The 70,390-nt window shown below is 53.4% G+C and overlaps 1 protein-coding gene and 1 long non-coding RNA gene across 2 annotated transcripts; one reads left to right on the forward strand and one right to left on the reverse strand.

The window, feature by feature from the left end:
* Window positions 1-3,904: 3,904 nt before the first annotated feature.
* On the reverse strand, window positions 3,905-47,125 carry LOC141370036 (uncharacterized). Its single transcript, XR_012373720.1, has 3 exons — window positions 47,000-47,125; window positions 44,469-44,587; window positions 3,905-4,037 (listed from the first exon to the last, which is right to left on the reverse strand). It is a non-coding gene; the product is annotated as an uncharacterized lncRNA (long non-coding RNA).
* A 1,903-nt stretch (window positions 47,126-49,028) lies between these two features.
* CUNH15orf39 (chromosome unknown C15orf39 homolog) lies at window positions 49,029-58,693 on the forward strand. Its single transcript, XM_025883968.2, is given in 4 exon segments — window positions 49,029-49,198; window positions 52,531-54,172; window positions 54,174-55,234; window positions 57,253-58,693. Coding segments are annotated over 3 exon segments (3,081 nt in total). The 5' UTR covers window positions 49,029-49,198; window positions 52,531-52,580; the 3' UTR covers window positions 57,681-58,693.
* Window positions 58,694-70,390: the final 11,697 nt, after the last annotated feature.

Here is a 70,390-nt window from a genome sequence, read left to right on the forward strand (position 1 = left end):
ATTGTCATGCTCCAGGGTCTGTAGGTCAGCTGTCCCTTGAGGCTCCAAGCTACAGGTGGAGTTCAGGTATGCTTGACATGGCTTTCATTCTCCTTGGACCTGTAGCCATCCAGGGCAAATGATCTCTTCCTGGAGAGTCATTCCAGGGCCCAGATAGAAGGGGCAGTGCTATCTGAGGTCTGTTCTTATCAGGGCAGATGACTATAGCTCAAGAGGGCATGTCCTACTGAGCAATCTCCTCTTGTCAGATTCACAGACTTCCTATTTATTGGCCAAAGCAAGTCACATGGCCAAACATGAAGTCAAAAGTGGGAAAATATTCTTTATCCACTATGACAAAGATGTGGATGGAGAATTCTATTGTAGTGGAGCAAAGATTTGGGTCAATAATTCAATCTATCACAGCCCCTTCAGCTCCAGGCACTGCCTTGGTTCAAGCCTCAGCATTGGATAATAGGAACATTCTGCTAGGAGACCTCCCTGCCTCTAGTCTGGCCTTCCCAAACCTTGCTGCAGCCAGAGTGATTTTTTTTTCACTAGCCCTCCTTCCAATTTTTAAAAAATAATTGTCGTAAAAACTACATAACATAAATTGACCATCTTAACCATTTCTAAGGGTACGGTTCAGTAGCATTAAGTATATTTGCATTGTTGTGCAACTAACCTCCAGAATTTTTTGATTTTGCAACACCGAAATGCTACAGCCCTTAACTCCCCACCTAGCTCCTGACAACCATCATTCCACCTTCTGTTTCTATTAATTTGGCTACTCTGGAAACCTCAGCTAAGTGGAATCACATAGTATTTGTCTTTTTGTGATTGGCTTATTTCACTTAACATAATGTCCTCAAGGTCATTGCATACTGCAGAATTTTTAAGGCTGAATAACATTTCATTGTATATACCACGTTTTGCTTATCCAGTCATCCATCAGTGGACCCTTGGGTTGCATCCATGATTTAACTGTTGTGCATGGTTCTGCTATGAACATGGGAGTACAAATATCTCTGAGGGATGCCTGGCTGGCTGAGTCAGTAGAGCATGTGACTCTTGATCTCAGGGTCATGAGTTTGAGCCCCACATTGGGTGTGGAGTCTACTTAAAAATAAATAAATAAATAGATAGATGATAGATAGATAGATAGATAGATAGATAGATAGATAGATAGATAGATAAGTTCAAGTATCTCTTTGAGATCATGTTTTGAATTCTTTGGGGTATATACCCAGAAGTGGATCATATGGTAATTCTATTTTTAATTTTTTTGAGGAACTTCTATACTGCTTCCCACAGAGGCTGTACCATTTTACATTCCCACCAACAATGCACAAAAGTTCCAGTTTCTTTACTTCCTCACCAACACTTGTTAATTTTCTGTTGTTGTTTTTGACAACAGCCATCCTGATGGTGTCAGTTTTTTTTTAATTATACTTTGTATTTTGAGATGGTTGTAGATTCACATGCAGTTATAAGAAATAATAGAGGGGCGCCTGGGTGGCTCCGTCGGTTAAGCATCTGCCTTCGGCTCAGGTCATGATCCCGGGGTCTTGGGATCGAGCCCTGCATCGGGCTCCCTGCTCAGCAGGGAGTCTCCTTCTCCCTCTCCCTCTGCTCTTCACCCTGCTCATGCTCTCTCTCACTTGCTCACTCTCTCAAATAAATAAATAAAATCTTAAAAAAAAAAGAAAGAATGAGAGATTCCCTTCACTTGGTTCCCACAACCCAGCCTTCCCCAATGATAACATCTTGCAACAGTACAATATTCACAACCAGGAAGTAGGCATTGATACCAATCCACCAGATTTGTTCAGATTTCAGCAGTTTACATGTTCATGATGATCTTTTATTAACCAGCAAATCTGATCATAACACTGACCTGCTTTAAATCTCCCCAAGGATGTTCATTGCATCATTGTTTATATTTGTTTTTAAAAATTAGAGGGGCACCTGTGTGGCTCAGTCGGTTAAGTGTCCAACTCTTGGTTTTGGCTCAGGTCATGATCTCAGGGTCATATGATCGAGCCCTAAGTCGGGATCCACACTCAGTACAGAGTCGGCTTGTCCTTATCCCTCTCCTTCTGCCCCTCCCCCCGCTCACACGAGTACTCTCTCTTTCTCAAATAAAGAAATAAATAAATAAAATCTTAAAAAAAAAAAAAGAAACAACCCAAATGTTCAACAACAGAGAGATGGCTTAATAGATTGTGCTACATTCATATTATAAGCATACAGTGCAGCCATTAAAAATAATGCAGCAACTGTATATGTATTTATACGGACTGGTTCCTATGGTCCATTCTTTTTGTCCTGAAAAGAGCCAGGTGCAGAACAGTGGGTGCCTTTTGTGTATAAAGACAGAATGTAGAAGAGGATGTGTAAGACATTGGTCACAGCAATTGTCTTCGGAGGGAAACAAACTGTAGGCTGAGATTCAGGAGTGAGATGAAGACTTATTCCCTTGTACCTATTTTGCAGTGGTTCCCAAACTTTTTGGTTTCAGAACTCCTTTATACTCCTAAAAATCACTGAGGACCCAAAAGCTCTTTTGTTAATGAGGCCTATTAGAAATTAAAGCTAGAAGCGCCTGTGTGGTGCAGTTGGTTAAGCCTCCAACTCTTGGTTTCCACTCAGGTCATGATCTCAGGGTCATGGGATGGAGCCCCGAGTGGGGCTTCACACTGAGCATGGAGTCTACAGAAGATTCTCTCTCCCTCTACCCCTCTCCCCTCCCCAAAATAAATAAATAAGTCTTTAAAAAAAGAAAGCTAAGAAATTGTTTAAAAATTATATATTAATTCATTAAAAATAACTATAATAAGCCAATTATATGTTAATGTAAAGAACTTTTGTGAAAAGTAACTATTTTTTCCATAACAAAAAATTTTAGTAAAAAGGATGACTTTGTTTTGCATTTTTCAAAATCTCTTCAATGTCTGGCTTAATAGAAAACAGCTTGATTCTCATATCTGCTTCTGCATTCTGTTGCAATATATTGTTTGAGTTGAAGTATATGAAGAAAATTCAGTGTCACAAAGATATGCAGTTAGAAAAGGGAGGAGGGTTTTATTTTATTTTTTTAAAAGATTTTATTTATTTATTTGACACAGAGAGAGAGAGCACAAGCAGGGGGAGTAGGAGAGGGAGAAGCAGGCTCCCTGCTGAGCAGGGAGCCGCATGCGGGCTCAGACCCAGGACCCCGGGATTAACCCAAGTTGAAGGCAGAGGCTTAAAGGACTGAGCCACCCAGGCACCCCATGGGAGGAGTATTTAATAGCCTTTTGTGGATATTATTCTTTGATAGCACATCAAAATTCGACAAGTGGCAGTTTCTTAAAGGATAGTTGCAATGTAGAATCTGAAACCATAGCAATGGCATTTTCGTACTCTGTTACATTAAAATCTATTCTTTTTTTTTTATAACGATTTTATTTATTTATTTGACAGAGAGAGACACAGCGAGAGAGGGAACACAAGCAGGGGGGAGTGGGAGAGGGAGAGGGAGAAGCAGGCTCCCAAGGAGCAGGGAGCCCGATGCGGGGCTCGATCCCAGGACCCTGGGATCATGACCTGAGCTGAAGGAAAACGCTTAACGACTGAGCCACGCAGGCGCCCCTATTCTTTTTTTTTTTTTTTAAAGATTTTGTTTATTTATTTGACACACAGAGAGAGGCATAAGTAGAAAGAGTAGCAAGCAGAGGGAGAGGGAGAAACAGGCTCCCCACAGAGCAGGGAGCATGATGCGGGGCTCAATCCCAGGACCCTGGAATCATGACCTGAGCCGAAGGCAGATGCTTAACTGACTGAGCCACCCAGGCACCCTAAAATCTATCATTCTATCTTGCACTTTGAATAAATCTTCTATGAATGCATGATTTTTAAAAAAGATTTACTTTTTTTATTTGAAAGAGAGAGTGCACATTAGCAGGGGGAAGGGCACAGGGAGAGGAAGAGAGAGAATCCCCAAGCAGACTCCCTGCTGGGAGTCTGAACATGAAGTCCAACACGGGGCTCCATCCCACAATCCATGAGATCAGCACCTGAAACAAAACCAAGAGTCAGATGCTCAAGTGACTGAGCCTCCCAGGAGAACCTACATATGCATGATTTTGTGACAAACATGCATTTGACATTTGGAAAACATTGATTGAGATATGCAGATCTTCCAAATTTTAACACATTGCATCATACAATATTGAAAAATCACATTTGTTACTACCGCTACTAATCTTTTTTTAAAATTTTTTTTATTCTTTAAAGATTTTATTTATTTATTTGACAGAGAGACACAGCGAGAGAGGGAACACAAGCAGGGGGAGGGCCAGAGGGAGAGGGAGAAGCAGGCTTCCTGCTGAGTAGGGAGCCCGATGCGGGGCTGGATCCCAGGACCCTGGGATCATGACCTGAGCCGAAGGCAGACACTTAACGACTGAGTCACCCAGATGCCCCACTACCACTACTAATCTTTAAAAAAAAAAAAATTTTTTATTTCTGACCTTAGAAGGAATGCCTCTAGTATATTTCTTTTTTTTTTTTAATATTTTATTCATTTATTTGTCAGAGAGAGAGCACAAGCAGGGGGAGTGGTAGGCAGAGGCAGAAGGAGAAGCAGGCTCCCTGCTGAGCAAGGAGCCTGATATGGGACTCGATCCCAGGACCCTGGGATTACAACCTGAGCTGAAGGCAGCAGCTTAACCAACTGAGCCACCCAGGTATCCCACTACCACTACTAATCTTATCAGAAAAGTCTTTAAGGGGGCGCCTGGGTGGCTCAGTTGCTTAGGTGTCTGCCTTTGGCTAGGGTCATGATCCTCGAGTCCTGGGACCAAGCCCCACATCAGGCTCTCTGCTCGGTGGGGAGCCTGCTTCTCCCTCTATCCCTCACCCTGCTCGTGCTCTCTCTCTCAAATAAATAAATTATCTTAAAAAAAAAAAACCTCTTTAAGTATTAGTAAAAGAAAAAAAAACACACTACTGTTCCCTCTCTACTCACACCACTTCTGACCCCTAAATGTGTGGGGTTTTTCCCACATCAACTGATTCTCTGGACACCAACTGGGTGTCCTACAATTCAATTCTGACACTAACTACTTGCAGTTAGAGCAGACCCCACAGTTAAGGGCTCAGTCCCACTTCAGATCCCAGCCACAAGTCCCAGGTTGTCACCTGTGCTTCTAAACAATCAGCTGTAAATCTGGGGTTCCACAACTCCCTTTCCAAAGTTTTGATAATTTGCTGTAATGGCTCACAAAATTCAGGGAAATGCTTACTTACATTTACTGGTTTATTATAAAGGATGAAATAAAGGATACAGATGAACAGCCAGATAAAGAAGTACACAGGGCAAGATCTAGAACGGCCCTGAGTGCAGAAGCTTCTGTCCCCATGGAGTTGGGGTGTGTCACCTCCCAGCTCATGGATATTTTCACCAACCCAGAAGCTCTCTGAACCCCCTTGGTTGGGGTTTTTATGGAGGCTTCATTATGTAGGTATGAAAGAATCATTGGCCATTGGTGATTAAGTCAATCTCCAGCTCCGCTCCCCTCCCTGGAGTAAGGGGATGGTACCAAAAGTTCCACCCCTCTAATCACATAACTGATTCCTCTTGCAACCATCCCTTGTCTTGCAAGAGTCACCTCATTAGCATAAACTCAGGTACCATTGAAAGGGGCTTATTATGAATAACAAAAGACCCTCTACTCAACCAGTCTCTTGAGAATTTCCAAGGGTTTTAGGAGCTCTCTGCCCAGAACAGGGAAGAAGACCAAACACACATTACTCATTATATTACAGTATCACAACTAGGAAGCTGTCAAGCCCACAGCGGTTGATACAAATTTTCCAAAATTCTAACTTCTGCTTAGAAGCTCAAATTTTGTCATAAGCAACAAATACTGTCAGTTGTTTCTTGTTGAGTGGGACCCTCACTTCACATCATTTTTGAGAAAATATCTACCAGTTATCAGAGTCTGAATCTCCATTATTTGTCAGTCTTTCAAGTAAAAATGGTATTCCACGAAAAAAGCTAGTTCAACTGGCAACTCAGAGAATCACACAAAGTGCTTTTCCTTAAGACAACCAACATCCTTTGGTAAGCAGCAGAAGTACTTTATATATATTTCCCTTTTTTTGCACAGAATGTTAAAAAGACAAAAATGTGCGCTAGACACAGACTGAAATTTAATAAAACTTATATATTTTACTGCTTCATCATGGACATTCATAAATGAGCACTCTTTTCATTGCAAATACATGTCAGTGAAGATCTATAATGACTACAAGTACAATTCAATATGTTGGGGAGAATACAATTTTCCTTTATCCTCTTTTTTTTAATTTTTAAAAGATTTTTTAAATTTATTTGAGACAGGGGGCATGAGAGACAGAGAAAGCATGTGCACAGGAGCAGGGGGGAGGGGCAGAGGGAGAGGGAGAAGCAGACTCCCCACCCAGCAGGAAGCCTGATATGGGGCTCCATCCCAGGACCCCAGGATCATGACCTGAGCCAAAGGCAGATGCTTAACTGACTGAGCCACCCAGGCACCCCTCCTCTACCCTCTTAAATTTAGAGTCTGGGAGCCTGTGAATTAAACCAACAAGACAGATTAGCAGGAGAAAGGCATGGAATTTTCATTAATATTTACATGCCTGAGAGTTCACAGAAAAGTGAGCTCAAAGAAGTGGTTGGACATGAGGGCTTATATGCCATTCTAACAAAGGAAGGAGGTCTGGTCTTCAAGGGACAATGGACTGTGGGAAAGTGGCTAGGACTTATATGAGGGAATTAATGAAAGATAAGGCTTATTTCAGGAAGGTCTCTCTATACAGACTCATCTTGGTGTTCATGCTCCATCTCCAGTGTTGAGGGTGGCTCTTCCCTTTCTGGTGTGGCAGAAAAGACTTCCACAAAGAAAAATTGATGCCCTTAGTCAGACAAAGGGAGGACAAAGGATACTTCCTATATCTGCTGATTCGCTATTGCCTTCAGGTCTAAATAATCCTTATGCTGAAATGGCCTATTTGGGCCACTTATGCTGATCCCTTTAGGTCCACTGCCTTAATTCAGTGTCCAGTTTTACCCACCATTCTTTTTTATTTTTATTTTTTAGATTTATTTATTTATTTTGGGGAGGCGGGCCAGAGGGAGAGGGAGAGAGTCCCAAGCAGTTTCCACACTGAGTGTGGAGCCTGATGCAGGGCTCGATCTCACAACCCTGAGATCATGACCTGAGCCGAAACCAAGTTGGGTGCCCAACCAACTCCACCACCCAGGTGCCCCTACCCATCATTCTTTTGAGGGATTAGTCAAATAATAACTTAGTGAAAAGGGCAAATACTATCTTAGTATTTGTTCGAAAATAATCTTGACCTTGTGCATCTCCTGAAAGGACCTTAGAGACCTCAGGGCTGGTCCACGGACCATGCTTTGAGAGTGCTGCCCTCTGTACTGTATTCTTTGTTTACCTTTACTGACATATAAATTGTGAAGTACCCCTCCGTGGATCTCCACTGCCAAGGGTAAAGTACAAATGCTTTGGCATAGGATCCAAAGCCTGCATGACTGGTCTTGCCTTTCAGCCTCCTGTGGATCCTCACCCTGTGTCAGAACGGTAGCCTCGCTAAGGGACTGACTCGAATTCCCAGGATGTAGCAGCAGGTGCTGTTTTCCTCCTGTCTGGCTCCATTTTCTCTCATGCATTCTGTAAGGCCCAGTCCCACAGTCATCTCCCCTGACTCTCAAGATAAGGCTAGTGCCATTGTGCTCAGTGAATGGCTGTGGATGCCCAGTGGAGTCGGATACAGCACAAACAGCCAAACAGCTTCCTGGGACCTAGGCTGCCATGGGATCTCTGGTATCAGATCTGAAAATCTAGGCAGGGCAGTTAGGGGCAGGTGCTGGGGAGAGGGAGGCCTGCCAGGAACTTGGGAGGGCACCCCGGAGGAAGGCCGCTCCTTTCTATTGCCCGGATCCTGGCTCTCTTCATGCTTTAGGGATTGGGTGTTGGGGGATGGTCCTCCTGAGTGGCTACTGGGGACCCTAGTGGGACAGGCCTAGGGTTGCCAGATTAATATAGATGGCCCAGTTAAAATAGAATTTTGGATAAACAATACATATTGCATGGGACATACTTACACTAAAAAAAATTCAGTGTTTATCTAAAATTCAAATTTCTCTGGGAGTCCTGTATGTTTATTTGCTAAATCCGGCAAACCTGGGCCAGACCATTACTATTTGGTGCCCCAGGCAAGGTGAGTCCCTTTTCACACACCACACTACCTTGGGTCTTTCCTGAACCTAGTCCTTGCCGCCCCAATGGGAAGCTTATACACCTTACTGAAATGAATCTTTTCAGTCCCAAAGCTGCCGGGAACCAGTGGGGAGCAGAAGCAAACTGGGGGTTTGGATGGATACTAGGTGTAAGGCCATGGCTTTGGATAACTCTCTCTTCCTGCAGAAGGGAGCTCTCCCTTACAGCTTGAGCCTTTTAGGGGTACCTATGGGGACACAACCTCCTTCCTTACCTCACTTCTTCTCCCCACCCTCGCACTGAAACCTGGTTCTGGTCTCCCTGAGGGATTCCCCCGGTGGGGTAGGCTCTGGGCAGAGGTTGGGGATGGTGATGGGTCCTCCCTCCCAGCCAGTGGCTCTCCACCAGCCGCAGCTGCCTCCAGTTTTCTCCTTTTAAGGACCTGAGGGCAAACTCTCCTCCCTGCTGGGAGGACTTTTTCCTGCCAAAGATCCCAGAGTGGGAGTGTGCCCTCCAGCTTGCTTGAGGCCCTGATTTTCCTCTGATTAAGATGACCTTGACCTTGACCCTCTTCTCTGTAGAGAGAACAGCTCCCACTGTATTTTGCTGAAGGTGGCTTCCCTCCTTCCAGGCCGGCTCCCTGTCCCCATGGAAACTAGAACTACCTCCTGCCAACCATCTGATTGTCCTCTCCTCCAGTCCAGGGTCCCCTCTGAGAATAATGCCATGCGGGGCGGGGCGGGAGGCATGGGAGCTGTGTATGGAGGTCTGAGACCCTACTAAACTGCCCCAGGCTGTGACATCCAGAATAGTGTCCATCTCCCATTGTGAGCACTGATTGGGGGAAATACTGGCCATCAAACCAGCACAGGTTTGCCCTTCTGGAGGCAGAGGTGGGTGTATTCTGGAAGGGGTGATGTGTTCTCCTAGGGAAGGTAAGAGGGCCCAGGTTTTAGGGCCCGCCTTCCAGCCCTGCCCTCCCGGCTCACAGCTGAAGCATGAGAAGTGAGGCCAGTGGCCCAAGATTGTGCAGAGACTGAGCAGGTCTGGAACCCAGGGCTCCAGGCCCTCTCTCAGGATAGGAGGCGGCATGGCCATGTGGCAGATTCTCCCACCGCCCCTGGAGGGGAAAGGTTGGGGCTTCCTGGTGAGTCTTATGCCAGAAAGAACCCTCAGGGCTAATTTAAACCTTCCTCCCCAGCAAGGCCCCAAACCCCTCTGCTGCTCTTGGATTCCCGAGGTCAGTGCTCAGAGACTGGCTCGGGGCTCCCGGCTAGATGCCTTCTGGCTCAAGCAGAACAGTTTCACACAGGTGTAGCTGTCTAGATCAGAGGGAACTGGCTGCCACCAGCCTGCCACCGCCCTTATATTTGCAGGCCTGGGGCAAGAGTCCATATAGAGGTTCCTGCCCATGGCTGGCTCCCTTTCTCTTCTGTGGCATGTTGTGTATTCAAGGGTGGCTGCCACAGTCTACCCCAGCCCTTAGACTCTTCTCACAATGTACTCTGACGCTTGTCATATTGGGAGGCCTGCCCCTCTCTCACTTGGGCAGCACAACTGATGTTCTATGACTTCTGCAAGTGGTCACAAAGGGCAATCCAGCTCCTGCCTGATTCTTTTCGAGACTCTTGCTTTTGAACCCCAGCTGCCACGCTGTGAGGGAGCCCAGGCCTACGCCAGCATGGGTGGAGGTGCTCTGACCACAGCCGGCATCCGAGGGAGCAACTTTTGGGTTGACTTTCACCCCAGCCGCCATCTCCCTGCTACCACATGAGACCCCAAAATGTCTGTTCAAGTCCTCTGCCCATTTTTAAATCAGGCTGTTTGGGTTGTTTGTATTACATTGTGTTTGTTCTTAATATGTTTTGGATATTAACTCCTTATCAGATGTATGATTTGCAAATATCTTCTCCCATTCAGTAGGTTGCCTTTTCACTGGTCAATGATTTCCTTCCCTGTGCAAAAGCTTTTTAGTTACATATAATCCCGTTTGCTTATTTCAGCTTTTGTTGTCCTTGACTGAGGAGACCGGTCCCAAAAATATTGTCAGAGAGCTGACCTGCTCTGGTTTCTTCTAGGAGTGTTATGGTTTCCAGTCTTTTATTCAGGTCTTTCATCCATTTTGAGTTTCTTTTTGTGTGTGGTGTAAGAGAGTGGTCCAGTTTCATTCTTCTGCATGTGCTGTCCAGTTTTCCCAGCACCATTTGTTGAAGAGACAGTCTTTTCCCCATGGTAGATCGATTGACCATGCATGGGTTTATTTCTGGGTTTTCTATTCTATCGCATTGATCTATGTGCCTGTTTTCATGCAGTACCTTACTGTTTTGATGTCTATACCTTTGTAGTGTAGTTTGAAATCAGGTAGTATGATACGTCCAGCTTTGTTCTTTTTTCTCAAGATTGCTTTGGCTATTTGGGGTCTTTTATGGTTCCATACAAATTTTAGGATTCTTTGCTGTAGTTCTGTGAAATGCCACTAGTGTTTTGATGGAGATTGCATTGAATCTGTAGATTGCTTTGGGTAGTGTAGACATTTTAACAATATTAATTCTTCCAATTCATGAGCACGTGTATCTTTTCATTTATTTGTGTTGTCATCAATGTCTTACAGTTTTCACAATACACTTTTCCAAAGAAGACATCCAGATGGCCAAAAAGCACATGAAAAGATGCTCCACGTAACTCATCATCAAAAACATGCAAATCAAAACCACAATGAGATATCACCTCACACCTGTCAGAATGGCTAGAATCACAAAGATGAAAAATAACAAGTGTTGGCAAGGATGTGGAGAAAAGGGAACCCTTGTGCACTATTGCTGGGAATGCAAACTGGTGCAGCCACTGTGGAAAACATTATAGAGGCTCCTCAAAAAATTATAAGTAGAACTACCATAAGATCCAGCAATTCAACTCCTGGGTATTTATCTGAAGAAAAGGAAAACACTAATTTGAAGAGATATAGACCCCCTGTGTTCACTGCAGTTTTATTCACTGTAGCCAAGACATGGAAGCAACATAAGTATCCACTGATAGATGAATGGATAAAGAAGATGCAATAGATATAAATATTACTCAGCCATAAAGAAGACTGAGATGTTGCCATTTGTGACAACATGGGTGGACCTAGAGGGTGTGATGCTCAGTGAAATAAGTCAGTCAGAGAAAGACAAATACCATATGATTTCACTTATACGTGGAATCTAAAAAAACAGAACAAATGAACAAACAAAACAGAAACAGACTCATAGATACAGGAAAGAAACTGGCGTTGCTGGAGCGGAGCGGGTGGAGGGTGGACGAAATACATGAAGGGGATCAAGAGGGACACACTTCCAGTTATGAAAGAAATAAGTCACGGGGATGAAATGTCCAGCATAAGGAATAGGGAATGTAGTCACCGATATTGTAATAACTATGTATGGTGACAGGTGGTAACTACACTTATTGTGGGGATCATGTCATAATGTATAAAAATATCGAATCACAATGACGTACACCTGAAACTAATAGGTTATTGTATGCCAATTATATGTCAATTTAAAAAAAGAGAGAGAGAGACCTGGGGCACCTGGCTGTTTCAGTTGGAAGAACATGGGACTCTTGATCTTGGGGTCGTGAATTTGAGCCCCATGTTGGGTATAGAGATTAATGAAAAATAAATAAACAAAATTGGGCGCCTGGGTGGCTCAGTCGGTTAAGTGTCTGCCTTTGGCTCAGGTCATGGGCCTGCTCAGCAGGGAGTCTGCTTCTCCCTCTCCCTCTGCCCCTGTCTTCCCTCCCCCCCCCACTCCTGCTCTCTCTCAAATGAATAAATAAAATCTTTTTAAAATAATAAATAAATAAATAAATAAAAATAAACTTTAGGAGAGAGAGAGAGAGAGACCCCAAAAGAGAACAGCCTCGCTGTGCTCAGTCAAACCCCGGAACCATGAGCAATGAAGCAAAATGATTGTTCTTCTTCTATGCCACCAGGTTTGGGGATGGTTTTTTTACACAGTAATGACAGGAACAAATTCCATCCAGGCTCCACCCTGCACCGCGGGCAGCCTTGGGTTCAAGTGTGTGGGCACCCCAGAATTCCTGTCCGTACCCTCCCCATGTCCTCCTGCACAAACAGCCACAACTGGGTACCCTCAGGCCGAGATGTGTGGGTCTTCCTGCCCTCGGGAAGACAAGGTGGGCAGAGGCCAGCTCAGGTCCCGGGAGTGGGCTTGGGCAGGGGACCCAGAGTGTAGTCAAGAAGGGGGCTGTGGGCTCCAACTGGGTTCTACCCTGGTTCCAGCGGGGTGGGGAGCAGGCAGGGAAGGACCAGAATGAGACCCTCCGAATCAGAGGGGCCCAGGCAGAGGCCTGCTGCCAGGTTAGGGCAGTACTTACCAAGTACTTCGTCTGCATCATCTCTCTCTTTTTTAAAAAAAATTTTTATTTATTTATTTGAGAGTGAGAGAAAACGAGCAGGGTGAGGAGCAGAGGGGGAAGCAGACTCCTCGCTGAGCAGGGAGCCAGAAGCAGGGCTCGATCTCAGGACTCTGAGATCATGACCTGAGCCAAAGGCAGTGCTTAACTGAGTGAGCCACCCAGGCACCCCTGCATCATCTCTTCATCTTCCCCCAGCCCTGCCCTTGTGGGTTCATTGTCTTCATCATGCGCTTAGAACACAGAGGCTCACAGAGAGGAAGGCACCGGGCAAGGGCACATCACTGCAGCCAAGGCCAGGCCCTCTCCATTATACCACACTGCTTCCAAGGCCCTCTGTAGCTCCAAATCACTGGATTGAGCATTTCTCAGAGTCTACTTATCTTTGCTTTAAAACAAAACAAGACTGTAACAGCTTTAAACTGAAAGGGGAGGCCCAGGAAGCCTGAAATAGGAGGACCCAGCCTTGACCATGGAGGATGATTCCAGAACTGAGGGCTGGAAGCGTCAGCTGCCATCCAGCCAGGAGCCTGGTCCTGTTGGAGGTCATCAAACAAGCTGGCAGAGACTCATTTATCTCTTTAGCTCCCCACCAAGGGATCGCTTTATCGCCTGCTCAGCCTTTAAACCCAATGTCCACCCTCAAAGAGTGTCTTTTAAAACTGTTTGGCCTTGAGAGAGGCGGTCTACTCCTTATCTCTCTGTTTTGTTCTGTGTTGGCTTCCTGGAGGGTTATCAGGGGAGGCTTTGGTTTCTCTGTCTCCTGTTATCTCTGTGCTGTGTTTCAAAGCTGCCCTCACAGCAGCTCCTAGCCTCAGCTGGAGCCTTAACCCCCGAGGCCAGTGAGCCTCCTGAGCGCAGAGTCTCAGTGCCCCTGACTTGCCTGTCCCTTGCCTGCCTAGGCTCTCACCAAGGCTGGCTGGGTGTCATTTGTGGCTTCTCCAGGGAATTTTATGACACCAGCTGGAGCTTTGATTTGGGGAGTTCACAGAGCACCCACTATTTTTTTTTAAAAGATTTTATTATTTATTTGACAGCGATACAGCGAGAGAGCACAAGCAGGGGGAGGGGAAGAGGGAGAAGCAGGCTTCCCGCTGGGCAGGGAGCCTGATACGGGACTCCATCCCAGGACCCTGGGATCATGACCTGAGCCGAAGGCAGACACCTAATGACTGAGCCACCCAGGCACCCCTCTTTTTTTTTTTTTTAAATTAGGGAAACCAACCTAGGCTTCTCACTTCACTTTTGTATGTATATCTATTTGCCGAATACATTACAAAAAGCAGCTTCTTTTATTTCTTAAGAAAGAAGAGACATTTTAATTCCCATTGAGTGGGAAGGCTATTATGTCAGATTAAAATGACTGTGTCCCCCACTTCCAGTCCCACCCCCTGACGAGAAAGGACAGCTGGCACCCTCACATGACCCCTGAGGCCTGGGAAAACCTTGTCCGGCTGCACCGGCCCCTGGGCGGGTGTTAAGGCCCAGCTCTGAGGACACAAGGCTCTGGGAATTTCACAAAGCTGCCAGGTCCTCACACACACATTGTGCTCTTTCATAGCCCTCACTACTGCTCATGATGCTTCCCCTGGCACGCTCACATTCATGCTTCAGACTCAGCTCAGGCGTGTCCTCCTTTAGGCAAGGCCAGATGCGGGGGTGTGAGCTCTGTGCAGTCCACACGGGGCCTGGTCCTGAAAAGGGCCCTGTGCCGGGTCAAGGGCTCTGCTATTTGCCATCTTGAAATCTGAACAAGGGGCCTTGCGTTTTCATTTTGCCCTGGGCTGTACAAATTATGTAGCGTCCTGGCTCCAATGACATCTTTCTGTTGTCACCTCTCACCCTCAGTTGAGTCCGGTGCCTCCCCTGGGCTGGCACAGCCCCTGTGCTCACTCCCTCCCTCACAGCCCAATCACCCTACACTGAGAGCCTTTACTCACTTATTTGTCTCCCCACTAGACTCTGAACCCCTGGAGGATGGGGTAGAGTTTACATGTAACCCACACTGTATGTATTTAGTGCACAGCAGGTGCTCAGTAAATGCGTGTTGAAATAAACAGTCCAGATGGTTGAAGGCCTGGCCCACTTCCCTATATAATTCTGGCCAGAGCTGGGCTTCAACCCATTTCTCTTGCTTTGGGGCCAAGACAATCCTCCCTGCCCTCTTGCTCTCCTCACCAGTGGCTGAAGGCCAAAACCAACCCAGACCATAGCCAAATATAAATTTGTTTTTCTGACCTAGGACCCAAATTAATGTTTTTTGTTTTTCCCAAAGGTACTCTACCATTTTCCAAAGCAGTTAAAGTCAACTAATCCAGAACATCAGAACATCCTCAACTATCCAGGACTGGGTGGGGTGGAGTTGGGAGGAGGACCAAAATACCACCCAAGGAGGACTGGGAGCCCTACTGGGTCATGAGGGACTCACACTGGGTCCCAGACATGAGGAACTGGTGAGGTCTGGGCAGTGCACACTCTTGAATGTGTGTGGCAGGAGGACTGGCCAGTGCTGAGACTGGATTTTACAGCAGGAGGAAAGGAAGCATATGGCTTATACCAGGTCTTCCAAATTCACCACACAATCCCCTTATAGCCTTTCATCCAACCATCCATCCATCCATCCGTCCGTCCAACCATCCGTCCAGCCATCCAGCCAGGCAACCATCCATCCATCCATCCTTCCGTTTATTTATTCATTCATGCAGTGGACGTGCTAGTGAGAAAGACTGACAGGTTCCAACCTGTTTGATGCTTAGGTTCCAGTCCTCTTTGGAATAAGGCAAAGTCTATAAACAATAGGGGGGAAACAAGCCCTTGGTGCCCATCTGGCTCCCTGCACTGGATAGAGGCTCCACAGAAGCACCCGCTGGGCTTTTGTTGTCTTTAATAGCAGCCCTCTCCTTGCTTCGGGACCCAGGCCCAAGTCCAGAACGTAAGTCAGGTTATCTAGGTGGTCAACGGGCAACACTGTGCTGTGCTCTGAACTTCCCCAACTGGGCCCCAGGGTCTCTTTCTCATCCCTCCACTGTGTTCTCACCCAGCAGGCTCCCATCCCCATGTGACCAGTCACTAGTGGAGAGCAGAACCACAGCCACCGGTGTCCTTTGCCCATCCTGAACGCTGGAAGGTAAACTGGCCCATGGCCACCAACAAATACTCAAACATCGTCTGGGCGCCCAGCTCTGGGCTCAGTTACCCTGAGGAGGGTATATCCAGCCCCAGAAGGGAAGGGCCCTGGTCTGCCTTCTAGAGCTCTGGTCCCCCAGTATCTCAGCGCACCTGAGAAAGAGTTATTGGGAAAACGAATGACCAGGCTGGGCAGACTCTAACTTCTGGACAGTTCGAGCACAGATGATCAGTGCGTGGCTGGTCAGCAGGGAGAAGTGAGGAGCACTGGAGGGGGGGGAGGTGGCGGCGACTGTGGAGGTCAAAATAAAAGGTTTCTATTTTCTAAATTCAAAAAAAAAGAAAAGACTTCTGGGCCCAAGTCCCAAGCTGTGAACAAATCACTACAGACCCACTTAAAACCTGACCCGAATCATCGCAGACCACTTCACTTGAGCATCCCGAGAGCCAGCCTGCCAGTCGCAGCCTCATTCCGGGTCCACTCTTCTGAGAGCCAGCCAATGAGCAAGAGCCTTACTCCCCAGCAGTAACGCTTCTGAGAGCCAGCCAATGAGCAAGAGCCTTACTCCCCAGCAGTAACGCTTCTGAAAGTCAGCCAATCCCGAAGCTCCAAGGCTGAAAGTCAACCAATCTGCAAACAGACCAGCTTCTGAAAGTCAGCCGATTGCTGAAGAGCGTGCTTTCCCTACTCTCTAGATCAGTTCTTGGGTTGTGGTGAGTCTGTGTTTGCGTGTAAGTAGAGTCTCTGTTTCTGCAAGTGATGAATTCTACTTCAGTGTTTCAGCTACACGTCCCCAGCGAGGAGGACTTGCACTCAAAACACGTGTCCCAGCGGCTCCTGAGGGCATCCGCCGTACCGCCCCCTCGCTGCCACCGCATGCACACCAAGGCTGGGGCAGGCTCCCTGGGCCCCTCGCATCGGTGCCTGACTGGTGGTTTCAGGGCCTCCCGGTCACTTCTCTAAAACCCTGTCTTCTTCTTTCCCCAGCTGAGGCTAGAAGGACGTGCGTGGGGGAGGTATCTCCATGAGGTCGTCTGTGGGTGCCCACAGGCAGGAGGAGGGGCTCAGCCTAAGGGGGATCCGCTGACAAGAACCAAAGCTCTGCTCTCCCAGGGCTGGTCTGAGAGGGACAGTGATGGATGGGAGGACATCCGTGATATCACGTCTGATTGGTGTGACGTGGTCTGATAGAGGAGGCAGGATACCTTAAGAGCGCTCAGCAAAACTCTAGAGCTCCCAGGCCACATCCAGTTAGACCCCTCTTGCCTGGATGCACCAAGTGTTGAGGTAAGTCCAGAAGTGCGGCTAAGTCAAGAAAGGCTTCCCGTGGGAAGTGAGGCTGAGGGGGATGGAGGGCAGACTCTAGCTGGCACTTTGGGTCAGGGGAAAGAAGAGGACAACTCAGCTCACCCCTTTCTGTCTTCTCCCATTCCTGTCCCCCAGTATCCTGCAGGCTAAGTCTCTGGTGGGGTGAGCCCAGAGCAGGAGATCCTTGTAGAAGAGAGCTTTTGTGGGCCTCAGGGTAGAGGAGGGAGGAGGGCAGGATCGGGGCATTTAGAGTGGCAATAAGCAGAACCAGCCTGCTGTGACGTTTCTTGCCCTGTTCGCCCCTTTCTCCTCCTCCCCACAGACGCCTATCTCTGCAGCTCCCCTTCGCATCAGAGCCTCAGTCTTCCCTGTGTGCAGTGGGTGCGGCACCCGCTCTGTCCCCTTCCTGCAGCCTGGCTACTGGTGCCCTGTCACTTGGCCTCCCAACCCCCACCCCTTGCAAACCTCCAAGAGGCTGATTTGCATAGCACTTTGCCTCTGTTTGCCTGGTGGCTTCTTTTGGAGCCAGCCAGGAGCCCCTAGGTTCTGGCTCCAAGGAGCTCTACTCCGTGCCTATCTGCCTCAGGAGGACGAGGTTCCTCAATCCTTCTTCCTGGAGTCCAGGCTGGGACCAGGGTAAGGCCAGCAAGGTGGCCTTAAAAAAAGGTAAAAGAAGCGGTCACTCTTTGGTGCCAAGCTTGCACTTGCAAGACTCTGAGGGTGAGTGCTTCCTGAAACCTCACACCCTAGATTCCTCGTGTGCCTCCCCTGAGTCCCTGCTGGGAGTGTTCTGGCCTTTGGGGTCTGAAATCAAATTTCATCAAATGTGCCCTAAAAGCTGTTAGTCCAGAGTCTGTCCTTGAGCTGGCCTAGGCAACCCCCTTCCCTGACCGCTGACCCCCTTGGAGGAGAAGCTGGAACAGGTAGGAAGAAGGATTGACGTAGGTAGGACTGTAAGATGAATATGAGGATCAAGGATAGGAGGGGAGCCGCCACCACAGCCCAGAAACTGAGAACCATGTTGAAGGGATCTCGGGGTGACCTGCCTGCAGAAGGAACCAAGCTGGCCAGGCTGTGACTGGGACCAATGCTGATGTGAAACCCAAAACTCTGAGTTGAACGTGACCCCAGAAGGGTCTGAAGGGCTCTGGGAAAGGGCCGAGCTGGCTCTGGGAAAGGCCAGGGTTTAAATCCCAGGTCCCCGATAGGACTTAACTGTGAAAAAGGGGGGCTATTGTGTGACCAGGAGAGACAGGCAGTAAAGGTCCCTGACTGACTGTGTGGGCCCATTGAGTGTGTGTGTGTCCCCGAGCTGCACGCCTAGGCCTCGGTACCTGGCCAGGCACTGGGGCGACCTTCCCCCTCTCTTGGCCCTGCCCGTTCTTTGCTCTGCAGGTAGCTCTATCATTTCTGACCCCTTAGGATATCCCTCCTACTTCCAAAGTGCATCCAGAGCCCGAAACCCACTCTGTTCCTTGGTCGCTATTTGTGGTCTCAGAAAGTATCTTCTTGAGTCTAGTTGAAGGAGAGTATGCCCCTGCTCCCTGACCCCTTCTAGTGATCAGATGGCAGGGGTCTATAGGGCTCTGTGGTTGGAACAGGGGGTGAGCATCCTTCTCTGTCTGGGGAGGTGCTGAGCCAGAGCTGGGCGCTGTGGGGGGGTGTGTGTCTGTCTGTCTGTCTTTCTGTGTGTGGAGGTGCTCCTGGATTATTCCAGGGCGGGCCTTCTGCATTCTCTGCATGTCTGGGAGGCCTGAGCTCACTAGACAAACAGCACCCTGGCAGCTGGCCTGCAGGGTATTGTTTCCAGGAGGTGCTTCCTCACTTTGTTTGGGAAAGGTGAAAACAAAGACAAGAAGGCTGAGGATTCGGAGCCTCACAACTGGCCGGCCAGAGTGTGAAGTGATCCCCAACTCACTGCCTCCCCTATTTCTCCTCCCAGCTCTCTGGGGTTGGGGAACTCCCAGGACGATCTAGACCCAAGCAGCAGTCCCCCCCCCCCCCCCCCCGACACTTAGGAGACCTCTGATTGGCGGGCTTGAGCCTCGCTTTGGCTTGCATCCTTCCAGTGACGGGGAGCTCACTGTGCCCCAGAGAGTATGAGGGGGTAAAAAAACAGAACAAACTTTGGAAATAGGCTGAGGTGGTGACCTGGGGAGGCAGGAGGGACATGCCTATAAACCAGAACTGGTGAGGTAGACCCCACAACACTGGCCCTGCAGCTTCGACAGTAAAGGGGAACAATATGCCACCTTAGAATGTGCTTCGGTGTGTGGAGTATTTGAAGCTGGACATTTCGGGGCCAGCAGACTCAAGAAGGGCTTTTTACCTCCTCCTTAACTGCCTGCAAGAATTAAATAGGGGGCCTGTACCACGTAGAGAACTCTAGTTACTAGAGATAACTTTTTACATCAGAAAGACTTATCTGCAGGGCATGGCCAACCTTTGTTTACCAAACATTTGCTTTTCTCATCTTCCTGTGAATTGTCTTCCTCCCTTTGAAGTCCCGGACCCCTGCCCCCTTCTTAGCTCAGGATAACATATAAGCCCCCATTACCTGACTACCATGGGGAGTGTCCTATTTTTATGGGGTTCCTGTATTTATGAAATGTGTTTTTCTCTTGTTAATCTGTCTTATGTCAATTTAATTATTAGATGAGCCAAAGGACCTAGAAAGGAAGGAGAGAGTTTTCTGCTCCTACAACAGTGTCTGGGGCCCGCTGGCCAATGAAGTGAGTACCAGGGAGAAGGGGCCCCGCTCAAAAAGAAGAAAGACCTTCTCTCAGCAGAACTGGAGACCAGTGATCTGGGGGATTAATGAGTTTTCTGTCACTGGAGGAGTACAAGTGGAGAGTAGCTCATAGGTGGGGCTGTGAGGGCTTCCAGAAGGGCCCCTCTTGATGGGACAGGACCCTACTGACAGTGGCAGGCCGGGTCCGAGGACCCAGAGGGGATCCAGTAGGACCAGCCAGGAAGGTCCTTGGCTTAGCGCAGGATAGAAATCAAACGCAAGCCAGGAGGAAGTGAGAGCAGAGTTTATTGAATAGCATAAGTGATTGAGTACAGCAGATGGAGTGTCTGGGAGACTCACTAGAAGTGAGTCTCCCCACTGCTTGGGGTTAGGGGTTTATATTGGAAAGGGGTCAAGGGTACGTGTTCCTTCAGGAATCCAGGGTAGGGTCTGATCAAAGCTGAGTGTCAAGTGAACAGTAGGTGTTTTTCCATAAATCACTGAAGGTAATGGGGGTGTTGATGCCAGTGTTGAGTGAGGTTTGTTCAAAGCTACTGTCCTGGAACATGTTTGGGATCCAGTTCCTCTTAGATGTTATCAGGTGTTTGGGGGCCTAGGATGAAACTTAGAGAATGGTTAACTTTCTTGTCTCCCCTTGGAGTGGGATCATAGCTGCTTTGGTTTATTCAGATGCAAAATATAGAGCATGAGTCAGTGGGACTTAGAGAAACGGCAGCAGTGGAGGCTTTCTAAAACCGAGTCCCTTCAGTTTCTCTATTTTACTGCTCTGGGAAGATGGCCAGGAAGGCTGCCTCCTCCCCAGATCCCAGCTGACCTGTCTGAGAGAGCGCTGGGGGCTGGAGGGATGAAGCCAGGGAGCCTGGGCATTGCCTGAGTAGCCTGCTCTCAGGACAGGCCTCTCCCCCTGGGCATCGGTAGTTGGCCCTTGGCTTCCTCCCTAGGTCTGTTTCTGTCCCAGCTCCTGTCACTCAAATTCTCACAGCCAGGTGAAGGCAGGACTGCGAAGGAAACCTGTACTGCCCAGCATAGAGCAGAGCACCACAGTGCCCTCAGACTCTTCGGGGCGGGGCCTCGCCTCCATCTAGGACCTCTTTTTTTTTTTTTTTTTAAAGATTTTATTTATTTGACAGAGAGAGACACAGCGAGAGAGGGAACACAAGCAGGGAGAGTGGGAGAGGAAGAAGCAGGCTTCCTGCTGAGCAGGGAGCCCGATGCGGGGCTCGATCCCAGGATCCTGAGATCATGACCTGAGCTGAAGGCAGACGCTTAACGACTGAGCCACCCAGGCGCCCCCCTCTAGGACCTCTTGGACCCCGCTGAGTGAGAGGCCTCCCTTCTCAAGGTCCAGACATGCTGTACCAGTGAAGTGTCTGGGGTCTGATCAACAGACCTTGCCCCTCCTGTGCAGCCAGCCTGGCCTCTCCCAGGAAAAACTCCACAGCCCGGCTCCGGGAGGGCCCGGCTACCTCACGGATGGGAACTGACTGATAGGGAATGCACAGGGGAGGTTGTGGGGGCCAGAAGGGATCCTCCTGAGTCCTAGGATCCTATAGGTGGGCCTGCTCTGGGTGTGAGGCAGCAGGGACCCATTCAAATGAGATGCAGATCACCCTAGGGTGCCCCAGCCAGTCCCACTTCCTCTTCCTCCTGTCCCAGGGAAGCCACACTGGGTCTGAGCAGCCACCAAGGAGGCTCAGAGCTGGGTCAGGCTCTTCCTCTCAGCCTCACCCTCAGGAGAGGTTCCTTTCCTCCCAAAGTCTCAGTTTCCCCAGGTGAACCCATCTCTAAGAGAGCTTGTCTCAAGTGAACTGAGGGTTTAAGCCAGGCCTTGGGGTGAGGTAGCTTAGAGGGTGGGGAGGTCTTGGAGGCCAGAGAAAGCTGGAAGCAGTCTGGGCCCTAGGGCCTGACATCCCAACAATGTGGCCAGTCAGCCTCTAGCTTAAAGGTGAAAGCCGGTGGGCCTGGGGGTGGGCATGAGGTGGGGACAGCTTATGCTAGTGGTACACAAAAATCAGTATGGTGGGAGCTGTGTACTCCACTCCACTCCGCAGGCAGTAAGGGGGGGCATCATATGCAGAGAATTTAAAATCAATAATAAAACAAAGTCTGTCTGCCTTTTATTTTCACCCTGTGTTAGCAGTTTTAAACCATGTCAGTGATAAAAGAAACACTCCTCTCTGGAAGTCCTTTATTGGTCAGAGTTCTAAACGATTGCTACAGTTACTATTGAGTTTTTATAATAAATCAAATAAGCTTCAAATTAGCACCTTTGCTGCTTATTCATGAATATTGTGTTGCACATTAAAGTCACTCAGAGAATTCCCTGTTACACACGTGCTGCTAGCACACATGTGTAGCTCCTGGAGGTTCCCCACTGCCCTTTCTCGGCCATTCCTGCCTCCCGCCCCCGGCCCCTGCCAGACAGAGTGCTGTGTGTCAACGGTGGGTTCTACATAAGCAGGGGTAGCCCGGTGATTGCCGACAATGGAACAGAACTTGAGTGCCTTCAATTTCACCACTCTTGGACTGCTTGGAGGTTTTATTTCTGTTTAGAATTTAAACTAGTTAAATTGTGCAAAGTAAGATGTGTAATAATTTTTTTGTATTATTTTTTTTAAGATTTTATTTGAGAGAGAGCACGCATGCGCTTGCAACTGAACAAGCAGGGGAGAGGGGCAGAGGGAGAGGGAGAAACAGGCTCCCAGCTGAGCAGGGAGCCTGATAGGGCTCGATCCCAGGACCCTGGGATCATGACCTGGGTGGAAGGCAGACACTTAACCGGCTGAGCCACCCAGATGCCCCAAGAGGTGTAATAATTTTTGTCTGATAAATGCAAAATTTAGTTCATATGAAATATATTCGTTTCATTTCATCATCTTTACAGTACAATCATGTCAAGGAGGGAAGTATTAAAGAATGGTCTACTATGAGAGTCAAATGCGCTTGAGACGCCATTGGCTTGAGCAGCCCTGCAGAGGGAGACCTGTCTGCCTCTCCACGTGGGGGGACCCTGACCCCGGGGGGTGGGCAGGGAAGGCGCTCAGCTTCCCCAGACAGAGAAATGGCCTCCGCTGCCCTTCCCGGCCCAGCAGTAGGCACCAACCCCCTTCCAGCTTCAGCTGTGGGTGAGATCCCCCAGAGTAGCCTGAAGCCACCCCATTGCACCAGGTCAGAAGGGCAGGGAGTGGAATGGCTCCAGCTTAGCCATGAGCAAGCTCTGATAAGGAGCAGAGGCCCCAAGTGGCCCAACCTCAGCCAGAGAGGGCAGCCTGGAAGGCGTCTAGAAAACCGAAAGGTGCCCTCCAGCCTTGGCCTGCATCTCCCATCCTACCCCACCTTCTCCTGTGCATGGTTGGAAGGGTATAAAATATGCTAATGTGTCATAAGGATTATTTTGAGCTGAAGATATTTGAGAATCAACACATATAGGAGGGGGCTTTTTTTCTGAACTTCCCCTTATCTGCCTAAAATCAGAGCCTCCCAAAAGAATTCAAGCATCATAAATCCCCTCCCCAGGAGTTTCACAACCACAGATTGACTCCTGTCACCTGAGACCAGGATAAGAAATCACCTAAGCAGACATTATCACAAAAGGACCCTATCTCCCATCTATTCTAGAAGCCCATTTATCTTCCCTAAAAGTCATTTGTTTTCCCACAAGTGTCGTTACTCCCCCCCCCCCCATCGAGATGGTATCTAATATCTGACAAGGGGCAAGTATCTGAAATACATAAAGAACTCATGAAACTCAATAGCAAAAAACACAATCTGACTAAAAATGGGCAAAAGACCTAAATAGAGATTTTTCCAATGAAGACATCCAGATGGCCAACAGACCCCACATGAAAAGATGCTCCACATCCACTCGTCATCAGGAAAATGCAAATTGAAACCACAATGAGATGTCACCTCACACCTGTCAGAATGGCTGTCATCAAAAAGACAACAATTGTGGGTGAGAAACCCTCGTGCACTGTTCGTGGGAATGTAAATGGGTGCAGCCACCTTGAGAAACAGTATGGAGGTTCCTCAAGAAATTAAAAATGGAACTACTGGGGTGGCTCAGTTGGTTAAGCCTCCAACTCTTGATCTCAGCTCAGGTCTTGATCTTAGGGTCGTGAGTTCAAGCCCCGTGTTGGGCTCCACATTGGGCGTGGAGCCTACTTAAAAAAAAAAAATAGAACTACCATATGATTCAGCAACCCCACTTCTAGGCATAGATGGAAAGGAAATGAAAAGAGGATCTCCAAGAGAAGCGTGTACTCCTGTGTTACTGCAGCATAATTCAGAATAACCAAGACATGGAAACAACCTAAGTGTCCATCGATGGATGAACAGATAAAGATGTGGTATATACACAATGGAATATTATTCAGCCATGAGCAAGAAGAAAATCCTGCCGTTTGCGACAACATGGCTGGATGTTGAGGGTATTAAGCTAAGTAAGATGTCAGGCAGAGAAAGGTACTGTATGATACCATTTTCTGAGGAATCTAAAAAAGCGGAACTCGGGGCGCCCGGGTGACTCAGTCATTAAGCGTCTGCCTTCGGCTCAGGTCATGATCCCAGGGTCCTGGGATCGAGCCCCGCATCGGGCTCCCTGCTCCACGGGAAGCCTGCTCCTCCCTCTCCCACTCCCCCTGCTTGTGTTCCCTCTCTCGCTGTGTCTCTCTCTGTCGAATAAATAAATAAAAACTTTAAAAAATAAATAAATAAAAAAGCGGAACTCATAGAAACAGAGAATGGGGTGGTGGTGGCTGGGGGCTGGGAGGATGGGGGAAATGGGCAGATGTTGGTCAAAGGGTACAAACTTTGAGTTATAAGATGAAAACATTCTGGGGATCTAATGTGCAGCATGGTAATTATAGTTAATAATACTGTATTATATACTTGAGATTTGCTAAGCGAGTAAATCTTAACTGTTAACCACCACAAAAAAGAAATGGTTATTATACGGCGTGATTGGAGGTGCTAACTAACCTATGGTGGTCATCGTTTTGCAACACATAATTGTATTAAATCAACACATTGTACCATGTGCACGATGTTAATATGTCAATTATATCTCAAAAAGCTGGAAAACAAAATAAGGTGATACATGAGCCCCCAATTCTAACTGCTTCTTTGAGCCACATTTTCCATGAGCTCCTTGCATTAGTACATGAATAAACTTTATCTTTTCTCCTGTTAATCTTGTAACCTGTCAGTTTAATCCACAGGTCCTCAAGCACTGAATCTAAGTAGGTAGAGGAAAAGTTTGTCCTCCCGAACAGGATTATAATAAAAATAGTACTAGGTCACATTCGTTGATCATGTACTTTATGCCAGGCCCTATCCTAAACCTTTGTATGTGTTATCTAATTTAATTCTCCGAATACCCCTTTGTTAGCTCCACTTAATAAAAACAAAAATTAAGACATAAAGAGGTTCACTTGCACAAGGCACCAAGCATAAGATGTGGAGCTGGGATTTGAACTTAGTCATACCCAGAGCTGAAGGCTACGGAGCTGGGGCTGGGCCACAGGTGCTGGGAGTCCTGCTTCTGACTCTGCCGCCCCTGGCTCTGTAACTTGGGGCCTCAGTTTCCTTGTCTTCACAGTGGGGTAGTCATTCCCTCCTAGCTCTGATGGTCCTCGGTCCCAAGTCACTGGGGCTGGCAAGGAAGACACCAGCTTGATTGTGATCTGTCTACATGGTTCACAGAGGCGGTGTCATACTACAGGAAGAAGCCAGCGGCTGCAGGGGGAGGGACTCCGGGCTGAAGCCCTAAGACTTGGGTACGCCACCCGTCTCTGCCGCGGCCTTGCTACGGGCCTTTGGACCACTTGTCCTTCTGTCTCAGCGCCTCGATCTCTCATCCGTCTGGTCTTCAGTCTTGAAGGTCTGAAGAGAGGGTGTAAACTATATAGAATATGCCCAAAATGTAGTGTATCAGTGCATAAATTATGAGTCCCAGTGATGTTTTGACCACATCTTAGCATCAACAAATGATGATTGCCTAATTTGCATATTTATCAGACCTATAGCCAGATTTGAGGGTGTTGTGGAACCTGCATATGAGCCAGTCCTATCAAGAGCAACACCTCACGTTTAGCTAATTTGCATATTGCCAATCATAGTGAAGAAATGAATGGCAACTCCCTTAGGGGAACTATGGTAAGATTTTAAAAAATATATATATAATTAGATATAATACATTTTCTGTGTGATATATGTAATATATATCTACACTATATCTACACTATATATATACACCACCTGGCACAGAGTTCCTAAAACCCTTGGAATTTCCTGATAGGAGTGTCTTTTGTTATTCGTAACAAGCTCTTGGGGGGCGCCTGGGTAGCTCTGCCTTCTGCTCAGGTCATGATCCCAGGGTCCTGGGATCGAGCTCCACATCAGCATCGACATTGGGCTCCCTGCTCCGCGGGAAGCCTGCTTCTCCCTCTCCCACTCCCCCTGCTTGTGTTCCCTCTCTCGCTGTGTCTTTCTCTGTCAAATAAATAAATAAAATCTCTTAAAAAAAAAAAACAAGCTCTTGGACTATCCCTGAATTTATACTAATGAGGTGACAGGGTGGGGGGCCCCCAGATAGTTCAGGATGGGAGCTGATCACCAGGATGGGGGAGGATCACCACCGAATATGTGATTGGAGAGTTGGACTTTTCAACCCCACCCCCACCCTGAGCTGGGAGGAGGGGGCTGGTACTGGCTACTGGATTATAAAAAAAAATTTTTTTTTAAAGATTTTATTCTAAAATTCTAAAAGTGGAGAGTGGCCCGGTGCTGGTGGAGAGCCAGACAAGAGGAATAAAGCAGATTGCTGAGTGAGTCGGAGCAAGCACCTGAGGTCTGCACCTGCAGATGCTATTCTGTTTGGATTCCCAAGTTACTCTGAAGCCGGTAGAACGAGTGCAGTGTGTCCACTGCAGGGGGACGTACAGTTTCTCCAACTGTAAAATGAGGGAGCTGACTGAGGATGACCTTCGTGTCCCCCTAGTCCAATTCTGACCGTTTCTTGGGGAGGAAGGCGACCAGGGGCCCAGCACAGCTCACTCACACCTCCGCCTCCTGCTGCCTATGACCACACCTCCACAAGCCCTTGCCCAGCCCAGCCCCAGCCAAGGCCCAGTAACAGAATTCACATTCCCCAGTATTGCCTTCTGTACCCCAGGGACCCACAGGTGAATCAGACCCTGTCTCTACTATTTGATTGCTAATAATCATAATAGCCACCCCATTACCATCTGTTATTGTAGCAACAGCTGTGTGTTTGGCATATAAACGTGAACATATACACATGCATCTTGTTTAATCCTGACCACAACCTTGAAGATAAGCATCACTTCCCCATTTTACAGATGGGGAAACTAAGGCTTGGATAGTGCTCTGGGATTTGCCCAAGATCACCAAGGAGTAAGAGGGGCCTGGGGTAGACTCAAAACACTCTATAGTTTGAATTTCTATGGGGAAGCCAACTGAAGAACATGCTAGAGGGGTGCCCATTTTCCCTTAATCAGACAGGTTTTCTCAAGATGCTATAAACTGGTTTGTGGAGAGTGTCCCTGCACACACTTCAGGCTACAGGTCCTGGGCGGCTTCCTGTCTGGATAGTTCTGTGTGTGTGAGTGCTCAGCTGGAACAGTCGGGCCCTTTCCCCGCTCTTCAATGCAGCACAGCCTGATAGCTAGAGAGCTGAGCTTAGACGCCCCATTGTGGGTCATCATCCAGACAGAGCTCACGGGCACACAGCTCACAGGCTGAACTTGTGTTGTCAGGCTTTGCCCACACTGTGTGGCCCTCCTCCCTGGAGAGACGCCCCCTCCAGCAGCTGGCTTGGAGCATCTGGCCACGTCTGAGAAACTGAACTGGAACCACCTTGGTCTGGGCTGGTGTGGTATGAAGAGTGCCTCTACCAAATCCTATCAGGAAGTAGACCCCTGGGACACCGCGGTCATTCCCCTCAAGGGAACAAACGACCATTCTTGATACGTTGAAATACTTTTTAAGCCAAGAAACTGCTGCTCTAAATTTGCTAAAACTGGGTCAATATTTGGCTTCAATCCTCAGGACAAATATCAGTATGGAGAAAAGTTTTATAGTCGTGGATGCTCTATAGACCAATGAATGCAACCAATTACATGTTGTCCAGATGGGCAGTGAATAGGGTGTTTGAAAATGTTATCTCTCATTTGTTTAGAAGCAAAAGGCACATTTTTAGAAAGTATTTTCAAAAAGAGGCAAATGGAAGAGATGGGGCCGATAGTTGGTGACCAACGTTCCATAACAAAACTGTATCTTTGTTTGTTTAACAAGTTCTTGTCCACCTCCAATGCCCTGTGAGTACTCTCCCAAGTGAGGGAGCTTTCTCGCTGAGGAGGGAGGGTTTGGGAAGCTCTTTGGCCTCTCCTCCCAGGATCTCCCCAAGTATCTCCCAATGCACCGAGCATTAAATAACCTGCAGTTCCCCAGGGATCCTGTGGGGGCGTCCTTCCCTCGCTTGACTGACACGTACACTCAGGGTCCAAGCCGAGGGCCCATAGTTTAATGCACTGGGGTCCATGGCATTTCAGAATTCTTCACCATTTTATCTTTGAATTTGTGTAAACGAAGTCCAGTGGCGGTGATGGAGCCCGTGCCCGGAGCTTAGAGCCTCCTGCTCACAGCAGGCCCCACCTCCTGCTACCTCCCTGCGTCGCTGGACCGAGTTGTTGGCTGTGGCTCACTCACCCTGGGGTGCACAGGCCCACTGGGGCCCCTGTTCCTCCCCACCCTGCCGCCGCTGGCCGTCCTCCCCTAGACACACAGCAATATGGTGTGTCCGCGTAGCGACGTGGACAGGGCGAGCCTCTCTCCCACTCCCATCCGGCTGCCTAAGCATAATCTGTCCTGGAGAGTGGGACCTGGGTGGGGACCCGAGGCCTGTGGGAACGGAAGATGCCTGACTTCCTGGGGCACCTGGTGGCTGGCAAGAGGCGCAACCTGGTCACTGGTGGGCCCCAGGTGAGTGTGCCCACCTCCACCCCTTATTGGCAGGTCTGCACTTGCCCTGTGGGTATCCCCACACTGGCAGGAGTGCACCGTGCAGTAAGTAGAAAGAACATTATAATAGTTGAGAGAGAAATCGCAGAAAGAAGGAAAAAGCTTTCCTTCTGCTTTTTGAACAAGGGACCCTGTAATTTCATTTTGCACTTAGCCTGGCAAATTATGGAGCCAATCCTGTATGCAGTGTTGTGCTGGGGCCAGAGCCCACTGGCTCCCAACTCCATGATCAGTGACATCATGTTAGAAGCTTGAAAAGAGCCATGGTGATAATATTAACAATACAGAAATCGGGCAAATGCTGCAAAACAGGACTTTTTTTTTTTTTAGAGCTGGTTGTTAAACATTTACTAGCACGCCATTGCACAGAGCATTAAATAACACTGGAAACTTCTTGTTCTTGTTCTTTTTTCTGACTAAACCTGCAGGCCCAAACTTCTATGGGGACAGTGCAGAGCCATGGAAGGAAGGCTAAGGGAGAAAACGGCTTACTCAGTGCCAAGACTGACCCAAACCACTTCACCACTGCCACAGAGATGAGGCAACAAGCTCAGAGAAGTAAGGGGACTCACCCACGACCACACAATGGGATAGCTGCTGAGCTCACATTTGGACCCAAAGTCCTAGCTGTTGGGAGAGGCTCATTAGAACCACAGGGTGCCTGTCCTTGCACAGTGTCTAGCACAGGGTTCTGAGTTGCAGGAGTAAACTGGGATGAGGGTGTTCAGAAGGAGGGGAGCTGGGGGAAGGACCCGGAAGTCCCAACCCTGCAGTTTTATCCTCTTCCAGGATCTTCACAGCCTGAGGCAAAAGCCTGGACAAATGAGCAGCAGGACAGAACGTTCCAGCAGCCACTGACTACATCAGAGGCACAAATATTTGCTAAGCCCAGGGGCCTCCCAGACATGCTGGCAGGACTGGGGAAAGCAAGTGTATGGACCCTCTCCCTCTGGGGCCAGGGAATCCAGAGAAGGGAGAAGCCCTTGAAGAGATGTCTCCTGACCCCATTCTCTTTGTCATATTTGTATATGAGTTTCTCACACCCAAAAGTATGTAAAGTCCTGTCACAAAGCACCTTCTCAGCCATGAGCAGAACAGAGAGCTGACCCCCATTTTACAGATGAGGAAACTGAGGCCCACAGAGGGAAGAGAATATGCAAAGGGACTGGGAAATGGGAGAGCCTGAAGTAGAGACAGGACCAGAGAGCTGACACCCAATACCAATGGCCTCCCACTCTGTGTGGGGTCTGCCGCCCCCCTACTCAAGAACTTCCCTTGAGTCTTGTGGGCTTGGACTAATTGCTAGTCACTGACCGACCCCCAGACCATCTTCTCTGGTCAGACCCCCCGCAGTACTTGCTTCTTACAGCTCCCCTGGGCTGTTCCCTCGCCAGAGGAACCTCTCTTCTCTTCCTACGTCCCAGCTCAGGGAGCCCTTCCATCCCCACACCCTCTGCTAGTCCTGACCTTCCCGCTTTCCCTTGACCTCCAGTCCGGGAAGCTGTCCTGCACTGCTGCTATCACGGGGCTTTTGCTCTCCCAGGAGTGGGAGTATGAAGGACCGGGAAGCAAAGGTCTGGATCCTAGTTGCAGCTGTCACCAACTCACCGAGTGACCTGGGGCTTCCTTGCTCCCTCTGAACCTCACTCAGATCGCTCACCTGGACTCAGCTCACCTGCCTCACCAGGGAACTGAGAATCTGGGTGGGAAAATCCTGGCAGCAGACACAGGCCACAGCTGCTGGGGTTCTTGTTGGCATCCACATTGTCCCAACTTTGGGCTCCATCCAGATCCATTGTCATCCAGCCACACCTTGTTATTGACTTCTGCCTCTTCGGGGGAGGGGGGGCAGGGGGGAGCGCTGTGTCTGGCCTGAGAACTCAGCTGGGGTGGGCACCTGCTCTCCTCCACTGGCCCCAGTGAGCCAGACCTGGGCATAGGGCTGGGGGCTGGGGGTTGGGAGTGGGGTGCTGCAGCAAAATAATTTGGAGGCCACCTTGAGTCCCAGCCCCGAGGGTTCTGCCCTTCAACCCTCCAGGGTGTTAACAACTTTTCCCAGGCAAGAGAAAACTCCCTATCCACGCCCGCAAAATTAGAAAAGGCCCCTGGGAAATGCTGGAGTCTTTTTTTCCCCGTAGGCAGACTCTTGGAGGGCCCAAAGAAGCACTCCCCACAATGCCTAGAATCAGAGACTGTAACAGCAATGCGCTGTATTGTACAGATGGGAAAACTGAGACCTAAAGAGAGACGGGGACTTGCCACCACCGCAGTGGAGACGCTAGTGTGTTCAGATGGAGGGCCCCTGTCTTGAGGCTGCGTGGGCCTACCAAGCTCCAGTTCTTTATTTAGTTTGAATGTTATTTTGAGCTGCTTTGGGGGCTCAGGCCCTTTCGGAGTCGCCGCCGCCACTGCTCTGCGTCTTAGGACGTCTAAGGCGGAAAGAGGACCAATGCCCGCCGGCGCCGAGCGACCTCTTGGAACTGGTTGCAAGGCTCCGGACTTTCGGATACCCCAGGACTTGGCAGCGATCCCAGAGCGAGGGGGGCGGGCTCGGGGGCGGGGCTACGGGGCGGGGCTGGCGGCTGTGACTCCGCCCCCGACCAGACCCGGCTCGGGTAAACAGGCGGCCGCGGCGCCTGGGGGCTTCTCCTGCAAGCCCGGCGCGGAGTTACGTCACGGTTACCGGGAGCTTTCCGCCCCGGCAGCCAGGTCCCCGCGGCCCTCGCCCGCCCGCCCGCCGCGGGTGTCCGAGGAGCAGAGGGTGGCGAGGCGTCCGCCTGCCCGGGACAGCAGGGCAGGGAGGCCTCCGCGCTTTCTCCGGAGGCCCCTGAGACTTCGTGAGGTCTGGCTCGGCTCGAGGGTGGGGGCTGTCCCTCGGCCGCGCAGAAACTGCGCCTCAGTTTCCCCATCTGAAACCAGGGGGCTGAGTTAGGACTGTGTGTCTCCCGGCTGGAGGGATGCGTCCTGAACCCGGGGCGAGGGGCGGCCCCTGCGATGGGCCGTGACTCTGGGCGCGCTTTCCACTTTAGCTGGGTGGTGGCTGCTCGCAAAACCACGTGGCCCAGAACGCAGTCGCGGCCCCCGAAGCCTAAGACACCACTTAGCCACGCAGAGGACGGATGACTTTGTAGTATCCCCCTCTCTCTCCACTTGCTGCGGACACAGACCTTATGGGTAAAATGAAAAACAGTTGCAGCATGCCACCCTCCCAGCGGGTTCGCGCCAGCGCTTTGGAAAAGATAACTGGGTTGCACAAACAGGAGGGAGTTTTCCGCACAGCATCAACAGCTTCCCCCTTGAAGCCTGAGAGGAACAGGCTGCCTAAGGAGACAGGGGCACCTCGCGCTTGGGAGACGCTCAAGCAGAAGGTGGGCCAGAGCTTGTCAGGGAGGCAGTAGAAAGGATGCTTGCTGGGATCTCCAGAGGCTGCCCAGTCCTGGGGCTCCACGATTTGGTGGTTCTGCAGCTACGCTGTCCAATAAGAAAACCCCTAGCCACATGTAGCTACTGAGCACTTGAAATATGGGGTGAGGATCCACTCTCAGACCCCCCCCCCCCCCGAGGCTGGAATATTTTTTTAAGACATTTGAGATTAAACCAATGCAGAAAGAAAAGCTTCCTCAGAGTTTCCCTTATCTGACTAGAAGTATCAACTTCTGGGAAGTGAGGCTACAGAAATCCCCTCTTCAAGAGAGTTTTGTGGCCTGGAAGAAGATGAGAGACCATTCATACCTGTATAGACAAATATTATCACAGACGTTCTTATCTTTCTTATGTTCTCCTAAAAACTCATTTGTGTTTCCCAAAGAAATCTACTTGTTCTTTAAAAAAAGGCGGGGAGGGCGCCTGGGTGGCTCAGTCCTTAAGCGTCTGCCTTCGGCTCAAGTCATGATCCCAGGGTCCTGGGGTCCAGCCCCATGTGGAGCCCTGCGTGAGGCTCCCTGCTCTATGAAGCCTGCTTCTCCCTCTCCCACTCCCCCCTGCTTGTGTTCCCTCTCTCGCTGTGTCTCTCTCTGTCAAATAAATAAAATAAAAAATCTTTTAAAAAAATCTATTTGTTTTTCCCATTGAACTTATTTCTCCCCACTCCCTTTTCCCTACTAAGGTATGTAAACCTCTAACTGTAATTGTTCAAGGAGACTGCTGCTTCCTTAGTTGGCTCCTGTATGCATAGGAAACACCCTTTTTGTCCAGTTAATTTCCCTTTTGTCAATTTAGTCTGTAGGCCCCAGCAACTGCACGTCTGAGGGTAGAGGAGAAATTTTTTTCCTCCCCTACAGTCCACATTGATAAATGCAAGAAGTGTAAAATACACACAGGATTTCAAAGACAGCATGAAATAAAAGAATGTAAAATATAGGGGCACCTGGCTACGTCAGTGGGAAAATGATGTGACTCTTAATCTCAGGGTCATGAGTTCAAGCCCCATGTTGGGTGTAGAGATTATGTAAATAAATGAAACTTTGAGAAAAAAAAGAATGTAAAGTATATCATCAATAACTCCATATATTGATTACATGTGAAATCATATTTTGGATAAACTGGGTTCAATAAAATATATTATTAAACTTAGTTTCACCTGTTTCTTTTTACTTTTTTCATGTCTACTAGAAAAACTTTAAAAGACATGTGTGGTTGGTATTATATTTCTATTGGAAAGAACTACTAAATGTCAGGTAACCTTGTGTCTTTGGGTTTACTTTTACCAGGCAACCTCACAAGGCTTTATTAACTGAATACTCTGTCAGGTCCTGAGCCATTTTGGCAGTGGGGGGTGGAGAAGGGCAAGGCACTGTGCCAGCCCTCAGGGAAGCTGCCAAGCCCCTCTTGGCTCTCAGCTCAGCCTGGCTGGGTCCTCCTGCAGTCCTGCCTTCCCTCCCCACAGGACACTCAGGCCAGCACAAGGCTGGGCAGAGGGTTCGGGCTTGCCAGGGCTCTGGGAACTTAGGGAAGGAGCTTCACGCAGGCCAAGGGTTCAGAAGACAGTGTGGCCAGTGGCCAGGAACCATGGCCGGCCCTTGAGAGCCGTTCCCATGGCCAGGACCACAGACAAGTCGTTCAGCTGCCCAGTCCTGGCCTCACTGCCCAGCAGCTCCCGGCTGTCTCCTCGTGGCAATGGAGCCCACCACCAGCCGTGCCAGCACCACCTGGCTGTGCTGGGGGAGGTTCCTCGGCTCCCTCATTCTCTCTGCCACCTCCTGTTGCCCCCAGGCTCTGCTCGATTCAAAGATGTTTCTGATAATCATTCAGGGGTTTCAGGGGTACAGGCTGCAGTTTGGGGACAAAAGATATCCCAGACTCAAAAGAAAAAAAAAAAAACACCACCACCAAAACTGCAGCTGGTGTTTCTGATTAGCAGCCCACACCTAGCAATTTGGAGGGACGGTCCTGCCTGGTGTGACCCAGGTTGAACCCATGCAGCTGATACACATATGACAGCTTTACAGGTCTGTAAAGCTACCCAGACCTGTCCGTAATTAAACAAGCTTATCTAACTTTCCTGTTTCTTCTCCTATATAAACTTGCTAATAATAATAATAGCAGACACTCTTAGCATGCTTATAGTGTGCCAGGCACTGTGCTAGTAGCTTACAAAGCTTAATTCATTTAATTCATTAAGTTTAAATTTAATTAATTCAACAACAACTCTGTGAGGGAAGTACTACTATCCTCCATCGTTCATGGGTGAAGAAACTGAGGCACAGAGAAATTAAGGGAGGTCACACAGCTAGAAAGGTGCAGAAGTGGGATCGAAACCAGGCAGTCTGGCTTTAGTGTTTGTGCTCCAAATCACTTTGTTACACAGCTTCTCCCAGGATGCTGGAGGAATCTATTGTGTTTTGTTCTCCTCGACTGGTTCCTCTGCTAACCCGTTTATGATAAACCCGTGACACGTGCTCATGGTCTAAAAAGTGTCTGAGATTGGCTTCAACAGATGAAAAACGATGAGATGGGAAAGGGATCAGACTCGAGGGGAAAGAAAAAAAATCTATCATTCTTTGTCCATTTCTCTACATGGGTGGCAAGAGTGCCCTAAGAATGGGTCAAGCTGTGAGAAGGTAAAGCACAATAGAAGGGTGCTGTGGCCAGGGTGGTTAGGTGCCCCCAGCTTAGCAAAATGCCTGGCTGGGCTCAGGAACCTGGAGCGTATCTGGTTTGCGCATACGAGTGGGGGTGGAGGGCTAAACTGCTATGAATGAGGACAGGAGGACAAGCGTTTCAGAAGGCGGAAGGGGGATCCAAAAAGAAGATGCCAGCAAGCTGTGACCTGAGTGGGGTATGGCCAGACAGGAAATAGCTGAGGGGTTTGAAAACAAGATGGCCACTGCCTGTGTGCCTTGCTCGTTCTGAGTTGGGATGTTGATCTTCCTCATCCTCCTGACCCTTGGTCAAAGTCTAACACCAACTCTGCTTCTTGCCAGTCAGTGCTGACGGGCTGAGGGGCTAGAGAGAGGGGGTCCAGCTTGGGGAGCTGGAGGCCATGTGCACGTGGGGAGTTGCTGGGTGGGAAGTCTGCCTGGAGAAATGTAGGCTGCTCTGCTATCCTCAGAGTTATGGGGAGGGGGGCGTCACAGGGTCCCTGCCAGTTGCAGGTTGGGCAATGCACAAGGGTGTCCAGCTGAAATGGCATCTAGCCCCTAAAACCCAGTACATGCTCTGCTCCCAAGTCAAGCGTCCTGGCGCAGGGCTCTGTCTGCCCAGAGTGGTTCCTCTGCCCAGTGCTTGTGGCTGGCAGCAGCCCTGTGAGGAGCCCCCGTTGAAAGCCAAAGAATTGAGGTCCCTCAGGCAGCAGTCTCCTGGGTCCCACACCCAGTGTGGGTCCTTGGCTTCTGCTCTAGACCCTCCAAAGTAGGAGAAAGCCCCAGTGGGACTTTCTGGGCCTTCCTTATCCTGACTCCTGACTTAGCCTCCCACCTTTTCCTGAGGCCTCCCTAGGCAACCTCCTCTGGGCAGCCTGCCTCTGCAAGCGCATCCTAGCCCTGGGACCTCAAAGACACAGAGATGGGGCCCATGATGAGAGTAGCTAACAATATGCTATGAGCAACAGAGCATCTGAGTTTGCTAACTAGGGTTTTGGTATTGTTTTAAGAAATTAGAGCTGGGGCGCCTGGGTGGCTCAGATGGTTAAGCGTCTGCCTTCGGCTCAGGTCATGATCCCTGGGCTCGAGTCCCGCATCGGGCTCCCTGCTAGGCAGGGAGCCTGCTTCTCCCTCTGCCTCTCTCTCTCTCTCTCTCTCTCTGACTCTCATGAATAAATAATAAAACATTAAAAAAAAAAGAAGTTAGAGCTGACTCAAGAGTTTGTTCATTTATTTATGGATTTGTTCCTATCGTTTATATTAACCCATACACCAGATACGTTGGTTTTCTAATTTAGTGTCACAATGTATCTCTCTTGTTTGTTTGTTTTTTTTAAAGATTTTATTTATTTATTTGAGAGAGAGGGAATGAGAGATAGAGAGCACGAGAGGGAAGAGGGTCAGAGGGAGAAGCAGACTCCCCGCCGAGCAGGGAGCCCGATGTGGGACTCGATCCCGGGACTCCAGGATCATGACCTGAGCCGAAGGCAGTCGCTTAACCAACTGAGCCACCGAGGCGCCCGCTCTTGTTTGTTTTTTTAAGTAGTCTCCACGCCCAGCGTAGAACCCAATGCAGGGCCTGAACTCACAGCCCTGAGATCAAGACCTGATCTGAGATCAAGAGCCAGACACTCAACCAACTGAACCACCCAGGCGCCCCCATATCTTTGGGTATTTTTTAAATTTTTTATTGTTATGTTAATCACCATACATTACATCATTGGTTTTTAATGTACTGTTCCATGATTCATTGTTTGTGCATAACACCCAGTGCTCCACGCAGAACGTGCCCTCTTTAATACCCATCACCAGGCTAACCCATCCCCCCACCCCCCTCCCCAACTTTGGGTATTTTTATTTCCAAATTACCAATGAGGAAATTGAGAGGCAAGGGGTAGCTGGTACTCAGCCCCTGTCTGAATTGTACTGGTCTTCCAGCTCAGCAGGGGTGGGGCTGGGGCAGCCTGGGCTTCGACCTTGAACTGAATGAGGGGACGAGGGAAACTGGGTGTTCCTGAGGGCCACAGACCCACAGAAGAGCCACAGTGGGCAAAGAGGGGCTTGTGAAAGAGAAGGCAGCTGGAGCTCGCACAAAGATGGGAAAGAGGGAGGGAGGGGACGGGGTGCTCTCAGGGCCTCATGGAAGCAGAGGCTAGAGGGATGAGAGGCTGGTGGGTGCCCAGTGGGAACCGCCCTGCAGAGGTCCCCTGGCATAAAGTGATGGGACTACCTTGAGGATGGGGTGGGTTGCCCATGTCTTCTCCACCCCAGCTGGGTGAGCTGGGCCTTCCCCCATCCCTAGACATTGTCCAGGGCCGTTGTCTAGACGGGGACCACCTCCGTCCCTGGCAGGTGGGAGTGGATGAGCAAGTGAGTGTCTCACATGGCGCTTTTCATTCAAGATCTTCTACCTTCCTCCCTTCCACAGTAAGAACATAAGAAAGGCATCAGCAGGGACGCCTGGATGGCTCAGTCTGTTAAGCATTTGCCTTCAGCTCTGGTCATGATCCCAGGGTCCTGGAATCGAGTCCTGCATCAGGCTCCTTGCTCAGCGGGGAGCCTGCTTCTCCCTCTGCCTGCCGCTTCCCCTGATTGTGCTCTCTCTCTCTCTCTCTGACAAATAAATAAACAAAATCTTTGAGATAAAAAAAGAAACAGAAAAAAAAAGGCATAAGCCCCATTTTAGAGACAAGAAAGTGGGCTGACCAGGGCGCCTGGGTGGCTCAGTCAGTTAAGTGTCTGCCTTCGGCTCAGGTCATGGTCCCGGAGTCCTGGGATCAAGCCCCACATCGGGCTCCCTGCTCAGTGGGGAGTCTGCTTCTCCCTCTGCCCTTCACCCTGCTCATGCTCTCTCCCTCTACCTCTCTCGAATAAATAAATAAAATCTTTAAAAAAAGAAAAAGGAAGTGGGCTGACCATGTCCAGCGATGTGCCTGAGGTCACAGAGGTAGGCTGGGGTATAGCCAGGAGGCAACTTGCCTTTGCTGGTCTGGTGGAGGAACTTGGTGCAAAGCCCAAGGCAGTGGGTGCCAGGAATGCGGTGGGGGGAACAAAGCTGGAGAGGGGGAGGGGGTGATTGAACATCCCCACCCCAACACCCACCCTCCCAGCACCTCCTTATTTTGAACCAGGGCCTTTTAGGGCCCTCCTGCCTTAGGTGACTAGTGGTCCCTGTGGGCACACACAGAGGTCATGCATACCTTGGCCTCACAGGCACCCTGAGAAAGCAGATGAGCGGATGAGGGCAAGAATGCATGACAAGCTGGGTCTGGAGGTCTGTCTGTGCACAGGGGTGCTCCTGCGTGGACGTGACAACCTTGTCCTCGGTCCTCTAATCTCCTGGGAGTCCCGCCTGGCCAGGAGGCCTCCATTCAGAGGGAGGTGGCAGGAGCCCAGTGTTGGGAGTGAGGAACCCTAGGCTCGCCTGACTCCTGGATCTGCAGCTTCCTGGTGGGGAGACCCTGGGCAAGTCCCTTTCACCTCAGCTTCCTCCTCTGCACATGAGGCCTATGAAGCCGGAGCGCAGGAGAGGGCTGTGCAAGACAGTCCACTCAGCTCCGAGAGCTGGAAGTCTCTGCACTGGTATTCTCCTCCTTCCAAGAAGAGTCAGCAGCCCTGGACAGAGTCCACCGGCGGGGTGGGGGGAGGACAGGAAATGGGGCAGGTAGCGGAGGGAAGACTGAGCAAGGGCTGGAGAGCAGTGCACACCCCAGGCAGGCCTGTACTGGAAGGGGTGCTCTCGCTTGTCCCAGGCCAGACACGCCCCCACAGGCATAAGCGCCACCAGCTGCACAGCCCGGCTTCGGTCCCCCGACCCCTTGGGTTCACCTCCTCCAGGAAGCACTGAGCATTGCTGTGTCCCAGCTGGGGTCCCCACGTTCAAGCCTCACTTAGTCTGCTAGATTGTCCCATGACATGGGTGACAGTTATCCTAATTTTATACCTGTATGAACTGTGCTTCAGGAAGGTGAAGTGACTCGCCTAAGGCAACACAGCCAGGAAGTAGCAGAGGCGGGATCTGAGCCAAGGAGAGGCCCCATCTTCCTCCACCACTCCAGCCGTGCAGTGCGGGCCCCCTTCCCTCCAGTCCCCTGGCCCCAGGAGCACATTCCTGAGATCTGGGAGGGCCCTCATTCTGCCTGTCTTGACTTGTCATGGGGTGGGGAGCCTGGCATCCTGGGGGAAGCACATCAGGTCACAGTGACAGTCCTGGCTCCCCAGGGCTTGGTTCCTGGGGGGTGGGTGGCACTCTACCCCACTGAACCTGGAGCATGGGGGGAGTCCATCAGGGAGCCCCTCAAAGTCCACAGGGCTGCTGGCCACCTGAGGGGCTGCAGGAGGGGCTGCCGAAAGCGGCCCAGTTCTGGGCAGCTGCTGAGAAGGAAAGAGAGCTGCCCATGGGGAAAGCTGTGGTGGGGTGTGTCCCCGGGTTCACCAGTGTTCCCTCCCACCTCCCACAGTCCCCAGAGCCCAGCAGAGCAGTGGGCACAGTCTCCCCAGTTCCCCCAAATGGCTTTCTGAACGCTTTGCCCTTGAGGGCTTCATGCTGCCACTTCTGGGTACAAACAGGGACCATGGTCACAGGCAGGGCTCGGGCTGACCACAGCCTCTGCTGGGTTGTGGCTAGTGTGGCAGGTCAGGTCGCAGGAAGGTGGCAGGAAGCCCCCGTGACTCCTGGACAGGGCCACTCCGAAGGTGGCTGTGGGTAAGGAGGACCCTGCCTGGCGCAGCAGTGCCCCTCCAGCTGCTCCCTAGAGACACAGACATGTGGGCGTGTCCCATCTCAAGGCCTTTTATCCCTATTAGGGCTGTCCTGGTGTGTTTACTGGCTGTTGTCTCAGAATTGGGATAGGGATGGGGACAGACAGAGCTGGGACTGGGAACCAGATGGGGGTGAAGATGGGCGGGGTGGGGCTGGGGGCACCTGGGGCTGGGGGAGCCAGAGGCTTGAGAGCAGGAGGTTTTATTGGAAGGACTTCCCTGCCCCCTGCCCACCAGCAGTGAGCCTTTGCAGGGTATCTGCCTCTCCAGCCGCCAAGGGAGAGGCTCATGACTGACCACAGCCAGCCAGCAGCCCCAGGTGGCCCCAGCTTGGGGTGGGGCTGACTTCCTGCCTGGCTGGGTCCCCCGTGCCTTTCGCACTGGTTACTCAGGCCTGACATGCACTCCTTCCCCCAAGCCTGAGCAATGGGACGCCCACTCCCCCGGGCCAGGGCTGCTCTGAGTCTGGGGGAGGGAGACGAGATGTGGCTTCCCTTGCCGCTCACCCCCTGCACGGTGGCCTGGGTGCCACTGCCACCTGCCTCCCGGCCCCATAGCGCTATTGCTCACCCCATACCCAGCCTCTTATAATCCTCCCTGGCCCCTGGGGGCTGTTACTTTTATTGTCCCTGGGTTAGAGATGGGGAAACTGAGCTCAATCAGGGCACAGCTCCACCTGCGCCTGGCCCTGGAGCCACTCTACCGTGCTGTGACCCCCACACACTGACAGCACCTCAGGACTTCCCACCTCCTTTTGTCTCTTGCAGGAGGCCTTCTCTGACCCCACCAGCCACAGGCCACCCTACCGCCACCCCACCCTCAGCTCCCTGATCGACCCCAGTGGGTTTTGCCTCCTTCCCTAGGGTAACTTGGGGACTTGGCTGTCCTCCTACCCTTCCCTGCTGCCCGCCCGTGTCCCTGATTATCTTAGCCAGCCATGGGTCCCGCATAAGCAGAGCTGGAGAGGAGGTGGGTGTGGGTGTGGATACATGGGCCCAGGGATTGCTGGGAGAAGCCCTGTCCCACCTGGGGCTCCGCTGCCTCCCGGCCACCCTACTCTAATCCCTGAGGGATTCTTCAGTTGGGTCCACTGCCCTGTGCGGGGGAAACCCATGCCTGTGAGTGCCAGGGGGCATCTGTAGGTGCAGGGAGACCCACAGTGGCCTTGCAGTCTGGCCCCTAAGCCTTCCTGAACTTGCCCTAGTCCTGGGCCCCTGAGGTCATGGAGACCTCCTGAAACCCCTTCCCAGGGAAGCTGTTCGAAGGCAGACAGGCCTGATGAGGTGCTAATTCCTGAGCTAATTGGAGCCCGTGTGAGCTACAGATGGCCTGGCTGCCAGGAGGTGGGGCCTGCAGGAGGGGAGGGGGCTGCCAGCGAGGGCAAGCAGAGAGGCCCAGGTCCGAGCCGGCTGTGTTTGCTCAGGAACTGTTGACTCACTAGTGCTGACCAGCTGCTTTGAAATGCAGCCCGGCCCCCTCCATACCTTGGCCCTGCCTTTACCTCCACAGAAGGACTCGTGTTCTGAGGCCTATTTGTTTGAAAGGTTCTTCATGGAGCACTTTGCAGGGGCAGAGTGCTCTGCTCTGGGGAGTCCTCAAGGAGAAGGGAGGCCCACCACCCTGTCCTCGGGCCTCCAGGCCTGTCTTGGCCCAGGCAGACACCGGGTTGGGTGCCGTTGGAGGCTGCTTGTGAGAACAGAGGTGACATCACTGGGTCATCCTGGAGGGGTCTGGGTTCTCACCCCATGCTGGCCCCGACTCTTTCTGGACCTTGGCCCGGGCCTTGTCCTGAGAACAGGCCTGTATGGCCTCCTGAGGGGGCCAGAGAGCCTGGGGAGATAGACTTGTGCCCGGTGACCACAGAAACCTCACAGATCAGGGATAAGATTGACCCACCAGAGAGAGGGCAGGGGAGTCAGAGGGCCATTTTGCTGCAACCAGAAAGGCAAACAAGTAGCACCCTCCTCCCTCCCACAGGTTCCCTGCTTCAGGGCCCCGCCGCACAGTGCAGTCGTTCTCAGCACCCTGGAGCTAGGGGGCACTCTGGTCACTTAGGGCCAGACCCCGGCCTCAGCAGGGCAGCGTGAGGCTGTTACTCACATCGGCCAACGAATCTCAGCAGACCCTAACTCTAGCCGGGGCTCCCCATGGCTCCTGACCGCACTCTGCATTCTCTCTGGTCTCCAAGCCTTTCTTAGGGCTGTTCACCCCACCAAGCATCCCCTCTCTTCTCCTTGCTACCTAGTTAGGTCCCCTCCACTCTGCCGGCTCTGAATCCCTATGCATCCCCAAACTGCTCCATGACCTCCGGCTTGACCCACACCGCCCCCCCAGCCCCTGCTCCCCGACACCCCTCACTGGGCCCAGGACCCACACTCACGTAATCGGGAGAGAGAGCTGGGAGGCTAATCCTCCCCAAACTGAAAGAGATGATGGATATGAAAGGTAGTAATACCGGCTTACTAACATGGTAACACTTGCTCCAATTTTATAAGTGCCTATTTCTGGGCCACACATTGTGCCTGGAACTTTCTGTCCCTTCCTTCTTACGGCAACCCTCCAGGAGCTTTTCTTGTCTTCACTTTCTAGTGAGGAAACAGGGGCTCGGAGAGGCCACATAATTTATCCGAAATCACACAGCAACTAAGTGACAGCCTGGCAACTCCCAAGTCATCCCCCTCACAACGAGAGGGGGGTTGTCATTATTTTTTTGCCAACCTGTTTCCTTCTTCCCCCTCCCTCCCTTCCTCCCTGCCTGTTAGCCTCTACCTGGTGAGTTTGCATCATTACTAGGGCCCCCGCAGGTCCAATTAGGGGGCCTCCCCAAGGGAGCTGACTGAGGCAATCCCTGCCCCAAGGGGGCCTCCCTGAGTCAAAGTTTTAATTAGCCCTCACTGCTCTTCCTGAAAGTCTGACCTGCTCACGGCTACACCAGCCCAGCCTGGCTTTGTGGCAGGAGGCGGACCTGGCATCCAACCCAGTGGCACAGCGAAGCCACCCCAGGACGGCGAGGGGGCGTGCCTGGGCCCCTGTCCCACCACAGCTCCCCAGGTGTACCTCAGCATCACCTCATTTAATCCATTAAATGGATTAATAAATGGATTAAGTCACTTAATCCATTAAATGGATTAAATAAATGAAATGCACTAATATTTGTAGAGCCCTTAGACCAGTGCCTGCTACCTAGCAAAGGGCTATAGGGGTATTAAGTTGAAAACACAAAGAGTGAGGGGCAGGGTGGGGCGCGAGGCTATTCTTGGACATGAAGATGGCACGTCCCCGGGTCACCTGGCAATGCTGGGTGGCCAGTGTGCGGGCCATCAGCATCTGTAACGTTTGCCCCCTTGTAATGTGGGAACCTCGGGGCTTGGAGGAAGGGAATGAACAGGTGTGAAGAGGAGGCTACGTGCCAGGCACTGCTCTGAGCATCTTATATACTGCACACCGCATTATGAGACAGGGGCTAGCGTCCCATTCTATAGATGAGGCAACCGAGGCTCAGACAAGCAGTTAACATGTCCAGGGCCACACAACCACGGAGAGGCAGAGCAAGATTTAGACCCAGTGCAGACCCAGGGATTTAGGCCCTGTACCCAGGGAAATCTGACTCCTCATGTCCCCCGCATCAGGCCACAGGGTGGTGGTCAGTAAGGTCAACAGGCCACACCCCCAGTCCCTAAAGACGGAAGCGTGCACCTCTCTGCTCCCACTCAGCTTCCCCCAACCTCCCAGAAACCTGAGGGCTCTGAGTATGGGTGTTGGTGTGGAGGGCCATGGAGGGCGGCTGGAGGCCCCTTTCCTGGGGCTGGGCTGTGAGTCTAAGCTGCCGTAACGACAAGGAGTTCTGAGTTTGCAGAGCTGAGGCACCATCCCCCAACCCCTCCCGGGAGCATGAGGCCTCCCGACCATGACCCTGGCCTCAGCCGGCCAGGCCACACGCCTCCCCTTCAGCAGCTGAGAGCCGTGCCAGCCCCAGCCAGAGCCAGCCCTCCTGACGCGGTTGCCTGGTAACCAGCCCTAAGTGACGGAAACCCCAGCAGGCCACTAACGAGGGGGCAGCGCCAACCACCTGGCCCAGACCCCACTGCCCCAGCGGCCTTAGGAAGGTTTCGATGGACAGTCCACCCTGCCTGCCCACGGTAGGAGGGGATGTGCTCTGGCACTGGGGGAGGGGGCCTGGGCAGGGCCAGGAGGAGTTGTGTTGGTGGCCCCCCAAGACCTTTAAACTGGGGAGCTGCAGGAGGTAACTCCCGATGGAGGCTGAAGCGAGGCGGGCACTGGGCAGGAGTCAGGGCTGTGGGTACAGCCCGCCCAGGCCCAAACCACCATCCTGGAAACAGCTGTGCTGCTCTGTCCAGGGCACAGAGGTGGGGGGAGGGGATCCCCAGAGAGAGGCCCTGGATGGGGAAAGGAAAGGAGGTGATTAGGGAGGCTGGCAGAGGTCCAGGCTTGGGCTAGGGGGAGCAGTCTGCTGCAACACCAAGGGGGAAATGCATCAGCCTTTCCTCTTTTCACTGAGCTCCCCCTCCTCTTCTCCTCACACCCCCAAGGCCAGGCTGGGGGCCTCTGAGGAGGGGGCTGCCCGCAGCTGGAAGCTCAGGTGGAGCTCAGCCAGGTGTTTTTCCCTTCTGGGTCTGGGGACGGAGAGGGAGAGGGAGAAGCACCGTCAAAACAAGAAGGGAGCTGGTGTGCAGACTGGACAGGCCTTCGGGAGACCTGGGTTCAAGGCTCACCTGCCCCAGACCCTGGGCACGTGGCTGCCCCTCTCCGGGCCTCAGTGTTTCCATGTTGAAATGGGCGCTGGCAGCAGGCTGCTGCTGGTCCGAGGTTTGGTGTCACGGGTCCTGAGAGGCTGAGGGGGGGAGGTGCAGGGGCTTTAGGGTAGCTTTTGGCAGTAGAGGCTCCCTTCAGACACTCATCTCTGGGCCCAGGCAGCTTTTTGTGCCCTTCTTCCCTCTCAGATGAGCAGAGTCCTCCTTTGCCATTAATCCTTCACTCCCTAACCACCTCCACCCTGTGCTGGGCAGACCCAGGCCCTGCCCTGGAAGAGGTCCGTCCCCAGTCTAGCAGGGGAGCCGGGCTGGAAACCCGGCCACGTTAGCACAGGGAGCTGTGGCCAGGCTAACGGGCTAATGCGAAGGGGAGTTTGGAATGCTATGAGGCTCCAGAAGAGGTGACCAAACCCAGCCTAGAGCTTTGGAAGGCTTCCTGGAGGAGTGGGTCTAACTTGAAGACAGGTTAGCAAAGAAAGAGCTGGACAAGCAGCAGAGGCCAGGGCTCTCAGCCAAGGAGAGCATACTCCAAATCACAGAGGTAATGCCCCAGCAAGGACCTCGGGCTGGCGCTGGGGGCTAGAGTGGCAGGCGGTTGGAGAGGGCCGGTCAGGAGGCAGGCAGAAGCCTGACTGGGAAATTGGATCTTGAGGGTACTGGGGAGCCATGGGAGGCTCCCAGCCGGGGAGGGGAGGGATTACAGGGTCAGATGTAGGCATTAGAAAGACCTCTCTGGAGGTAGGAAGGTAATGTTTCCCACTGCTTCCAGCACTGGGCCAGACAGAGCCAGTGGCTGGGCTCTGGCATAGGCAGAATGGGGGACGCTACCCTGACTCAAGGTTCAGTACCCTATTCCTCAGGCCTCTCTTGGGCAGCCCATCCCTACACAACCACACATCACCCCAAAATGCCATGGTCTGTTTCATACCTGTCTCTTTCACTGCACTGGGAGACAGTACTAGAAGGAAGGATGGGAAGGATGGTTAATCCACCCTGGCTGTTAATTAATCAGAGTGCTCCCCATTCCCCTGCACTAAGGTCCCCAAATTATTGTGTGTGGGCTTCTTCTTTCTAGTCAGTAGGCTGGCAGGCACCGTCCTCCAGAGGAGCCCAGTGAAAGCCCATCTCCCTTTCTTGGTCTCAATGGGATCCCCCATTGAGAGACTCTGATTTCCTCTGGAGACAGAGCGGGGCTCCTCCAGAGTCTGGGGGCTTCTCACTCCCTGCCTGCCTGGCCCTCCCCACAGAAGGAAGCTCTGGTTTGCCCGCACATCTTTGGGAGGTGGCTGACTTCACCCTGATGAGATCCCATGGCCCTGACCCTCGTGCCAGGCCCCGTCCAACCTAGGCTCTCTAAGCTACTGTGAATCCAGGCTAACAGCCCCTGGTTCAGCCCAGCCCTCAGGCTTTGTGTGCTTGAGTGGTAGAGAGTTCCTGACCACCAACTCTACCAGAGCCTTCTCTCCAAATAGTTTGGGGTCACACAGTTCTTTGCGGGGAGTCCCAGCTCCTCCAATTCTTGGCTCTGTGGGCGGGCCACTTCTCCCCACCCGCCCCTTCCTCTAGAGCTACCACCGGTTAAGGTCTTACTATAAAGCAAGCTGTGAACTCACTGGATCTGCATGAGACCTGTGGTATGTTCTCATTATGCCCATTTGTCTGATGAGCAAACTCAGAGGTTAAGGGGCTGCCTTAAGGTCAACACAGCTCAGTAAGTCAAACCTCAGTTTGCCTGTTTCTCAAACCCTGGCCTCATATGGTTGTTGTAAGAATTAAGTGAGATGTCTATTAAGTGATTGGCCCAGGGCCATGCTCCAAGGAGGAGCTCCTGGCCTGGCCCCCCCCCCCCCCCCCCCCCACCCCCCCACCCCCACTGAGCTATTCCTCTGCTGAGTGGGAGTAGGGAAGGGAGGAGGAAGCAGAAAGGGCAAAGTGTTGCGACAGACAGCTGTCCGAGGGCCTCCCTGGAGGATGCAATGTGTATAGCTGGGTCTGGAAGGATGGGAGAGAGCCTTGCTGTGTGTCTCAAGGAAAGGTGCCACGCTTCTCTGGTTCACTGCCTATACTGTGGCTGCCAGCGCCACATCTCCCTCCTCTGGGCCAAGAAGAAGCTCCTGGGAGGCAGGAAAGAGATTTGTAAATAGCAAGTGTGGCCTCATGAGAGGGAACGACATTATTAATAACTGTAGGTCCAGCTGAGGTTGGGGGAGCTGACCTTTTACCTCACCTTCCCAGAGAGCCAGGGGGGTAATCAGTGTCTGGGGTGGGGTAGAGGAGCGCAGAGTCGGTGTGGCAGGGTGGGGGGAGTGTGAAACCTCCCTTCCAGGCTTTTCTATGCTACTTTTCTTTGTTAACCCCACCCAGGAAGCCCACAGAAGGACAGACTGCTCCCTTCTCTGCTTTTGTTAACACTGTCCCATCCAGCCATGATACCATTTCTCCTCTTCAAGAGCACCTCCTAATAAACCCTCGGGGGCTCCCAAGGCAGTCACCTCAGATCCATCAGCCTCCTTCATCTGACAGACCAGACGCCTGAGAGCCACTTTTCTTCGGCTCTGCACATACATGACCCTCGGGGTAGAGAAGAAAAGGACAAGGTCAGGGCCTTCGGGGGCTCACAGCTGACACCCTACAGAGCTTTTTATCATTTACAAGCAATTTCCCACACGGTTTTGTGCAACATTCACCTCAGTCTGTGAGGCAGGTCTCACGGTTCCCATTCTGCAGAGGAGGAAATTGAAGCTCAGAAAGTTACAAAGGGCTCCCAAGTTCCCCTTTCTTTTGTAGTGCAAGGTATGTCGAAAAGGAATGGGCATGATTAAGGTGGCTGCCGTCTTTGTGAAGTGTCCCTCAATTAAGGCAAGACTCAGAGTGGGGCCGCAGAATCTTAACTGGCCCCTAGGGTCTCCCCAGGCTTATCCTGGCCTGGGGGGGTCCCACTCAGGCTCAGAGAGATTGGAGAGAACACCAGGTGATCTGAGCACACAACCTGAGAGTCCTAGGCCCCAAGAATTGAGAATACTGACCTCCTCCCACCACCCCTGCCCCCCAACAGGGCAAAGGTGGGAGAATGGGTGTTGTGCTAAAGAACGGTGAGCGGGAGGGAGGGCAGAGTGGTGAGGAGCAAGAGTAGGGACGAATAGCCTGTGAACTGAGGCTTGGCCATGACCCCCAGTTGTCACCCACAGGTGTACTTTCCTGATGTGAAGGTGTGGGAGCTAGGAGATCTGAGTTTTTATTCCAGCCTGCTGTGTAACCCTGGGAAAGCCCCAAACCTCTCTGAGTCTCTGCTCCTCAGATGTCTCCAGACTCTCAGGACCCTCCAGCTCTCAACTGATACTCGCTCCCCTCCCCCTAAGTGACCTCCACTTCCTCTTCCTTTTCTTACCTGCAGTGTCCAGCCCCTCCTCCTCACCTCCAGCTGCTTCCTGACTCTGGGAACCTATGGCCTCAGGCCTCCTCTGCCCTCTGACTCAGGCAGCCCTGACCTTTGGGATCTGAGCCGGTGGCCTGGGTGGTTTTGCCCCATGAACTTGCTCTGACCTTTGGCATGGCCACCTGCCTCCCCCCTCCTCCACTGCACACACCTGTCCCTAGTCCCTGGGCAGCCCAGGAACTGTGAGGGACCAGGTTTCTTCGGAGAAGATAGCAGCCTCCCATCCAAGTACTAACCAGGCCGGACCCTTGAGAAGATAGCAACATCGAGGGGCTTCACATCCAAAATTAGATGGCCCAGGGAGTCAGGGCAAATGGAGACAGCCCATCCACCCCTCCAGCCCCTTTCTCTGCAACATACCATTCCTGGCTGGGAACGCTCCCTCCCATCCCACCTCCCAAGCTTCACATGTTCAGGCCTATCTTAGTGAGGGAGGTTTGCCAAAGAGGTTGATGAGGTACCCACTGAGGCCACTTAGCAACCGCAAGCACCCTCATTCCTGGCCCACTACAGTGATGGAGAAATCACCCCTTCCTCACCTACACGTAGTGCCCTAACAGGGATTGAGATACATTTGTCTGGAATCTCCCCTCAGTGGCTGCACTGAGATGTGGTGACAGACTCAGGAGCCCTTCTTCAGCTCCCTAATGCAACTAGTACTGGCCAAGGGAGCCAGAACACCTACTGTGTGCCAGACATCTTAATACAACCTTTTCTAATCCTTTACACCACCACCACTAGGATAGAATTCCACTTTTACTAAAATAAGGAAACTGAAGCCCAACAAGGTCAAGAGGCATGCACGAGGCCACGTAGCTAGAAAGTGGCAACGAATGAATGATCTAACGGAGTGACTGAATGAAGGCGTGTGCTGGGCGCGCTGAGCAGCGGCTCGGGGAATGCGATGGGTACAGACAGTGCACAGCACGCGCGGCCGGGTCCTCGTACAGCTGGCCGCCGCAGGCCCTCCGCACCCCCGCGCCCAGGGGATCGCGGGCTCCCAGAGGCGCGGCCCGGCTCAGCCTCCACCGCGCGGGCCGCCCCGCCCCCGCCCCGCCCCCAGCCCGCCCAGCCAGGGACCGCAGACGGCGCCCAGCGGCGGCGCGAACGGCCGCGAGGAGGGTGTCTCCGCGCTCGGTGCTCACCGCGACTTCCCGTGCAGGGCCCGGCCGGACAAGGACCTGCGGCCTCCACGGGGCTGGAGGATGCGGCCGCGGCCCCCGGCAGCAGCAGCGGGAAGCCCGGCGCCTTGCAGGTAGGAGCTCGTCGGCTCGGCGCGGAAAGTTGGGCCGAGTTTGCGGGCGGCGCGCGAAGGGGCGGGTGGCGCTGCCCCAGGGCGCCCCTACCGGTCGGCCGGGGCATGGAGCGCGCCGGGCCTGGGCCGAGGTGCTGCCGCTCCTGGCTGCGGCGGGCCCCGGGCGGGCGGGCTGCGGGGCAGGGGGCGCGCGGCTGCTCCGACTTTCCCCGGACTTCGAGACCCCCGGGGCCTGGGAGCGCCCCGCAGCGCCGGCGAGGCTCTGGCGCCGGATCCGGAGAGGGGCTGGCGAGGAGCAGCTCCCGCTGAGCCCTCGGGCCTCCTAGGGGGCCCCGCTCACATGGACTGCCGGGGCGGAGATGTGGGGGCGGCGGGGGTCTGGGCCTGGGGTGGGGGGCCGCGGGAGCTGAGGCGCCGCGGGGCCCTGGACGCGCCCTACTGGGACGGGACGGCCCTGCGGTTTCCTCGCTACGGCTTGACTCACCCTCTGGCCGCAGCCCAGGCTGGCGGGATCGCCCCGAGGCGGTGGCTGCCCGGACACTGCGGCCAGGCCGCCCCCTGCTCCTGTCCTCCCTCCAGTCTTTGGGTGTCGGCCCTCGGGGCTGGGTGCGCGGGCCTTCCTGTGTGCACACGTGTGCGGGGCCCAAGCGAGGGGGGAACGCAGTTCTGGAGGGGCGTGTGTGCAGATGTGGGCCATGCACGTACTTGCAGGCACGGGTTTGCATGCGTGGCTGCGGCCTATGTATCAGCCTGCTGGGGTGCACGTGCGCCCCAGCGCCAACGGACAGAGCATGGGGACACCCGGAAGCCCGCGGGGTCAGGCGCGGCGGCAGCCCCAAAGCCAGGTTGGCGGAGGGCCCCAGGCACCACGGTTATGGGCGGGGCAGGTAGAGGAAAGGTGGTGGAGGCCGATCCTGCGACCCTTCCCCCTCCAATGGAGCCTAGGCTGCGCCAGGTTCTGTAGGGCCCAGAGCTGCAGCTGGGGGAGGTGTGAGGACGCCGGAGGGGTCCTGATTCAGCCCTCTAGGGGAGGCCAGATGCCAGGCCCTAGCCCGGCAGTATCGCTCTCTTCTTCCTGGTCTTTCCCAACTCCCAACGTCCCTGGCCTTCCGGAGAGCCGCTAAGAGATGGAAGAGCTGTTTGTTTCCCCTGATGCTTAGGGCAGGGATGGCACAGTGGCGGTGGGCTCTTTTTCTGGACCCTGCCCTGGGCCCTGGCCGAGGTTGGTCCTCCCAGTCCAGCTCCAACCTCAGCCAGCAAAACAGCTTGGTGGCCCAAAGGGTGATGTGACCTGGCTCCCTGGGGTCCTGTCCTTCTCCAAGCAATTGCTTGCCTCCTCCGTGGTGTGTGTGTGTGTGTGTGTGTGTGTGTGTGTGTGTGTGTGTGTGTGAGTGAAGGAGGCACCTACATTTTGGCTACTGGCTTGAGTGGAGAGGGGCCTCCGTCAAGGGAGTGTACACTGGGTTTCTACTGGCTGGAGGTAAGGGCAGCCCTGTACCTTTCATAGTCCTGTGCTGACTCCCTAGAGCCCCATCTCTCCCTCAAAGACCCCTGAGGGTCCCGGTGGCTTCACTTCTGTTGGCTAGGTCCCAGGGTGGAGGGGGAGGCTGTCTCAGGAAGTCTCCAGGGCACAGGGCTCGCAATGGGCAGAGCCCAGGAGAGAAAGACTCCTGGGGTTGGGGTGGGTGTGGAGCAGGCTCCAAGGGGCATGTGGGGGAGGTGAGACAAGAGCCAGTACTTAATTAAACCAGAGCTCCCCGTGGTAGTGTGAGGTGGGAGGCTTAGCACCCCCAAAACCAGACAACTGCTTGCAAGGTTGCTGTGCCACAGGTTGGGGCTTTCGGTCTGGGATGCAGATCTCCGTCATAGAGCATTGCTATCAATACTGTTACCCTGATGCCCCTTCTGGTCTTCTAGGGACACCCCTTCCCTAGGCTGGCCTGAGGTGTCAGATTCTGGCCAGGAGATGAGCCAACTTTTTCAGAGTGCTGCCTGGCTTTCGTGGTGCAGTTAGGCTGGGATGGGAGTGGGCATTGGCCCTCATACTGCCCTTGGCTTTTCTTGTCCCCAAGATGTGATGGTCTCCTTCCGAGCCTGTGGTTGTCATTGGCCACCAGCCAGAAGGGAGGAGAGGGCTGGGAGAGGGGGCTGGTTATAGCTTGCACCTGATGCATGGCCTAATCATAGCGAGAGGGAGCCGATTCATCCTGTCTAAGCCACCTGAGGGTTTCAGGGAACAGGGTGCTAGGGGAGGTGGAGGAAGGGTGATGTGGCCCGAGAAGCCTGGCCTCGGATGACCCTTCATGGGTCATTGGGTACAAGCTGCCCTGAGGAAACCCGTACTTGACCTCTCTGGGCCTGGGTCCCAATCCTTGCTTTTCCTTGCTTCCGGGCCTTAGTCTTGCTGTCGCATTCGGTATTTCTGTCAGTGCAGTGGGGGTAGAAGCCCGCTAGCTTTCTGTGGTCCCTGGGGACTCCCTCCCTGGACACTCACATCCTCCCATCTCCCCACCTGCTTGTCCCTGGGGCTGTGCTGCCCTCATATGCCTTGGAATAGCCAACTGCAGCTGAGGGCCCGGGATGCACACAGGCTCTCCTCCTGGACACTTGGGGACCTTCCTGCTGGTGCCACAGCACCATCTACTGGACAGCCTCGGCTCTCCTGCTGAGGGCCGGGCCCCTACAGAGCTACGCTGCCCACCACTTCTCCTGGGGGAGTAGCCCTACCCTACGGAACCAAGCCCAGTATCTGTGTTGCTTTGGGCCTAGGGACCTGGGTTCCAGGCTTGGCTCTGCCATTTTTGATGAGTTTGGCCAGTCAGAGAGTGAGCCCTAAAGAGTGTCTCAGGAAATACGAATCCATAGACAATGTCCAGTTCCACATCTTGGCTGCAGCGACTAGTCATCTTGAGAGCCCTATGGCATCTGGAATAAGAGCTGTAGTGGGGGGTAGGAAGCCTGTCTCTTGTCCCATCTCCTTTATCAGGGACTTTGGGATGAATGGGTCTCCTCATCTGTATATGGGGAACAGGGGTAGCCAAGCGAATGGATCTGCAGACTGTACCCTGAAAGTCTGAAACACCAGGAAAGGGGTCTTGGGAGTCATGTGGAGGGAAGCTGAACAGAAGGGGCTCCTGGAATGGGGGTGGGAGGTATATGGTGGCAGCCTCTGTGTTGTGTGACTCATGCATTCAGTCATTCATGGTCTCTATCAAGCATCTGCTAGGTGCCACGTTCTTAGGTGTGGCGGTGAGCCAGTGAGAGGAGCAGCCCTCGACTGCTTGCCTGCAGCCTGTTCTGACAGCCCCTCCCTTTCTCCTTCTCTCTCCCAGGCCAGCAGTTGAGTAGCTGGGGCCCCTGAGGGCTTGAAGCCTTCACAGTGATGGCGGAGAAGCGGCCACTGGGGACCCTGGGGCCTGTGATGTATGGCAAGCTGCCCCGCCTAGAGGCAGACTCCGGGCCCGGGCACAGCCTGCCCCCCTCTGCTGGTAACCAGGACCCCTGCAGCTACAAGGGTGCCTACTTCTCCTGCCCTATGGGGAGTGCTCCCAAGGCAGGGTCTGAGCGGTTGGCATCTTGGACCCCATATCCACCCTTGTACCCTACCAGCGTGGCAGGACCCCCTCTTCGGACGGACAGCCTGTTGACCAGCTGCCTGCTCCACCGCTCACCAGCAGAAAGCTCTGAGAAGGTGCAGGACCCTGGTCCTGTTGAGCTCCTGCCCCTCGGTCCCCAGTCTCATTCCTACCCAGGCCCACCGTTGGCGGCACCCAAACCTGTCTACCGGAACCCTCTGTGTTACGGGCTCTCGACTTGCCTGGGGGATGGGGCAGCGAAGAGGCCACTGGACGTTGATTGGACGATGATGACTGGACCCCTCTTACCCCCGGCTGACCCATCTTGTTCTCTGACCCCAACTCCTGGCAAGGGCCCATCCCTAGATGGCACCTTCTTGCGTGGGGTGCCAGCTGGCAAAAATTCAGTAAGCTTCTCCCCGTGCCAGGCATTTCTGGAGAAGTATCGGACCATCCACAGCACAGGCTTCCTGGCCTCCAAGTATGCAGGTCCTTACTCTGGGGATCCCAAGCAGGCATTGTCCGATGGACCCCCCAGCCCTTGGACCCAGCTGGCCCAACCCCTGGGGCCAGCCTGCCAGGATACAGTGCCTACCCACTACCCGCTCCCTCACCCTCCACAGGCTCTGCCTTGCCCAACAGCCTGTCGCCACCCAGAGAAGCAGGGCAGTTATAGCTCAGTGCTTCCGCTACAGCCTGTGGGAGCCCACAAGGGGGCTGGGTACCCAGCTGGTGGGCTGAGCAGCCCCTACCTGAGGCAGCAGGCCGCCCAGGCACCCTATATGCCCGCAGTGGGCCTGGATACTTTTTCCTACCCCTCTGCCCCACTCCCAGCACCCTCACCAGGCCTCAAGCTGGAGCCACCTCTTGCTCCCCGGTGCCCACTGGACTTCGCTGCCCCCCAGACACTGGGCTTTCCTTACGCCCGTGATGACCTCACTCTCTGTGGAGCATCCCCAGGGCTTGGAGGGACGCCACCTTCCCAAAACAATGTACAGGCTGTGCCGCAGCCCAGTGCCTTCCAGCGAGCATGCCAGCCCCTACCCGTCAGCCAGCCCTGCCCAGAGCCCGGGAGGCCTGCAGAGGAGAAGATGTGGCTGCCCAGCTGCAGGAAAGAGCAGCTCCGGCCCCAGCTCGGTGAGCACCCCGGAGCACCCATTGTCATTGGAGATAGCCCGGTTCCACGCACCCCTCCGGCGCTCCCGCCCTGCGCCCGGGAGCGCCAGTCTCTTGCGCCAAACGAGGGCGCGCTGCCACCCAGCTCTCCACCCATGCCGATTATCGACAATGTCTTCAGCCTGGCCCCCTACCGGGACTATCTGGACGTGCCGGCACCCAAGGACACAGCTGAGCCTGAGCCAGCCCCAGCCCCTGGTGAGAGCCCTGCCAAAGACTTGGGGGGGGGGCCTGCCTGCCCGGGATGCCCTTTCGAAGGCTCACTGCTCACTTAGAGAGGAGGTAGCCCTGGACTTAAGTGTGAAGAAGCCTGTGGCAGAGGCTCCCATCAGGGTTCCTAGTCCTGCGGTGCGTGCCAAGCCCACGGCAGCCCTGGATGCACCAGCTGTGGGGAACACAGTCTCGGATCTGCCAGACCTGGAAAAGATGGTCTCGGAGGCACCGGGCCTGCCTGGGGTACTGGCGACCACCGAGGCCGCCCCGCGGACCAACTTCCACAGCTCCGTGGCCTTCATGTTCCGAAAATTCAAGATCCTCCGGCCAGCACCCTTGGCTGCAGCCGCGGCCCCATCGGCGCCCACCCCTGCCCCTGCGTCTGCCCAGCCTGTACCAACCCCCACATCCGTGCCCCTTGGTCTCCAGATTCTCACACAGCCCTTGCCCGTGGCCTGCTTCAACCTGGCGCTGCCCAGCCCTCCAGCCGTAGCCATGGCCTCCCCCACCCTGGCCCCGGCCCCATCACCTGCCCCGGCCCAGGCTCCGGCTCCAGCTTCTACCCCCGCGGCAGCGGACTCTCCAGAGCAACACTTCACAGGACTGCACGCTTCCCTGTGCGATGCCATCTCGGGCTCAGTGGCACACTCCCCACCCGAGAAGCTGCGTGAGTGGCTCGAGACGGCCGGGCCTTGGGGCCAGGCGGCGTGGCAGGACTGCCAGGCTGTGCAGGGGCTGCTAGGCAAGCTGCTGTCGCAGCTGCAGAGCTTCGTGTGCACACAGCAGTGCCCCTTCCCCCATGTGGTGCGGGCCGGGGCCATCTTCGTGCCCATCCACCTGGTGAAGGAGCGGCTCTTCCCACGGCTGCCTCCCGCCTCCGTGGACCACGTGCTGCAGGAGCACCGCGTGGAGCTGCGGCCCACCACGCTGTCCGAGGAGCGGGCGCTGCGCGAGCGGGCCCTGCACGGCTGCACGTCACGCATGCTCAAGTTGCTGGCGCTGCGCCAGCTGCCCGACATCTACCCCGACCTGCTGGGCCTGCAGTGGCGTGACTGTGTCCGCCGCCAGCTGGGTGAGCATGGGGCAGCCCCAGTGGCCACCGGAGCTGTGTGAACGAGTGACAGGTGTGTGGGCTGTGTGAGTGGTCGCAGCCAGGGCTGACGGACGCTTGGGCCTCGGAAGGCACGGGAGGCCCAAGAACTCGTGCTGGGGAGGGTGCTGGCCATCCTGGGGAGGCCCTGTGGACCCCCCCCCCGGCATTCCTCCTCACCTGGGTACCACTGAGGGCCTTCACAGCGTCTGCTGCAAGCCTCTGAGCGGGCCCGCTGCTCTGTCCCTCTGGAAACTTCCTGACCTCCCCCGATGCCGCCGCTTCCCGGCTTCCCTCCTCCTCTGCTGTGCCTTCTCTGGCCTCGGTGCAGACTTCTCTGGGTTCTGTGGCTCTGACGAGGCCCTGTTCTCTATCTGAGGTCTCTTCCCCCTGTGTCTGTGTCCCACCCAGTGTCCCTTCTTCTGAGCTTGAGCCCCAAATTACTGAATGCATGCTGGCCCTTTGCACCTGGTATCTCTCTGACCCTTAACTCCTTCCAGACCCACACTCCTGAGATTTCCCCTAAGCCCTCTGCCCTCCCCCCACTGCCTTCTCCACCTCAGTCAATGGCACCTGATTCCCGAAAGCGGGGACTTCTCCCCCCAAACACGGCTGCCTTTTGAATGTGCAGTGTTTCGGTCCTCCCAGTATTTATATTCACGGAAGTGCACCCGTAAGTCGGAGCGATGTTTTGTCGTTTGCTTTTCTCCTACTAAATGACATCTTGTGCATATTGTTCTCCAGCTTGCTCTTTTTATGTTCTGGAGCATCATGTGCAGTGGTTCAGGTCGCTTGGCCCTGCTCTGGGCAGCTGCTGCGGGGTCACGTGCTGTGTGTACTCATTTCTTCAGCCAGGACTTTGGTGATGGTGCCAGGTGGTGCCCCTTGTGGCCTCTCCTACATCAGGACACCTGGCACATTGAGGCCTGAGGCCTGTGACCCGCTCTGTAGTCTTTCCTTGCTGCTCTGCCATCCTGCCACCAGGCTTCTGTCTGGGCTGTGTCTCCACAGGAACACTTTAGTTTCTCGTCATCCTGGCAGCCTTGCCCTGGGCTCTTACCTCGTCCTGGCTCCATGTCAGGGTGGGGAGCACACCCGAGGCAGTGAGGCACAGATGGGGAGCTTGGTGTCTGGGTGATAAGCAATGCTGACCCCAGAGCACTTAAGAGGTTGGAGCGTTTGCCCTAATGGGTGCTAAGAAAACACAAGTGGGAGTGTTGTTGAGCAGGGGTGGGGGGTGTGTATCATGCATGGCTCAGAGGCTCCAGCCCTGTCTTCTCCCTGGACAGTTGGGCTGTGGGGCCCAGAGAGGACAGGGCCGTATTTCCCGGGCTGCCGGCTGGGTGCTGGGGCCCGGGTGCCCCACAGTCCCCTCCTGCCCTGAGCCTGCAAGGGTCTGGGGCCTAGTGCAGAACTGATTGGGACCCAGCTCCTTCCTGCTGCAGGCTGGATTTGGCACCCCAGTCCCCACTCCCTGAGCTGTGAGTCCTCCCCTGACCCTGGGGGGGGGGTCCACCCTTCCATGGGTGTCCGTGTTCTCCCTGACAGCCTCCCTTGCCAGTAGGTGTGCTCTTGGTCAGAAGCCCCCTCCTGCTGCCTCTGCTGCTTCCTCCACTCCTGGGCTCTGGGGTGGTCTGGTAGAAGGATGCTACACTTACGTGTAGCAGGGCTCTCTCTCTCTCCATGCCTCAGTTTCCCTGCTTATACAGCCAGTGGTTCCTGGCCTGTTGGCCCCTTTCCTTTTGTTCTTGCACCAGACACTTCGCCTGAGCGGTACCGTCATCTAATAGAGCTCTGGCATCACCTGGGGAGAAGCATACTCTTCGGCTTGATGGTCTGGCCTCTAGCACACATGGGGAAAGGTCATAATGGCCGTGACCTTGCCGGGGCCTTCCAGGCCTGAGGCAGAGCGGAACCACTGGTCTAGGTGGCTTTGGAGGCCAGGAAATGGGGCCTGAGGGTGCTGGGGTCTGCGGCCTGACTGTGTGTTCATTTTCCAGGTGACTTTGACACTGAGGCTGGATCTGTGCCCTCCTCAGAACCCACCATGGCCAGAGATGAGCCGGAGAGCCTAGCCCTGGCTTGGAAGTCACCTGTCCCCAAGGCCAGGAAGCCAGGGAGGAAGCCACCAACCCCTGGCCCAGAGAAAGGGGCAGCTGCTGGGGAAGGGTCCCACGGTACCTCCCCTGCCCCTGCCGCCAGCACCAGCCCCCCTGGCCCCACGCTAAGGGCCCGCTTCCGCAGCCTGCTGGAAACTGCCTGGCTCAGTGGCCTGGCACTACCTACTTGGGGCCACAAGGCCTGAGGGCTGGAGCGGCCCGTGCCTCACCCACAGGTGCTGGGTGGCCAGAGCCATCGCTGTAGCACTGGTGGCTGTTTGGGGGTCACTGAACCCTTACCTTTTGTAAGGCCAGCTGCCCAGGGCTAGGAGTGGACATGCCCTTGGGGCTTCTGCTCTTGCTCCCCCCCCCCCCCCGCTACCCCTGCTGGGCTGAGAGCCTCCAAACTTTTAACTTGTGGAGCTTTATTATTAGAAAGGACTACTTCCTGTTTCTTCTTTAGAGAAAACGTGTGGGCTTTGGAGCTCAACAGACTTGGGCTTGAATTCTAGCTCCTGTGTTCCTTGCTGTGTAACCAGGCAAGTCACTTCCTTCCTTGAGCCCTCAGTTCCCCGTTTGTAAGATAGGACAACGCAGCCTACCTCACAGGGTTGTTGTGGGGGTGATGTCTGACACACACCCATTAAGGTTTGCTCTCTGCTTCCTCCCCAGGACAGGGGCCTAGCTCCCAGCCAGAGCCTGGAATAGGAGGCTAAGGCAAGCAGAACCTTCTAGAAAGTCTTCGTGTGTCATAGGATTTGGTTATTTTAGGGTGGTACGGTGTACAGTGTGTATGACTTACACTTTTCTAGAGTCATTTCCCAGGAAAGCCTGGGGCTATGCCCCAGTGTCTGGGGTTGGGCCCTGACCCCCAGCCTGGAGCTCCCTGGGGGAGCCTGCCCCTTCTCTCCTTCACTACAGGGGGTGCCTGGATACAGCCTGGGGCTGACATTCTTGTTCTGGGCCTGCTGCCCTCAACTCTGGGAGGCCCCAGGCCTGTCCTGAATTGACACCAGTGACTTCCCTGAGCTGCCGCCTCCACCCGGTGTTATCTTCCCGAGAAAGTTCGCTAGAAGCCGAGCAGCTACAGGGACTCAGGGACTAGACAAGACAGGCTGAATGACAGCTTAATCCTGGGAGGTCTCCGAAGATGTAGACTAGGGACCCTGGCACTCCCTAAGCCAGAGCCCCTGTCAGGCCTGCTATGAGTTACCTCCTTGCAGCGTGCTAAACTGAGCCAGAGGCTGGTGAGCTGGGCCCTTGACCTAGCTAAGGTTTGTAAGAAGGCTGTGGGCCCTGGAGGCAGGCCATTAAACATTAAAGCATTTGGGTTGTTTTTGGACCTGAAGCCTGGCTATGTTTTTTTTTGGGGGGGGGGGTCACAGGTTTAATAGGCCATCATGTAGTCCTTAGCAGTTCTCCCTGTTCCCAGCCCAGAAGGTGCCGAGGCTCTCTGGCCCCATTGTGCTGGCTAGCTCTGGCCACGTGGGTCCTGGTCACCTGTCCACTGGGCAGCCATTGCTGTGCTCAAGGAAAGTCCTTTCCCTCCCGAGACCCTTGTGGGTCCTGGTGGTTGTTGGGTCTGTAGTGCACTGCCCCAGTGAGAAATGCTGGTCACCAACCCTAGCACTTGCCCATCTCCCAGCACCAAGGACATGCCCACCAACGTGTACCTAGAACAGTGCTGTCACCCTGTTCCTATGCTGGTGACTCCATCCCACGGAGGGACAGCTCCTCACCCCTTAGCTGGTATGGGGAGACACAGCACACCCTCCAGAGACCCTGCCTCTGCTGGGCTCTTCTTGCAAGAGGTTTGTTCTCAGGGCTGCTGAGGTGGCTTCCTGGTTTCCCACTCCCATCCAGACAGAGGGCCAGTCCACTAGGACTGGTCAGACCTGCTGGTGTCAACCCTAGTCATTATGAGCCTTTTCTGAGTCCAGCTACAGTATCCCTCCTGGGCCTGCCAACAGCTGGAGCCTGGCTTTGCACTAGGCCCGGATGTGGAACGGCAGCCGCCATTGCTCCTGCTGCCGCCTCTCCAGGCCTGAGGAGTTCCCCGGCAACTCCGACATGTGGTCACCACAGTGACAGAACCCGGGGAAGTGTGCTGTGGAAGCTCGGGAGGGGCCAGTCCTAGCTTGGGGACAAGGAGGCGTCCTTGGATCCCAGAAGAGCTGCTGCTGGAAGTGGGCCTTGGAGGCGGGGAGGAAGAAGGTAGGCAAGGGTGAAGTGCACCCGGAGTACGGTGAACGGCATGTGAGGAGGCCTAGAGGAGTATCTGGAGAAGGAAAATACTCAGGTGCGGCTGGACTGCCAGGAAACGGGTGGGAATGCGGCAGGCTTCTAGCACACCAGCCTGGAGGATAGGGGCTGTGGTGCACGTGTTTCCCAGACAGCGGAAGTGCAGCCAGTCTGCTTCACTTGAGGCTACCTGAGTGGGGGGCATAGATGGGGGACAACATGGGTGGAGTCGCTGAACCCCCAGGCCCTCTGCCACCCCGTTGACTTCATCCACCTCATTGCCAGAACCTTCAGGATTTGGCTTTGTTTCTTCTTTTTTTTTTCTCTTCCTTTCCTTCCCTCCCTCCTTCCCTCCCTGCCATCTTCCTACACTTCATTGCCACTTCTCACCAGCAGTCCCGGGTGGGCTCTGAGGCCTTGGCATAGGCAGAGCTGGCCAGCACCCAGGGGCATCTGTCTGTCCGCTCTGGCCCTAGAGGGCCTCCATGGTGCAGAGGCTGGGTTTCACTGGCCTGGACCTGGATCTTGCAGGGGGAGGTGGCTGCTCCCAGGGGACAACTCTGGCCTGGGAGCCCTCGTTGGGTGGGGCAGGGATGGAACTAACTAGGACTCCCGTCGGAGGGAGGCTGTGCTGTTGCCCCTCACAGGGGTTTTCACAAGGCCTGTTCCATGCTTCATTCAGGGTGTTGAGAGCTGAGGGTGTCGGTGGCCCCCGCCTTTCAGGGAAGCCAGAGCAGGCTCACTCTGCCTTGACTGAATGTGGCTCTTCAGGCCCCCACAGTCCCCCTGTAACCATCCAAGTCTTCTGGGCTGGGCTGAGTTCAGGTAACTTCTCACACAGAATCATCTGGAAAATGTTTGCCCAGGCCCCACCAAGAATGGCCCTTGGCGGAGCCCAGAAAGCTGGGTTTGAATCCAGCTCCCACGGTGATTCTGGGTCAGGTGTTCAGGGATCCTTTTGAGTAATACAGACAACTCCCTTCCCGTTACAGATGGGGAAATGGGTCCCAACACTTGCTGCTGGTCACATCGTTAGGGGCTGTGTCAAGACGCGGATCCAGTCCTGGGGGTTGTGGGCCAGCCGGGAGGCCAGGAACCTTCCGTACCTGCCTCTGCTTCACCACAATGGCTGAGTCCAGACCTGCTTGCCAGGCTTCTCTCCACCTCAGGTGGCCTCACTAGGCGACATGAGAGTCTCTGGCCTAAGTTGATAAAAGGAGGATGGCGCTCAGGTGAGCCTGTGGCCTGAATGAGGCCCTGCCCCCTGAATGCCCTACTTGGCTCTCTGACCCAGTACAAAAGGCAGAGGAGTCCAACCCACTAGCTTTGCCACCAGGAGTTAAGCCTCAGGCCTTCAAGGTAAGTGATGGGGCAGCTTTGTCCCTTGAACCTGTGTCACAGGGGGAGGAAGAGCACAGGGCTCTGCCTGATGAGGGGATTATGAAGACCCCCTTGGTAACTTCCAGGTGCTTCCTGCCCTGCCTCGTTCTCACTAAGGGGGTTGGGGTGAATGGGCTGGGTCTCCCGAAACCCCCCCAGAGGAAATGGAGCAGGGCCCAACCCACCTGTCTGAACGTGCCTCTTTGGACCCCACGGTCATGTCTCCAGCCCCTGGGCCACCCCCCAGCCCAGCCTACTGCTCCTTCCTCCCCAGCCCCAGCTGAGAAGGGCCACAGGGACACCCCCGTCGGGGGGCGCGGAGCCCTACTGCTGGCTCCTGTCCTGTGTGCTCTCCAGACCCCTTTCCTGGGTACCTCTCCCAGCCCAGCCTAGGGCAGCCCCTCCAGGCCCCAGGGCAGGGGTGGGTGTTGCAGACCCCCTCCTGTCCTGCCTCTAGCTGGACAGAAGCCCCTGGACTGGACTGAGGCTGGCAGGCAGGTGGGCTCTAGATACACTGTTGCTTCTGTGGGGCTCCTGAGCCTGGGTGCCCTAGCGGCTACCCCCTCGGAGGCTGCTACACCAGTGCCGCTATCCACCCCACCCCCAGCCTCAGCCGGCCGGTCCCTGTGCCTCCAGCACCTCTGCCTCGGTCTTGGAGGGGCCCAACCCCCAGGCCTCTGTGTCTTCTTGGGGCCCTGAGAGCCTGGGCTCCTGGGAAGAGGGTGCCGAGCCCCTGAGTCCCTTGAAAGAACCTCAAGCGGCCCCTCCTGCGATTACTAGCCCCGCCAGGGGGTCCCTTGCTTCTTTTCTCTGCTAGCCACCAGATAAAATCATCCACAGACCGCTTCTCAGATGGTGGGGATGGGGACAGCAGGCTCCTCTCCTACCTATAGTTGAGAGCCTGGGACTCCAAGCTGGGCGGCTGCTTCTCAAACCCTATAAACCTCTCAGACCCGAGCACCCTGTCAGCAGAATGGGAGCCCTGGCCTGGGGCCCCTGGGCACAGACGCTAGGGGCTTCTGTCAGCCTCCGCCCTTCCTCCTGAAGCATCCTTACGCCTGGGCTCCCGTCCAGCGTGAGTGGGCAAGAGATCTCTGGAGAAAGCCCCTACTCAAAGAGGCCTGGGTCCCCAACAGACCTGGGCCCTGCCTGCCTTTCTGTGAGGCTTCGCACTCGCTGGTGTGGGAGAGCCAGGGTCGCCCTGTCCAGCCTTCACTGCCACCCCTTAGCTTGCCACCTGCTGGCGCTGAGGACACACCAGCTCTCCCCAGCGCTGTCCGCTACCACCCTGGCATCACCACGTCAACAACGGCAAGGGTCCCCAGCCACTAAAGGACTGGTCCTCACCAGATCTGCCTGGTGCTTCCCTAACTCTGCCTTGCAGCTCAGCGGGTGTCCCAGGCCCGCAGCTTCTGGTAGCCCAGTCCTTTCCAGTTGTTGCCAGCTTGGAGCTGCCTTCTGGACCCGTGAGTGCTGTTCCATCTGGAGTTAGCTTAGACCCTTCTGGTCTTGCCGCCTCTGATCCCAAGCGCCTGGTCTGCCGGGACTGGTGAGGAGGCCTCTCCCAGCTCAGCCAATGCCATGCTGTGTACACCAGGCAGCAGGTAGCCCCGTTCCCTTGGGGACCCCAGACCCCTGCTGTGTGGGGCCTAAACCTCCAGCTGGGCCCACCCCTGCAGAGGAGGTGCTGAGGCTTCTGCAACACTTCCTCTCATGCTGGACTCCCTCCCACGGACCTCTCTAGATCCTGGTGCCATGGACCTGACACAGCCCAGGCCACCTTCCTCCTCACCATCAGGGGCTCTGTGTCCATCAAGGCCCCTGACTGCTGAGGGACCCACATGAAGGCTTCAGACCAGCCCAGACGCACAACCCCCTTTCTGACTGCTGGTCCTTCCACAGCCTGGACATTTGAGCCTCTGGGCAGAGGTTTAATGACTCCTGGGATGTTCCTGTCAAGCAGAAAAGCTACTTGGCACCAGGCCCTGGCTCTCTGGGCTGAGCTGGGCAGTGGGAGCGTCTCCGAGGCCACCTGGTCAGAGGGGCTCAGCCCTGAGCAACCAGTACTCAACAATTCCTGCCATGTTCCTATCAGATATCCCACCTCAGGGACCCAGCTCTCTTACCTTGGCTGCTGGGTCCCCATCCCAACTCACCCAGTGGTCATGGAGAGACCACCCCAGGAAGCCACAGCCAACTGGGAGGAGTGCCCAGTGTTTGCATCCCCTTTTTATGGTGTCCACTTGGGCAGAAGGCGCTTTGGGTTCTGTGGGGAGACTATAGCTCCTCCTTTGCCAACCCCTGGGTGGGTGGGCTCCCAGCTCAGTAGGCTGCCCCAGAGGATGGGACTGTCCCCCGTCACTAGAGGCAGATCTGAGTCATCCAGGCCCAGCCCTCCCCTCAAGCAGAGCCCTTCTGTTTGTTTTTCCAGCTGGTCAGCAGACCCAAAGTCCCAGTGATGTCTGGGCGGCCTGTGTCCCCTCCCACTGTGTCCTGAGAGGGGTCTGGCTCCAGTTGTGGCCTAGAATTGGGATACCTTTGAGTTGGAGGCCACATCTAGCAGGTCCCAGGACAGCCTGCCATGGCCAGGGCAGTTACCATGTGAAGGCCCGGGCTTGTCCATGTCATGCACATCACCTGTGCACCACTGCTGATGAAGCCAGACTCTGTCGGCGTCCACCAGCTCAGCTGGGAAGTCACACTGACAGGAGGATAGTACTGAGTTGTTGGTCAAGAAGGGAGAAGCCTGGTTTGGGGGTGAGTGGAAGAGGGCCTGAAGCAGAATGTCTGGGAGCTCCTCTCTGCTTACCTTCCTTTCTCCTTGGCCCTCAAAGAAGGCAGTTTTCTCCATGTCCCCTAGCACACACAACACTGCCCCTGGTCTTTTCCCTCCCTAGAACATATCATCCACTTCCCTGTGGGACTGACAGCTTTGTTTTGCCCTGGGGTCCATGTGAAATGTGGTTATCCCTGCTTTCCTCATCAAAGAGGGTCAGCTGAGGTGGAGAGGTGGAATGGCTCCCCCATGGCCCCAGGCCTTCTCTGGGTGGTCATGTCCAGTGGGTGCCAAGCTTAGAGGCCTCCCTTTTAGTAGCCTTCTCTCCTCAGGCATGTGTTGTCCTCACGCCCAGCTTCCTAAAAGCCAGAGTCTGTTTCTAGTAAGTCTTCTTGGCTCCATGGGGTGCATGGGGCTCTAGGCCTTGCCCTATCTGCCTCTCAAGCCCCTTTCAGACTAGGGGGAGACCCGATGCCGCTGATGCCCACTAGCTGCCTCCTCTCCAACCGGCTCCCTGCAGCCAGAGGTCAGGCTAGGTGCAGAGCTGGGTGGAGTTCTAGGGGCAGAGTCTGCCCACCAGCTCCCAGACCTGGCCCTGCTCAGCCCCAGTGGTGAGTCAGATGCTATCTGCTAGAACATGCCCACCACAATTTGTACCCCCTGGATTCCCTGGCAGACCTGTTACCTACCCCTCTGCCTGCCCTGAGGTCCAGCTTGAACCTTCCTTGCCCACAAGAACCTTTTCCTGAAGGGTCATCCCCCACCCGTACACCCCCTCACTTCAGGGCTTTTGGTGGGGGTTCATGTTAGGGTTGGACATAGGGAATGGCCTATAAGGGTCTCGAGGAGGCCACAGATAGCTGTAATTCCTACAGGCCCAGGCCCTCCTCTGCTTGGACAGCCCAGTGCCCTGCTTCCTTTTGTATTGGGCCTGCTGGGAGCTGTGGTTGTCCTTGCTTGATTTGGTTTCCAAGGCAACACTGACATGCCATGAGACAGAAGGGAAGACTGGCCTAGCTGGGGTTGTCCCAGGTCACCACAGGGTCCTGACCAGGTCAGGATCACCACAGCAGGGCCTGGGTCTTGGCACAAGGTGGCCAGGGGGGTTCTGTTCAAGGTCCTAATGCCCTTCTAGTTTTGTGCCCTGCGGGGTGTATCTGGAGTACCTGGAGGCAGAGAAGCTGCCCATCACCTTGGTGATCCTGGGATCTACGCCCTGCTCATGAGGAAGGCTGAACCTGCTGAGTCCTGAAAGCAGGTGCAGCCCCTCCACCTTCCACAGCCTTTGAGTTGGGAGGGTGTTCCTAGAGGCATAGCAGATGGGAGCAGATCGGGAGGACAGGGCATCTCAACACCAAGGCTCCATAGGGTGTCCTCCCCAGGGGAAGCCCTGGGCTCCAGGGTAGGGACCTCTGAACCTGGCCCTTCCCCTGTGAGTCTCCTGGCTCCAAAAAAAAGAGTGCTTGTCCAAGGTCACCCTGGAGGGAGGGGCAGAGAGGGACATTGGCTCTTCCTCACTCAGATACAGCTTTCTGTCCCCTCCTTCTCCAGGTAGCAATAATCTGAGCAGCCTGTCCACTAAGATTTCACCTTCATTTACATCTGAAAGGGGTGGGAAGGAATAGGGGGCTGGGGCGTTCCCAGCCCTGCCTTCCCTGCCACCTCTTCTCCCACTGGGGACAGATGTCATCTGGGCTGCAGCATGAGTGGCTTAGACTACAAAAGGCATCCCCCAGGCTCATCCCTGGGCCTTGGGTAGAGTGCTCCCAGGTGCTTCTTTTTTTTTTTTTTTTTTTTTTTTAAGATTTTATGTATTTGACAGAGAGAGAGACACAGTGAGAGAGGGAACACAAGCAGGGGGAGAGTGGGAGAGGGAGAAGCAGGCTTCCCGCCGAGAAGGGAGCCCGAAGCGGGGCTCGATCCCAGGACCCTGGGATCATGACCCGAGCCGAAGGCAGACGCTTAATGACTGAGCCACCCAGGTGCCCCACTCCCATGTGCTTCTTGATCCAGGTGTCCAGGACCTTGAGTCTGTCTCACTAGAGGTCCTCAGGCCCCCAGCCCCCGGGCATTCTCCACTCTCAGACCTGGAGGATCCCAGGGCATAGCCATCCCCCTGGCTGCCACACCAAGACAGGCTTTGGTCATTGCAGTTTCCTTCTGGAGCCTCAGGCCATTGCCCTGCCACCTTCTAGCCCCTGGAGGGACACTCAGCCTGTAGCTCCTGGGCCCTGGACCAGACCTGTGGGTCCTTCTGTCCCAGATGAATCATCTTGGCATATTGGACACAGCTTTGCTGGATGTCCTAGGCTGGGCTAGGCCCCTCCCCACAGCAGTGGATCTATTCATTGAGGCTCCAGCAGGCTCTGAGCTGAGGGTGGGGGTGGGATCTGACTGACAAGATGTCCCAGGACATCTGCTTAAGTTCTTGGCCCCTGTAGTCTCTTTTGGGCATGATACCTTATCACGTGTAGGTTCCTGCATATGGCCACAAGAGCCTCTCCTGCCGCCCTCCCTACCTCAGGCCAGTGTGAGGGCACCTGCGGTTTCAGGCAGAAACCCAAGGGCAGAGCCAGGTCTGGTGAATGGTCCCCAGGTGCTGACGGCCCTGGCCAACCAGCCATGGGCCCAAGCTCCCTTGCTGTGCCTGGTGAGTGACACCCACTGCCCTTCTGCAGCCTGCTATCCCTCTGGGGGACCAGGCGTGGCCCCACCTGGCCTTCGTCTCTTCTAGCCTCTCCTCTGCCTGCCAGGCTCTCAGCTGAATGCAACTGTCCTGCCTATTTCCTTGACTGTCCTCAACAGAAAATGTATAGAGCCACTCAGACATCATGTCTTCTGTCTACCAGGCCCTTGCCAGAGACATGACCACCTCAGTAGGCCTGGGGCCAGGCTTGAGGTACCCAGAGGTCATGTTCTCCTTCTGGGACCTATTCCCAGTGGCTCCCGTAGACCTTTCTCCATTTGAGCAATGGCCTGATGGGCAGCTGCCCCTTCTCCAGTGCAGGGCACCTTACAGGGGCAGGACAGTGAGGAGGAAGGTCAAGCAAGAGCTCTGTTCCTGCCTCCCCTGTTTAAGGTTCGTTGGAGGTGAGGTGTCCATCCCTGCCTGCCTCCCCTTCCCTGACCTCCTGTAGGTTCCATTTTGAGGTTCCCAGTGAGTGTCAGAAGTGGGGGGATGCTGGGCCTCAGCATTCCCTGTGACCTTCTGGGCCTGGGCAACCACTGGTCCAAGAGAGCCTTGGCCAGCTTGTTTCCCACACTTCCAACTCCCAATACCTGGCCTGCGTGCTTTGTCCTCTGGGTGGGCAGAAGGAAGAGGCAGAGTTCCTACCTTCCAGGTTCAGATCCTAGTAAAGTACCTGCCATGGGGACATGGTGGTTAAGAATGCAGGCTCTGGAGGCATTCAGACAGTTGGGGTTTGAGCCCACCCCTGTCACTTTGTGACCTTGGGCAAGTCACTTACCTCTAATTCCTCCCATCCTCAGCCATTCTGTGGGGACACTAGTGCCTGTTTCACAGGTACTTGATGAGCATTAGGTTGTTGGCAGGAACGGAGTTTTGAGGAGGTGGCAGGCGGAGTGATTGAGCCTCTTATCCATCTGCAGAATGGGGTTACGCAGCGCCAGGGCTGCTGCGAGAATGGTCTGCATGCTTCTGGCAGTGGGCCATGGGAAGTGAGCCTGCAGCCCCATCCTGCCCACAGGGAAGGCCCACTTAGGAAAGACTCCTCGTCTGTGTGGGGGAGCTGGTATTCCCAGCCCCAGGCCAGACCCCTCCACCATCCTGCTGACCCTGTGGTGGCTGTCCCGCCTGATGGCTATCTGGCTGACTCACCTCTCCAGGTGGGCCCTTCCTCCTTACATGTTGCAGGTACCATCATGTCACCTCCCGAGAGGCCAGGCCAGGTGCATGGGTTCTCTTCCCTTTGCCCCCCTCCTAGGGTGTGTGCCACCCCGCCCCCAAACCTACAGTGTTCACTGGATGCATCTGAACTATACCTTCATGCAAGGCCTCACATGAGACTTGACACGGCCTGGTCTGTGGAGGGCTAGGAAACCAAAGCCCAAAGAGGGGAGGGGTCAGCTCCCCCTCAGGCTCTGTCCCTCCCCAACCCACTCCTTTGCTCCCCGGTCACCGGTGAGGACTCCCATGGTAATGGAGGTGGCTCCAGAGAACAAGGCTGGCATAATCGTCCCTCCCTAAGACAAACTCTAATGGGGATGTTTTAGACATCCTAATAGTTGGGGGAGCATCTTCCAGGGGCCCCTCTGACACCCTGGCCTGTCCTGGCCCTTTAGTCAGAAGTTGTGGGTACGTGGAAAGTGAGGGCTGACCCAGGGTATGTGCATGTATCAGGCTGATCTTTGAGGTGCTGGGGTAGAACCTTGGGGGCGGGGGCCCCTCAGAGGTATGAATGCAGAAGAACACACTACCGGTCAATCCCTGTGTGGTGACCTTCTTGCTGACTCAGTCTGGCATTTTGGTGCTGGTTGCCATCTTTGGCTGGGCCCTGGGGCACCTCATGGGGCCTGTTGACTCTTCTGTAGGTGGAGGAGCCTAAAGTAGGGCTACATTTGAGTCCCCATTTCCTTCCAGGTCGTGAGTTCTGGACCATCTCCTCTGTGCCACAAAATCTCTCTCATGCCCCAGTAGGCCCAGGAGCTGTTGGACTTTTGTGAATCAAGGCCTTTTCCCACCTGGGTGTCACCCAGAGATCACTAAACTTGCCTGCAGATGATATGATGCTATACACAGGAAACCATAAAGACACCACCAAAAAACTATTAGAATAAATGAATTCCGTAAAGTTGCAGGATACAAAATCAATATACAGATATCTGCTGCATTTCTATACACTAATAATGAAGTAGCAGAAAGAGAAATTAAGAAAACAATTCCATTTATGATTGTACAAAAAAGAACAAAATACCTGGGAATAAACTTAACCAAGGAGGTGAAAGACCTGTATCTGAAAACCATAAAACATTGATGAAAGAAATTGAACATGACACAAATAGGAAGATACACCATGCTCATGATTGGAATAATATTGTTAAAATGCCCATACTATCCAAAGCAATCCATAGATTCAATGCAATCCCTTTCAAAATACCAATAGCATTTTTCACAGAACTAGAACAGGTAATACTAACAAAATTTGTATGGAACCACAAAAGACCCTGAATAGCCAAAGCAATCTTGAGAAAGAACAAAGTGGGAAGTATCACAATTCCACATTGTAAGATATACTACAAAGCTATAATAATCAAAACAGCATGGTACTGGCAAAAGAATAGCCAAATAGATCAATGGAACAGGATGGAGAGTCCAGAAATAAACCCACAATTATATGGTCAATCTATGACAAAGAAGGCAAGAATATACAATGGAGAAAAGACAATTTCTTTAATAAGAGGTGCTGGGAAAACTGGACAGCTATATGCAAAAGAATGAAGCGGGACCACTTCCTTGCATCCCACACAAAAATAAAATAAATACCTAAATGTAAGACCTAAAACAATAAAACTCTTAGAAGAAAACATTAGCAGTAATCTACTTGACATTGGTCTTAGCAACAGTTTTCTAGATATGTTTCCCCAGGCAAGGGAAACAAAAGCAAAAATTATTGGGACTAAAATTAAAAGCTTGCACAGTGAAGAAAACCATTAACAAAATGAAAAGGCAACCTGATGAATGGGAAAATATATTTGTAAATGATACATCTAAAAAGGCGTTAATATCTAAAATATATAAAGAACTTCTACAAAGCAAAACAAAGCAAACAAACAAACAAAAAAACAGTTCAATTTAAAAAACAGGCAGAGGATCTGAATAGACATTTTCCCAAAGAAGACATACAGATAGCAACAGGCACATGAAAAAATATTCAACATCACTAATCATTAGGGAAATGCAAATCAAAACCACGATAAGATGTCACTTCATACCATTTAGAATGGCTAGTACCAAAAAAACCCCCCAGAAATAACAAGTATTGGTGAGGATGTGGAGAAAAAGGAACCGTCATGCACTGTTGGTGGGAATGCAGTTACTGTGGAAAACAGTATGGAAGTTCCTCAAAAATTTAAAAATAGAAATATTATATGATCCCATAATTCCACTACTGGGTATTTACCCAAAGAAAATGAAAACATGGGCCCCTGGGTGGCTCAGGCGGTTCAGCGTCTGCCTTCAGCTCAGGTCATGATCCCAGGGTCCTGGGATCAAGCCCTGCATGGGGCTCCCTACTCAGCAGGGCGTTTGCTTCTTCCTCTCCCTCAACCCCTCCCTCCTGCTTGTGCTCTCTCTATCTTTCACTCTCAAATAAATAAATCTTAAAAAAAAAAAGAAAAAGAAAACACTAATTTGAAAAGATATATGCACCCCTATGTTTATTGCAGCACTAATTACAATAGCCAAGATATGGAAGCAACCTAAGTGTCCATTGATAAGTGAATGGATAAAGACGTGGTGTATATATACAATGGAATATTACTCAGCCATGAAAAGAATGAGATCATGCCATTTGTGACAACATTGATGAACCTAGAGGGCATTATACTAAGCAAAATAAGTCAGATAAAGACAAAACCAGACCATATGACTTTACTTATGTGTGAAATCTAAAAAACAAACAA

This window comes from Callorhinus ursinus, unplaced genomic scaffold, assembly GCF_003265705.2.
Source record: "Callorhinus ursinus isolate GAN/ISIS: 27379988/994484 unplaced genomic scaffold, GSC_fseal_2.0 scaffold25, whole genome shotgun sequence".
In the NCBI taxonomy this organism is placed as follows: domain Eukaryota; kingdom Metazoa; phylum Chordata; class Mammalia; order Carnivora; family Otariidae; genus Callorhinus; species Callorhinus ursinus.